The sequence below is a fragment of the Trichomycterus rosablanca genome, chromosome 22, assembly GCF_030014385.1.
Source record: "Trichomycterus rosablanca isolate fTriRos1 chromosome 22, fTriRos1.hap1, whole genome shotgun sequence".
Classification (NCBI taxonomy): domain Eukaryota; kingdom Metazoa; phylum Chordata; class Actinopteri; order Siluriformes; family Trichomycteridae; genus Trichomycterus; species Trichomycterus rosablanca.
The window spans coordinates 20,397,868-20,469,419 of NC_086009.1; the positions used below are offsets into that span (position 1 = coordinate 20,397,868).

The following is a 71,552-nucleotide window of genomic DNA, read 5'->3' on the forward strand; positions in this document are numbered from 1 at the left end:
ACACTTTTTTAAATAACAAACACAATCACTTTACACATCAGTGTTTCTAACAAACAAATGATCCCTTAGATACCATATTATCCATTCATTGTCTGTTTTACCACCACTCGATACTGGTCAGGGTCTCTGTGAGTCTGATTCAATTGGCAAAAGGCAGGAAACACCCTGGACAGTTCGCCAGTACATCACAGGGCACACACACACACACACACACACACATGCACACACAGTCACACTTAGGACATTGTAGTAGCTTCACTTGACCTGACTGCAGGTCTTTGGGCTTGTGGGAGGAAACAGGAGCTCCCTGAGGAAACCCACACAGACACAGGAAGAACCCTGGTCACCCAGCCGGGGAATCGATTTAATTCAGAGTTAGTCCTGGGTCTGATTGCTGACCGCAGACAAACAACACCTAGCCATAGAGACAAAAGGGAACAGTGGCAACCATGCAATATAAGGCTTGAACCAATGGCCTTTCAATTACTGGTCCAGTACCTTGACCACTGAGCTATCCCTGCCAAAACCACTCACTGTCTTTATACTGCTGTACCACACAATGGGTTTACAGTTAGGTATGAAGCCTTTTAAGCAGGGAACAGAATGTACTGACGGCCTCTACAGGGACACAGCAACCTGTTTTTTAGATGCTGTTTTAAACTAATGATACAATTGTGTTGTAAACGCTAATAAATTATTAATCAGTGCACCATTAACAGAGCTGAAGAAGAGGTTTGTAGATTTTTCAGCGTCACGCCGTTAACACACACGCTGTTCACTAGCCAAACACTGCATCATTGATTCTGATCAATCTGACAAATATTCAGTAAGACAATTTATATGCAAATGAGCTTAATCCATATTTAATCTGTGTTTATAAGACATAAGTGGGGAGGATTTAAAAATGTGATTATCTTGGGGCATTTGATACGTTTACTCGCATGTACCAGCGCTTTGTGTGTGTGTGTGTGTGTTGGAGGATTGATTTATTGAACTCGTTCGTTCAGCCGTATCATCGCTCACCTTTATTCATTATAAATGCTGTTTGAAGGACACATTTAGGGAAGCAGACACGCTTCCAAAACCACTGTTTTGTACATTTAATCTTAACTAACGTGCAGGTTTATTTGTTGTAATACTGAACTGCATTTCTTGTCCCAGACTGCTGTAAAAAAAAATACTCATCCCAGCACCATGTCAGCAGCTGCTGTGTGTCAGCATTACTGCTGTGCTATGAATGACCCACATAAATTCTGCTTAGTGGTGGTCCTACAGTGGTCCATTTCACTGATGGACAGGGTAGAATGGGCTTATACAGACCAACAGAAGGGCTCAGTGAGTCCTTACTTACTGAATAAATATTTCTATTGTATGACTGTCCAAAATCCCATTAACTGAGACACTGTCCTATTATTTATGGACTTCAAATCTCAATATTTTTCTGAAACCTGTGGCCCATAATGTATATGTATGTATGTTTTTTGCATGCATATGTTTCAGTGCATTCATTATTATTTACTGTTCACTGTTTGTGTGTGTGTGTGTGTGTGTGTGTGTGTGTGTGTGTGTGACAGATTAAAGACTCAGGGGAGTGCTGAGCTCTCCCAATGGTCCTCATTATCCTCTATTGGGCCTCACAATGGTCACACATGAATATTTCACGAGTGTATTGATGAGTGAATGAAGCGTCTGCATTACATACGTGTGTATGTGGGTGTGTGTTTATGAACACGTGCACCAACAATATGATAAAGAGTCACAATATGATTTATAATCCCAAACGTGTTTGAAAGCTGCAGCAGCTCTCGTTTATAATGTCTTTATCTCATTTCTGATCTTATTATTAAAACCATGACAGTTCTGTGTCTTTATCAGCCTAATGGACTGAGTCTGTCCGTCCTGTTTGGACCCTGCTATCTAGATGCTGTCCAGATTTCTGTCAGTTCAAAGTGACGCTTTATCGAGTTAACTAGATTAAAAATAAAAGCAAACACAGCTTGCTGTCAGATTCTACTAGTGTCTACTGCCTGAATACTAATAGGATCTTAATCCTAAATCTTCACTGCTACACAACTATTACAAAGGTTGAGAACTTCTGGGGACCTAGGTGGTGCAGCGGTCTATAACGGTAGCTCACCACCTCTGAGATCCGGGTACGAACTGATCTGCTATCGGCCGGCCGGGCATCTACAGGCATGATTAGCTACGTCTGAGTAAGGAAGGCTGGCCGAAACTCTGAGATGAATTGGCACTCTGTCTAAGGCATTCCTGCCTTTGTGCCCAGTGCTTTCCGGTGTTTCAAAAGTACATGGAGCAGTGGTCTTTTGTCAAGGTCAGGAAGAAAATTTAAATTTGTCTGCATAGACGAACCATATTCATTCCATTTTCAACTTGGTCAGGGTTGCCGAGGGTCCGGCCTGCAGTAACACACCCCAGACTGGACGCCAATCCATTGCAGGGCCTTGGACACCAACATCCTTCACACATATACAGCCAATAATGTCTGTATGTAGATGCCTGACCAGACCATAGCAGCAGAGATTCGAACCCTGGGTGCCACCTGAGCTCCCATATGGATACTGATTAAATGATATTGTTGCTGCAAGGTTTAAAAAAAATCATTTTTATTATTAAAAGTATTTTTCCAATAATTTTATATGACTTTCACTAATTAGTGTCTTGCTCATGTGTGTGTGTGTGTTTTTGCGCTAGATTTGTTTAATTCCCTATGAGAGAATTGAGGATTATACCTGAGTATGAACTGTCAATCAAAATAATCTCTCACTCTCTGTCACACACACACACACACACACACACACACACAGAGCAGGAATTTACTGATTAGTACGACTGGGTCTCAGAGATCACGGGTCATAAGGTCACCATGTCTGATTTCCCAGCGTACTGTCCAGGGTGGAGGGGGGGGCGGAGTCAGCTCCGAATCTGCCTTTGGCGCTTAGACAGGACATCGCCTACGGCAAGGCATGATTGGCAGCTCCTTTATTCCCTAATGCTGCTCCTGGCTGAAGTGGATTATGTTCGCAATATGTCTAAATTCGCTCACACACACACACGCACTGGTCTAAACCTTTTACAGGTATTTTATTCGAAAAGCAGCACAGATGGCAGATATTTGCTGTTTTATCTAATCAACTTTATTGATCTCTGTAAATATAACAATTGAATTTGATGCCAAACAAATTGGTACAGAAACACTGTGATACAGGGTTGGTTTGTTTGTGAAATGGTCAAAAACACACAAGGATAAAAGGAGCATTAACGGAGGACTTAGATCTACGAGGGATCTTCAAAAAGTTTCCACACTTTTATATTGTGGTTATAAGCGGTGAGGGCAGGCGGGAGGAGGAGTAATCGGTCGTGTCTGAGAGACTGGGAGACGCTCGTAGTCCGGATTTAGCTCCATCTCAGTTCCACCCTCTTTGGATGCTCAAAGAAGCTTTAAGGGAAAGAAGATTTTTATGTGATGATGTGAAAGCAGCGACGCATCAGTGGCTACAAGCTCAACCAAAAATAGAGTTTAAAAAGTGTGGAAACTTTACAGAACCCTCGTATATGGCCAAGGATTGGTTGAGGTTGAACTCTTCCAAAACCTTTAAGCAAATAGTCCAAAAGTTTTAGAATATTTGTCAACGCCCAATGCAAGAAATATAGGGTTTTCACATCCACTGTCCATAACATGATCAAAAGATGCACAGAACCTGGGGTAATATCTGTGCACAAAGGGGCGACTGTTGAGCATCTGAGGTGTTAAATCAAGCAAGAAGAGATCAAAACTGTAATAATAGACTAATATAGATAGGTAGGTAGGTAGGTAGATAAATCACTTTATTAATCCCTAAAGGAAAGTCAAGTATTACAGCAGCTCAGTGATTAAGTAAGTTTGTTTGTTTATTAGGATTTTAACGTCATGTTTTACACTTTGGTTACATTCACGACAGGAACGGTAGCTACTCGTTACACAAGATTCATCAGGTCACAAGGTTATATCAAACACAGTCATGGACAATTTAGTGTCTCCAATTCACCTCACTTGCAAGTCTTTGGACTGTGGGAGGAAACCGGAGCACCCGGAGGAAACTCACGCAGACACGGGGAGAACATGCAAACTCCACACAGAAAAGACTCGGATCGCCCCACCTGGGGATCAAACCCAGAACCTTCTTGCTGTGAGGTGACAGAGCTACCCACTTAGCCACCGTGCTGCCCGATTAAGTAAGTAAGTATTACTGTACAGCACTTGCAGGTAATAAATACAATAAAGGTGTGTAATATATGATATAATAGACAATTATAAAAGTACAATTAAATATTCACAGATGTGCACAGATGTGTAATGTACAGTATGTTCCATAAACAGAGTGGCAAATCATGCTTCATGAGTCTGTCCTGAAAGTGTGCAATGATGTCCCGGCACAGTGGAGAGGAGTTGGTACACACACACACACATACACTCCCCTCCAAAAGTATTGGAACAGTGAGGCCAATCCCTTTATTTTTGCTGTAGACTGAAAACATTTGGGTTTGACATTAAAAGAAGAATATGAGACAAAAGATCAACATTTCAGCTTTTATTTCCAGGTATTTACATCTGGATCTGATACACACTTCAGAAGATAGCACCTTTTGTCTAAACCCACCCATTTTTCATACTTTTGGAGGGGAGTGTATGCCATCCGAGCGCACATATACTAGTCTCATTCATTTATGAAGCAGGACCACAGCAGGACCAGTGAGATGACCGAGTATGGGTGCAACGTGGGTGCATGTGATAGACTATCTATCTATCAAAAATGTGATGTCATGAATAAAATCATTTATTCATGACATCACACAATATCACTTATTTATGCGACTGAAAGTTCTCACTTGTCTTTTCTGCGGCGGTTTCTTGGTGCCGTGTGGCACTTTTGGGCATCTTTGGACCTCACGCAGCGAGAGAGAGAGCGGTCGATGATCGGATCAGATTGACTCGAGTTCATCTGTAACTCCGTCTCTTTGATCTGTTAATGTGTTGCTTTCATCCTCCTATACCAGCCACCAGCGAGCACCTGCACGACTGCCAAGGTGTGCACATGAGTGATTTGTACGTGTACGTGTGTGTGTGTGTGTGTGCGGCTAAGTACCTCTCAAGGCCAAAAAGCCCATGCGGTTGCCAGGCAACAGTCCTCTTGTTCCTGTCAAAGAAGACTGAGTGTGTGTGCATGTACGAGAGGGTGAGGAAGTCTACCTACCAGCATGTTTTGGTCGGTGGGGGTAGCCAGAGTAAGCACAGACTGTGAATGAAGTTGAGAATCAAATCCAGGTCACCATGACCAGTAAAGTGCAGTTTTAATTATTATGGAATGTGTAATCCTTTTCTCTTTTTTCATTTCATTTTCATCAACTTTATCCTGGTCAGGGTCACACTGGGACCCGAAAACACCGGGTGCAAAGGCAGGAACACCCTGGATCGAGCGCCAATCGTGTCTGTGTAGACGCTTGTCCGAATGTCAGCGGTGGTGGGCTATCGTAATACACCACTGCCCACCCGAGCGGCCGTTTTTTGTTCAAAGTTTTGATTATAATGACATTTTAATAATCCACTAGGTGTGCTTGGGTGGTGCAGTGATAGATTATGCTAGCCCACCACAGCTGAGATCCAGGGTTCGAATCCCTGGTGCTATCAGCCAGTCAGGCACCCATATACATACATTTCTGGATATGTCTGATAGTGGGAGAAATGGCCGAAGCCCTCTGATGGATTGGCTTGCTTTTCTGGGTGTGTTACTGCACTGTGTCCAGTGATTCTGAGGAAACCTGATCCACCACAACCCTGACCAGGATAAAGCAAATGTAAACATTTTAGGTTCAGTTGTAGGTTCAGATTTTGGTTAGATCAGATTCTGGTTCACGTCTAAATCGAGTGGACAAAAAAAAATCCTCTTCCGAATTAAAGAACGCACACACACGGGGTCAGTTTCACCCGGTTGTGACCCTGTCTTCATGAATGCGGGTTCCTCTCACACACACACAGGTGCAGTGAGGAGCCTCCAGCGAAGTGTGTGTGGAGGTCATGGAGTTCTCCTGGCGTCTATCCTCCCCCTCTTCCTCTCGAGGCCTCGCCTAAATCTCCTGCCATCTCGCTTATCTCCCTTCCTCTCGCAGGCTTTGATGCGCCGATATACGACTCCGGTGGGTTTCAGACCTGTGTGTTTAAGTGGGGGGAGGGTAAAGAGGCCGACACACAGCAGAAGAAAATATCTGCACCCTCACACCACATTCCCACCACAATACAGGCTCATTGTACGCGCAGACAAGCCGGCTTTCAGGCCAATTAGGACAGATTCCCGCTCCTCCTCTCTTAGGGGGGCGAGTGTGTGTTCTATTTGAAGTCAGCGGTGGAGCCAGAGCGCGCTGGCACGCCTTCAAACTGCAGCCAGTCGCTTTGGCAAGGGCTCAGTGAAATTCCTCCTCCATCACAACAAAGAGGGAGCGGGAGGGAGGGTCCGAAACTTTTTGGCAAGTGTGAGCATGTGCTTCACAGCAGCCGGCGTCTCCGTTTTCAAGCCTCGGTCACACTAGAGACTTTTCATTTGTGTCCCTTTAGCAAAAACGGGTGTGACCCGGTGGCTCCATTTTTGCTACAGACAGGAACTAGAACACGAGAACTTTTATCTTAGTTCTAGAAACGTACTTCAACATTATTACATTTAAAGGAATTAAAACTAGCCCTCTGTAGTTTTGCACCACTGAAACTTTATCCAAGTTGGTTTCTTGCAAGCTGGCTAATGTCTGTATGTAGGTGCCTGACCAACCGATTTAAACCCTGGAGCCCAGCAGTAGTGGGATAGCGTAATTTACCGCTGCACCACTCGACCTGTCCAAGTCATATGATGTATATCAACCTGGCTGATCACACCAACAATATTTTCTTTTTTGGACACCCTTCCTGCCACAGTCCTCCTATTTTAATCTGGGCATGTGACCGGCACTGAGAGCGCACCCAGGACTCCAGGACTCAGGCACTGCTGATACCATTATGCCACACGAGCTACCAAATTGAGATACTCCCTCACTCACTGTCTTAACCGCTTATCCAGTTAGGGTCGTGGGGGTTGCTGGAGCCTATCCCAGCTTTTCAATGGGCGCAAGGCACAGAGTAACACCCTGGACGGGGCGCCAGTCACCTATAGGGCAAATCAGTGTCTCCAATTAACCTGACTGCATGTGTTTGGACTGTGGGAGGAAACCCACACAGACACGGGGAGAACATGCAAACTCCACACAGAAAGGGCCCGGACCGCCCCGCCTGGGGATCGAACCCAGGACCTTCTTGCCGTGAGGCGACAGTGCTACCCACCGAGCCACCGTGCCGCCCCAAACTGAGATAGCCTTGTTAAATAACAACAATTGCAGCCCCTGGAGCTGAGAAGGTTAAGCACCTTGCTCAAGGGCCCCAATAGTGTACAACAGAGCCAGGATTTAAACCCACAACCTACTGTTCAACAGTCCAAAGCTCTACCCACTAGGCTACCACAGTCCCATGATGCTCTATGAATCATCTATAAACATTGAAAAGGAGGTTTTCTTAAATCTGTGAAAGTTTAGACTAAGAAATACATGTAAATATTATTTGAATGTTGCATTTAATTAATTCTGCTTTTTAGATGATCAACTTGTGACCTATTCTAGTTAGTTTCAGCAAGATGTTTGCAGTTTCTCATGGAGACTTAATAAATTTCCCAGTAAACACCCGATTTGCTTTGACAAAATTAAGAAAGTCTCAAATGTTCAAGAAGCTTTTCCAAATTTTACAACCTCAAACTGTTTAAAAGAGAATTAGGAGTAGCAGTATTCGTTTTCATTGCCATACCAGCACCAATGGCTACATTTATGGTATATAAATGGTAATAATTTATTTATTAAGCTCAAAATAACACTGTTTTAGACGACCAAGAAGCTCCTACTGGCCTGTTCTGTGAAGCGCTCAGCCAAGAATAAAAACATACAGGCTGGTTTATTTAATACACTCCCTGATTATTAAACAATGCAGATGGAATAGAAAAAACAAACAGTTTCAGGACACAAAGTGGAATAAAAGTCTTTTATTGTTCAGCTAGGTCATTATCCATGTTCCCAAAAGAAGCCGCACAGGCAAACAAACAACGACGTCGCTTCAATAGAGAGACTACCTCGAGATAGCATAGAAAAGAGAAGATCTTTGTCAGTTCGTGCCCCCCCTCCCTTCATAGTTCACCCCACACCCTTTTTGGAACAATTGTGACACAGAAAAGTGCCGCTACGGGCTTGCTTTTTTATATCTTAATGAGAATGCATATATTTCTCCCACCCCGGTACTCCCAGGTTTAACAGCTGATCGTATAAAAAAAGCTACACATCGTTACACTTTCAGTCAGATTACATAGAAACCGATAATTAGTGTTTAACACCGTTACGTGAGAAAGAGTTCAAAAAAACAAAGGAAAACGAGGCAAATCCACTACAACTTAACACTACAGGAGACATAAAAAATGGAATACAAATGAGAGAACGTGAAAAACATCATGAATACAGACTAAAGCTGAAAAGCTAGGAGTCAGTACCATAGAAACTAATCAGGTTTAAAAAAAACAAGCAGAATTTGTTTTAAAAAAAGGAAAGTGAAATAAAAACAAGGCTAAAATCTTGAGTTCCATCGTAGACCGTTCTCGAGCACTCTAAGAGCTGCCGCTCCGCTCCTAAAACCCCTCTCGACTTCCCCTCCTCCATCAGGGCAAAGTGTGCAGGGGGGGAGAAAAAAAGTCCGGAACAAAAATAAGAGGAAAAAAAGAAAAAAGGGGGTCTGGCTTCCTTTCCTCCTCCTCCTCCTCCTCGTCCTAGTAGAAAACTCCCCCGCTCCTCCAACAAGTGTGTGCATGTGTGCATGGCGTGTTTTGAGTGTGTGCATTGTGTCAGGCACTTTCCGATATGCTCGCCCACCCTCCGCAAACCTTCCGTCGCTCTTTAGGTAAAAAAAAATCACAATGCAGATTCATTCAGACAGACAGCTGCAGGAGGAAAGAACACAGAATAAATGTGCTGTAGAGGTAACCAGCATGCAATGATTTCATTTTAATAGACAATCAAGATTAAGGCATTAAAGAGGATGAGGGTCTGAATAAAGTTTGTTTGTTTGGATTGTAACGTCATGTTTTACACTTTGGTTACACTCATGACAGGATCGGTAGTTACTCGTTACACAAGATTCATCAGTTCACAAGTTTAATGTCAAACACAGTCGTGGCCAATTTAGTGTCTCCAGTTCACCTCACTTGCATGTTTTTGGACAGTGGGAGGAAACCGGAGCTCCCGGAGGAAACCCACGCAGACACAGGGAGAACATGCTAACTCCACACAGAATGGAGCCGGACCACCACACCTGGGGACCGAACACAGGACCTTCTTGCTGTGAGGCGACAGTGCTACATTTATGGTGCAATGCAATACCTAAACGCCAATATTGTCAATAAATGAAATAAAATAGCCGACGTCTGTCCGTTTGGATTTTAACGCCACATATTTGTCTTATTATACAGATAGATACTTTATTTATCCTGAGGGAAATTATTGAAAAGATTTATAATGAAAAAAACAAGAAAAAGTAACACAAACTAAAGAATAAACACCGTAGAACATGGACAAAGCTACTGGAGTGGCTGCCGCACACGACGACAGTTTATGGCATGAATGGTATCATGTTTTATGAGTCATAATTTGGGTCCATTTTATATTTCCAAATAGCTGATAAAACCTTTTATACACACTGTTCTGTTTAGACAAGAACACACAAACTAATTCATATATATTAAGTATTTAAATAGCAGCTTAGCATGAGATCCCTAATGATCCTACTGCAGGAAAAAGCACCTAACCTAGATCAAGCAAAGCAGACAGTGAACGTATCGTGCTCACACTCACCTTCACTACTTGTAGATTGTGTCCTTTAAAGGTCAGTGTCGAACCAGGCCAGCTGATTGGAGTCTGTGGGAGGAAGTCCGTCCATTAGGTCATGAGTGTGACCGAGGTCGGGAAGGCCCTCGACTGGGTAGTCTGCTCCAGGGTGGTGGCCGGCGAGCTCGTGTTCCAGAATGTCGTCCATGCCCAGGCCGTCCTGGGCGTATCCTGAATGGAAGGAGCGATAGCTGGGGTCTACAGTTACAGAGAAAGAAGACATGTATAGTCTATATATGACTCTGTGTGAGCTTTTCAGCGGTGACAGGCTTCTCACAAGACTTTGAGCCATGTCTGTTTGAATGTGCCCATACAGTCTGAAGTATTTGTATGGCTGGGCAGTGATGGTCAAGAAAACCTCAACTGATGTTCCAGTTTATTCCAAAGCTGTTCAAGGGGGGCTAAAGTCAGAGCTCTGAGCCTTATATATAACCAAAAACACTAAAAACTGACTTCTTAGTTTTATAGACATGAATTATTTTGTTATTTATCAGTGTGTCTCACATAGGGCTATAAATACTATTTCTTTTATTGTTCGTTTGGAAAACATGACTAGAACATGGCAGGATCATGGCATACCTTCTGCTCTGTATCCAACAGGCTCTCCTTGGGCTCCCAAATCCAGCCCCATATCACCAGTCTGAGAAAGAAGTAAACAAAATAATTAAACACGGCACGTCACACACATTTCCAATGACTGTGCTGAGGTCTGAGTGTTTACATACGTCGTTCCAGGCCATGGGCTCCGTTCTGAACAGGGAGCTGGTCAGTTCCACCGAGAGTCGCTTCTTGTAGTCCTGAGGTTTGTCCTCGGACATGCGGAACAGCACGGCTGCCGCATACGTAGCTAATACACAGAGAGACGGACGTGCAGAGAGATCAGACTAAACACAACGCATCGATCTGGGAGCCTTTACACTAAAAGTTGAACTTTTGTTTAGTATAAGGCTCACGTCAAAGGCTCACATCAAAGCTAGACAAGATTCAATGTGTGATCGCTCATATTATACTAAGTGAGTAATTTAAACACTCACCGACTCCCTCGTTCCTGGAGTGCAGCAGTTCGGTGAGGGGCGCTGTGGCTCCCTCTGCTTCGATCGCCTCGGCCGCCTCTTTGTCCTGAGCAAGCTCGCACAGCACGCCAGCCGCCACGCGCTGAATGTTTTCGATTGGAGAGTACAGCAGCTAGACGACACACACACACACACACAAGATGTTGCATGTTAGTACGGTCTAATATTATGATATTTATTATATTATTAGTTTAACGTCATGTTTTACACACAGTGGTTGCAACGATGACAGGACAGGTGGTTTTAATGTCAATGGACAATCTTGTGTCTCCAATTCACCTCACTTGCACGTCGCTGGACTGTGGGAGGAAACCGGAGTTCCCAGAGGAAACCCACGCAGACACGGGAACATGCAAACTACACACAGGAAGGACCTGGGAACCAAACCTAGGACCTTCTTGCTGTGTAGGGCAGTAGGTTGCCACTGTTGCACCCTGGAGCAAGGCCTTTAACCCCGTACTGTCACAGTACTGTAAGATATTTTGGTACGGTCTAATACCCTTGAATAAGGCTATGATGGTCTATGACTGACCGATCAGTACCACTAGGCTACCCACTATGGATCAAGTCAAAATAATAAAGTGTATACTGTACCTGTACAAACAGGGGGATGGTGTTGAGTCCTCGGATAACGATTCTGTTGTGCACATCTCTGGCGAGGATGTGGAGCGCGCCGGTGCAGCCCTCGACAATCTCTTCCATCCGGACTCCCTCCTGCAAGGCGCAGAGAGATCAGCGTCAACTGCGCCACAAAAAGCCGCAATCCTTTATTAAAAAAGCGAGAGCTTTTATAAAAACGCTCACCACAAACTGTTGCTGGTTGCCTCCCATGGAGGTGCGCCTCTGGGTGTCCTGGTGTGCCCTCACTAGCAGCTGGACCAATCGGGGGATGGCACCCTGCTCGCGCAGTGGTGCATGATTAGCTGGACAAAGCGCCAGGTTACGGATCAGACCGACTGTGGCCTGCGAGGACGAGAAACGAAACATCGATCGGAAACGCCCGAGCAATAAAAACACTCGAATCATCTTTCGACAGAAGAGAGTCTGCGTACCTTAATGAGAGGCCAGTGTGAGGGCGGGTGCAGCAGCTTGACCACCACAGGAAGTCCGTAGTGCAGGCGCACAGCATTCTGGGCCATCTCGGCGTCCTGGTGTCTGGAGGTGAGGTGGCGAAGGGCGCAGACGGCGGGCTCGGTGATGTCCTCGCGGTCGCCGGCTCTGAGCACGGTGCGGACGAGGGCCTCGATGCCGCCGACCTGGCACACCATCATCTTGTTCTTGTAGTTGTTGCAGGTGAGGTTGGAGAGGATGCCGGCGGCGCACGTCACCACGTTGATGTCGTCCGAGCCCAGCAGCTGCACCAGGGTGCCCAGCAGGCCTTCCATACCCTCCTAGGGTGGGGGCAAAGGGAAGCAACTGGTTTCAGTTTCACATCGACAATGTTCAGAAATCAAATATTTGAAGTGAACTATGTTAATTGATTAAGGTCTGGTTTGGAATTGGGATACCAATTTAATCCAGAGATGTTTAGGTTCCTCTAGACCAGGGGTGTCAAACTCATATTCACCGAGGGCCACATCAGCATTATTGTGGCCCTCAAAGGGCCGATTGTAACGTATCCTGCTGTGATTGCAGTCAGTTTTTCTTGGAGGCTGAATTCTGCATTTATATCGTCCTCCTTTACCACAGACACGGCCTCATAACACAAGAGACGCACCGCTTTCTCTTCCTGAAGCACAAACTTGTTTTCACTTTCATTAAATTTCCTCTTTATGCTCAATTTTCTTAATTATCTTCTTGTACATTTTAGGATCATGTGTAAATATGTGTAACATCATATACTGGTGGGATGTGTCACTTTGCAGGTCACAAAATCAGCCTGCATTTTAAAAGATGCAGTTTATTTAGGATTTTACAGTGTATTTTTAAGACAATCATTCTGCCCTCACTAATAGTTTATCCCCCTTTCTCAGCTAGACAGACAGACAGACAGACAGACAGACAGCTCCCTTCAGAATACAGTCGGTTTATTTGCTCGCCAGCTGTGTGCATCAAAATGAAGTAAAAATACAAACAATAAAAACAATAAAGAACTTAATACAGTAAAAGCACACAGCTGTAGTCAAGTGTTACATCTGGTACAATATGAGATTTGACCAAACGTAAAATAACGAGTTAAAATTGTGTGTAAAGATACTAATTGCTATAGTAACGTAACAACAGTATTTAATGACGGTAAGTTTGTAACTAAAGCGCTGTGATATACTCACTAAACATTTACTAACAACTGAGAATATAAACGCCACTACTTACAGACGATGCTTGGGTATTATATTGCAATATAATTATCTGTATTTATTTATTATTGTTTACATTACTGACTACGCTACCCTGCGTTCTTTTGCCGTAAAAGTCACATGGCTTCTTAGCGAAGGTTAAAGTTAGTTGCCATGACTACGACGTCACGTTGTCTCTTAAAGGCGCAGGAGCGCATTAAATTATAAGCGCGTCTCGTCTCTGTAACGACTCGAACCATCACAACAATCGTACAGTCGTTTAAGCTCTCCGTGAGTTCGACACACCTGCTCTAGACCAAACCTGGCCCAGATCGAACCTTCTGGATCTGTTTGGTACTTAGTATTAGAAGCGTGTGTGGGTACCTGCTTGGTGGCAGCATCAGACAGGTTCCTGAGGGTCCAGAGGCAGTTCTGCACCAATCTCTGACTGGTGTCGGTCAGGTGAAGGCCAAGAGCCTGCATGCCTCCTGTCAACAAACGACAATAATGGAAGTTAGTTACCACAACAGACCAAGAATACTTTGATCACCCGTGCGTGGGTGTACATGTAAACTCACCGGCCTCGACGATGGCGGGTTTGTTACTCGAGCAGACAGACAGCACTTTGAGGACACGGCTGGTGGTCCACAGCAACTTCTCATAGGTGTAGGTCCTCATGATGTTAACCAGGGCCTGAGGGCCGCCGCTGGCCAGGATTATCAACTAAAAACATCATTTACATGTAAATTTGAAGCACAAAATCTTGAGAAATAGAAACAGAGCAGGAACTAAACGTACTTTGCTCTCCTGGTTGCCGTAAGCCAGGATCTGTAGGCAGTCTGTGGTGATGGCGAGGAATTTGACGTTGGTCTTGTTAAGCAGGGCCACCATCTTCTGCAGGCCTCCGGCCAGACGGACAGCCATCTTGGCTCCTTCCTGGTGGAGGAGGAGGTTGTGCAGGGTGGTAATGGCGTAGAACAGGATGCTGTCCACTGGAGATCTGCCATAAACACACACACACACACACACACAGTGTTACCATCAATATTAAACGTGCTATTCATAATGCTGGTCAGTCGTGAGTTGTGAGTCCAGTCCTGCTTAATATTTGGTGCCCATTAATCACCCTAGTCCAGCTGTATCTTACCCCAACATCTTGACCAGAGCTGGGATGCCACCAGATTTGAAGATGGCCAGCAGACCCTCCCGGTGATGCGAGAGGTTGTGCAGAGTACCGGCCGTGCAGCGTGCGGTCTCCACGTCGGCCGTGTTCTGCATGGTCCTCACGATGGCCGACACCATCTGGGGGCTGCGCATGATGGCGTGGCGAGACGCCTCCTTCTTCGAAAGCTGGTGCACCATAACGGAAGCCTTGTTCACCACCACCTGGTCTTCGTCGTTGAGGAGCTTGGTGAGCTCTGGAATGGCCCTGGTGGCGAGCTCGGCGTCGTCCTGATAGTTGATGAGGTTGACCACGGCGTGCTTGAGCATCTGAGAGGGCTCGGCTAGCCGCTGTACGTTGGTGGGGTTGGCCGAGTCGAACTGGGTGGACGGGATCTGCATTCCCTCGTCCAGGGTCTCGGGGAACATGGCGGCACGGACACGCTGGGCACGCGTCATGGCGTACTGCCCGTCCATGTCTAGTGGAAGAGAGAACGGCATTAGAATTTCGAACGAGAAAGCTTAGAGTAATAAGAAGATTAGAGCAGATCTCTTACCGGCAACATGCTCGGGTGTGAACGGCTGGCTGAATCCTTGCTCCCATTCGAAGAGCACTTGGTTGTCCAGCTCCTCATCTTCAGGGTTGCCCTTGCCAGACAGAGAGGGTGCTGTGGTGGTGGCGCCGGAGTGGATACCAGAGTCCAGGTACGACTGCTGTTGCCAGTGGCTCACTGCAGCTTTACGGTCCTGCTCCATCGCCATGTCCAGCTCCATCAGATCAGCTACACAGATAAGGGATGAGACATTAGTTTTGGACGCTCGTTATGATTATTTTTGCGATCACTTTTTTGTAATCACTGCATTTTAAGCGCTGTGTTTTAATCTGTGTGGAATGATGTGGATATTTTACATCAGGTTCCAGGATAATGCTAAAACGTTCATCCTACAGATGTTTACCTGCTTATAACTACACTGACATCGTGAGGCAGAGCGTGAAGGTAAAGGCCGTCTTCACAATGTTTGTTTGTTTTTGTTTATTGCCATTCCAGCTCAGTATGGCTATGTACATGGCATTTTACGAGTGAATTAAAAAAAAAAAATATATATATATATATATATAAAAAATAAGTGGTAGGTTTAATTTAGTTTAAAATTGTTGTATTATATTTGATTTTTGATTTGTAGATGATTCAAGAAATTTAGTATTTTTTGTGGATTGTTATGTTGAAAAAGATCTTTCATGTTAGTGTCTTTGTAGTATATTTTCCTGCTATTGTCAATAGCTTGACATTCTGTCAGTATATGTTTTATTGATAATTGTGTTTGACAGTACTGGCAATTTGGTGCCTCTTCCCTCAGTAGTAGGTGTCTGTGCATCAGTGCTGAATGTCCTATACGGCATCTTGTTAGAACTGTTTGATCATGTCTTTTCGATGGATAACGAGTTGGGGTACTGTTAAGTTGTGGTCTTATTTCATAGAGTTTGTTTGCTGTGTTGCTATCCCATTCTTCTTGCCATATGTTTTTACAAAGTGTTCGAATTATATAGAAGGCATCAGTGGGTGGAACATAACACCAGGTAATTTGTTTTTCAGCAGCTTTTTTTGCCAGGTTATCTGCTTTTTCATTTCCTTGAATATCGCAGTGGCTGGGGATCCAGCAGTATGTCCATCTTTACAAGCGTTACCAAAAATTGCTGACTAGTTCTAATGACCCGTTTGCTACATTGCATAAAGATTTGTAATATTTTTAATATTACCTAGATGGCCGATGTCCTTCTAGTAGCAAACAGGCTTTTGTTCTCCAAATTCTGGAGAACTCAGCTCCAGTATTAACCTTGTTTTGGTATTATGGCAGTTCATTTTACCCAGCTTGTGTCTTCCAAGTTCTGTTTGCATTTGTGAGCCTTACGATTGGAGTGGAGTTGGGGTTTTTGAGGAACTACTAACAATATTAACAGATGTAAACAAGTCTGCTTAGAGCTGATATATAATAAGACCCCCCCCCCCCCACCCAATCTTCTAAATTGATATATGCGCCTTGATCACCTTGTTTCAACGACACGTTTAACGTCGCCTACAAACATTCATGGTAACCGCTTTGTTTTATTAGGCTTTTAAGGTCATGTTTTACACACTTTGGTTGCACGTTCATGACGGGAACAGTTGTCACTTATTACACAAGGTTTATCAGTTCACAAGGCTATATCGAACAATATAGTATCTCCAATTCACCTCACTTGCACGTCTTTGGACTATCATGATCCAGGATAAGGCCAAAACGTTCATGCTACGGATGCTCATCATAGAACAACTGTCTTTATAACTAGTCCGCATTTTTGGGTAATGCTTGTAATGAGCCGTTTGCTACATTTCATACAGATGGCATAAAATAAAAGACAATATTTAATATTAGATAGATGGTCAATGTTCTAGTAGCAGACAGGGTTTATTTTTTCCAATTTTGGAGAACCTGGATTCAGGATTAACCCGTCTTAACTCTTTTGGTTTTATAATAGTTCATTTTATATAGTAGTAATATGTTTGCATTTGTGAGTCTTAAGATTGGAGTGGAGATCAGGGTCTTTGGGGAACTATTAACAATATTAACAGATGTAAACAGGTCTGTTTAGAGCGGATATATAATAGGATCCCCCCAATCTTCTAAATTATATACGTGCCGTGATTGTTTTGCCGACTCCTACAGATATTTATGGTAATTGTTATAAAAGATACAGAGAATATTGGCAACTGATTCAAATAAAGCACTTCCTGATAAACCGAGTACCTATTTACCATCAAGCTTTGCGAAAGATTATTTATAATTGCTTCAGAACGGCCAGATTTAGTCTGACTGGGAAAACCGGGACCTTTTAACAAGTCTGGACGCGTTCCGCCCAGGTTTCAGTCGACGTGTGTGGCACCGCTGGGTGTGTTTGTTTGCAGTGGGGGAAGGCGAGTCGAGGTTCCGGGGCCGTTCATTACCACGAGAAACCGTTCATTTACCCTCCGACTACACTTAGATTCCACAGGAGAGCAGAGTAAATATACGTACACTGGGTAGCCATCGTGGTGCCGAGCCCTCAGTCCGAACTTCTTCCGAATCTGCGGGGAACAAAGAGAGACACCCGTGAGCGTAAAGCAGGACGTTGAGCAAAACAAAAGCGGCCTCAGTGCGACTTGGCAAAGTCGTGCGAGAGGACATGTGATACCGGCTCTCGCAAACAGCCTGAAATACGATCTGCTCTTTTTCTTTCTTTCAACTCGCCATTTCTTTCAGACAACAGCTGTCTGTATGAGTGAGGGGGCTGGAATCATACAGCGCTTCAAGCTGAGAGTGCGTTCTCAGGGAAACTCCCAGCATTGAGGCAGCTGTAACACACACACACACACACACACAGTGAGTCACGTTGGCGCTGCCCGTAAAAACATTCCTGGGGGTTAGTCAGCTTCATTCATCAAGATGAAACTACTCCGACCAACGCAACAGAGGAAACCAAGCTAATTGAAAATAAATAGCCCCGAGACAGACACTGATTAAAACCAGTTTTATTTGGGACGTTTAATGGGGCGGCACACTAGTCAGCCTATTTATAGCATTTTAACCACTTTCCCCAGCCCAAATTACAAACCCTGAAGTTATAGCATGATACCAGCACCTCGCAGCAATGGTGCCGACTCACAACAAGCAAGTCACGCGATCTCGAACGCGATCCGATCCGTCTCCGTCCGTGTACGTCCTGCGTGTTTAAACATCACACACACACACAGGATAAAACGTAAAAACCCAGCGATTCGGGTCGATAACACTCACGAGGACATCTTCAGCATCCCTCACACACACACCTGAGAACGATGTGACCACGCACACAAACAACATTCCATCGTCCATTAAAAAGCCGACCGGGTCACAACTTGTGACAGAACGCGAGACAAACTGCAAGTGTTCCGGCAGTGCAGAACACTAAACTCTGTCTGTGTGAACACAGCTAAGCCAAGCACATCAACAACGTAATATTTTTACGCTGGCCTAAGCACAGATAGACCTCCATGGACTGTAAATGACTTATAATACCTCATCCGATGACCATGTGCCATGTTCTAAACCCAGTTTATAGAGGTTTTAAATCTCATCGGCCGACCAGCCGTCTACAAGAACGTGAGTGGATACGTCTAACAGGGGGATGGCCGGAACCCTGCAATGAATCGGCACCCTGTCCAGAACTCTCCTGCCTTGTGTCCTGTAATTGATAAATGAAAAAAATTCCAGTGCGTTTGACCATTCTGGACATAGAACTCTATACGAGACTGAATTTACAATAACCTAATGAGGTCTGGTCATTTCTATAACCAGATTAAAAAGGTTAATACTTTATTATTTGTATCAGGAATACTACATAAAAAAAAACAACTTAACTTGAACCACTTGACATTTCTGAGCACAAACTTCCTGAAAGTGTTGGACGCGCTGAAGGGCTGTTTAGTCCAATAGGAAAAAAACCAAAAGCAAAAATGAAAGAAATAGGGACGTCAACGGTAACAGACGTAGGTGTGATGAAACTGATAAGAGCAAACAAAACCGTGATTAAATCCTTGATGAAAATGTCCAAATACGGGTTAAAAATGACTAGTAACCATGTTAGGAGATATTGGGGAGAAAAGGCCATTTAAATACTGAGGCGGGTGGCATGTAACCCCCATCCCAGTCCCTACACCCCTGATAGTAGCTCTTATGTATGAATGCATGCTTACCTGCAGTTGTTTTTGCACCAGGCCGTATATGTGCTGAACGACAGACGCTCGGGTCCGGTAAACTAACATGGACCTCGGTGCTCCTGCGGGATGTCAGGGGAAGTGGACAAACCCAGAAGAACGGAAATCAGAGTTTGGTACGGCTTCCTGAGCTCAATCAGTGGGAGAGGAAGGTTAAAAAGTGAACGCCTTGAGCGTTTCTGCACGTTGAGGTTTGTTTCTTGTAGCTCTTTTCTATACGTAAAGCTCAAAAGCATGTCCTGAATAAACCTGCCCTAGAGATGGTCATTCCTTTATAGCATAATTCAGGATTAACTGTTAAACCGATTGGAGAAGCAGCACACGAGGGGCGCAGATACGGTGAAATAGCACGGCGACTTTGCCTATAAGCATCACTCCACATTACAGGTGTGATAAATGTTAATTAGGTGCATTAATGAATATCGGGGGACGACGAAGAAGAGGATAAAAGCCTAAAAAAAATACTGAAAACCAGCCAGGTATATCAGGAAACCATGGAGCAGCATTCTGAACCGTTTTAGACGCCACAGTCATCCACCGTTACACTGAATATCAACAAACCATGATTAGATTGTGCGATATTGATTGTTGGTTGATTAGTTTTAGCTCCGTACCGACACGCTGGGGTCATTTATACGGCAATACTCAAGCTGCTCCTTCACTTTGTGACATTTAAAACGAATTATAAAAGATGCTTTATAACTGATTGTTAGTCTCTTTACATCGATGGCAGGTTGGAGCATCTTCCCTGGTGAGGAGATGCTTGATTGTGCGATATAGCTTAATATCTAATACAATAATGCGTACTCCTTGATGCTGTGCTCATTTCCAAACGCTGCTTAATCGTTTATTAAAGTTGGTGTGCACAAATCAACCTGGACCTCAGACTTTACAGGATATAAGAGTCCTCTAAACACAAGCACTGATTTTCTAAAACCTGCAACCAAAGACCAAGAACCCCCTACCTACCCCCTTACACGAAGCTCAGGCACACTGCATTATCAATTAAGGAATCCCAAAGTGCAATGCAGGAGGTCAGTGTCCAACTGTGTATACAATATTATTATAAACCTTAGCAGTAATGCAAGTTCATAGATAACAGACAGACACACACACAAATACATACACAGCAGATCTGATCCAGATAGCAGAATTGGCACGGTTTTATTGCCGGATGCTCTTTTTATTCAGGCTTAGGACTGGCACTGTAAGCACACTGAGAAGCGCAGCTGCCACAGGCTCGGGCGTGTTGGACGTCCTGCCCAGACGTTAGCCAATCATTCGAACCCTAGATCTTAGAGGTAGTGGGGTAGCTTACTTTACCAGTGTGCTTCCTGCAGGTATAGAAGAGCTAAACTACAACATTTACCTGGGTATGAGAAACTAAACCATTCCTGACAGATTCAGGTCAGCACATGTAGGCAAGTCCTTCTGTCACACACACTTTCCGTTCATCGCTAGCCATAAACATCTAGGAACCTTAAAGTATTTTATCCTCCACCAGGCTTAAATAAAGCCGTGCGCAGCTATTCCTGAGGAAAAAGAGCTCCTTTCATTCAGGTAATTACAGGAACCCACATTTAGGAAAACATCCTGCAGTCGGCGTCGCGCATTCCTGGGCCTATTTTGTACGTGCGCGCTTGTGTGTCTGCCAGGGAGGTACAGTACGACTCTTTAAACGTCTGCCTACGCCAAAGCAGACAGAAAGCTTCTAACGGGAGGAGGGAAAGTGCAGTCCTGTGAAGTTGTGCCAAACTTAATAAATTAGGCTTCTTTATTGGGACGGGAGGGGGGGGGGAGGCGTGCAAAAACGCGTCGAGATCAAACACGGGGCAGCTGCGGAAGCTTATGAATACAGACGTTTATTCATAACGACTGTTCTGATCCGATCGGATGAAAAGTCAAACATTAAGCTTCTAACTCCAACCTTAGCACATGAACGAAGCCACAGAGACACTCGAGGCTGTTTTTACGCTTTTTAAAATGTGATCGTTTGTTTATACACAGACTGTGTGGACACAATGTCCACACGAAGCCGGAAATGCAAGAGATCTACGCAAAGTGGAAGGTAAAAATGCCGACGCCTGATTAGATCGCATCGGACACTTTGCTTTGTGCTGTAAACTCATTTCCTTGTCAAAGCAGCTCCTTCACTGACCATGTAATGACCACTTAGAACCAAAAGAAACACACGTTAGGCCAAGAGCACCATTCGATGCACAAACACTTAAGCAAATCGTATGCATGCTGTTCGTTTGAAGAAACGTGGACCCTTATTTCTGGATCCCAGCGATGCACCCAAACGTACAACGAGACCTGAAGAAAAGACTCGGTTACTCTAAACCGAGTGCTCTGATCCCTCCAAATTGCCATACACAACACACAAACATGCACAGGTTTTAAATCCAGCAGTTGTTTTAATAAAGACACTGACATTAGAGTTTTATTCACTGGAAAAATAATAATAATAAAGCGCTTTTAAAAAAAAAAAAAAAAAGAGCGCACCAGAGGCACCACCCTCATCCAGATGGAACCGATTTAGAAGCCGAATCATCAAAGCGAACGCAGGAGCGAGACTAATTCGCCCTCCTTCGTGTCTTCATTAACTCCACTTCACTGTGCCCAAGAAACGGTTCCCAGCACTCCTGATTAGACGAGCTGAACACGGAGGAGGGATCGGACCACACGTTGCTTTAATTATCCAATCACGGAAACACAAAACGCTCCGGTAGCACGCGAGCCTTTACGGCCGGCCACTGACGAGGACTACGAGCGCTCCGCTTAATCTTTCCAGTGTGGTTTCGGTGAAACCGGAGTTCTGGGGCACACATGGGTACTCAAATTGCTTTTGATGTAAGAAAGACTCATTAACAGTGAATAACGTTACTAGGTGCTAACTTGTAGAGATTGTTGTTGTTTTTCCCCCATGAAGGTTCAGGCAGCGTCCCAAAACACAACTTTCACATCTATAAGAACACACCTCAAGCATTTAAACAAAGAGTACAATACTAGAGAATTAGACGTCATCTAGGACAGGGCCGGCGTGTGTTTACATTAGCATGTCCGGACTGGTAAAGCTTAACTAGCTGCTTGGAACTGTGGTAAACCTTTAAGTAAATAAAATGAACTGATATTGTAGCACAGTTCAGAGGTTTTTCAGAGAGAAATTACAAGAAAAGGCCGTTACCAAACCAGATTTGCATACAAAAACAAGTTCTCAAACCAGTACCAATTAAACATACTATTTAATTATCAAGTAAGTGATTTAGGACACAGCACACACCTTCTAGTATCCACACCCACCTCATGTAATAAACATATAACCTTTATCAAGCGCGTGACTAACAGTTACACAACACCCTTACATACCCTACAGCGGAGCTTTATCTAATCTTCCTATCGTTATCCAGTTTCCTGTCTGGGTGTAAATCAGATACTCGACACCGTTCGTGCTAATTACTCACGGGTTCGGAATTTAAAATAATTGCTCTGCAGCTTCAAGTCCAAGCACACGAGCACTTGGTGACAAAAGGACGGTAAAATCGATCTGTATCAGGGGTTTTAAGGGTGTCGAAGCAAACTTACAGCAGTTCAACAATCTTTTAAGTAATCACAGCTACTTATTAAGCTTCCAACACTGAAATCTGACTGCTGATGCATTTATATATTTAAAACACACACAAACACTGGGTTTTAATATTTACTAGTTGTACCTGTTAGGAAAAGTTTAGACAACTAACGCACTTCATTTGAGGGGGACTGAAGGGGACTTCCCTCGAGTGCTCGAGATGTTTTTCTCGCCTCTGTCGTCCGCCTGCATTTTCCGAGCTGTAGCGTAAAGGAAAACGGATGCAGTGTTTCGGTGCAGCTGACGAAACCCCACTACCACCGCCGCCGCTGCCTTCCAACAAGACTACACAGAGTTCACTGTCTAAGAAATAAATAAATAAAAACACTCTGGGGCAGTTTATAAAATCTCATCTGTTCGTTCTGTTGCACTGAGGAGTTTTCTGCTTCCGGCTCCAAGACAAAAGGTTTAAACCCCAGTCAGAGAAACTTCAGTCAATCCAGGTTTATAACGGCAGAAAAACAAAAAAGGGGTTTAACAGGAAGATTTAAACAGAATGTTAGGAGGGAACTTTATACATTTTTCTTACAACAACCTTTAAAAGAAAACTTAAATGGTGAAGTCTTACTCAATTTGATCTGAAGCCTGGTATTTATGTTTAGATTGATTACAAACTTTTTGTACTTTTTAGCTAAATGAAAAAGTGAGGAAATGATGGGAGTGCATAAATGGAGGACAATGAGCATGCAGACTATGCAGCATTTGCACAAATACAGTATTTAATATTTATAAATGCACATTTCTTACTTTTTTTTAATCTTTAAGACGAAATAATGTGTGATTTCTTTACTTGCCATATTTTCTTTACTGCTGCTATTACCTCTATTAGAGAGATGCCATACAAAATTTCATTGTACCTGTGTAGAGTGACAATAAAGATTCTATTCTAATTTGTGTTGGAGTTTCACCATCCAAACAAGTTTGTATTTTTAAAGTAATGTATTCGTCCAGTACAGATATTTGTACCAAATTTCCACTCACTGCTTTACTTCAATATCTTCCCCATGGAAATTTGGAATAGTTCTACAGCTGTTCCACACTTGTTCACAGTATAACTTGAAGGATCCATCTGTATAGATAAATATGCAATACCAGGTATCTACACAGAGCTGTTTAGCAATAGAGAACTGTGTTTTTATTCGTGAGCATGATTCGTAATGTAGAATTTGACTCAAGGTAATGCAAATAATGCAATTAACATGACTGCTTACAAAATATGCAGAATTAAAGGGAGCACTTTGCGTTCTACTGTGTTAACTGCACATCACTTTTTGATTCATATTAATTCACATAGGACATGTTTTGTATGCTCAAGAAAATCAAGCTTTATCAAGACATCAAGGTTTTGTTGAATTTCCTGCTTGAATGGAGATAAAAATTGTGCTTCTCAGTTGATGTTTACGCTGTTTCAAAGGGTATAAATTATTGGTTTGTCCAGTTCTTTTTTCCCTTTATTTACAGTACTATTAAAGCAGGAGGTTTAATACATTATTTACATGCAAGTTTAACTTCTTATTCATTTATGATTTAGTATCTGAATCAAATCTAAATATTACATTTAGCCACACAAGTATCCAAAAGTGGATATGGTACTATATTATTATTATTAATATCTTTACAGACTCCTAAGGCTATATAAATCCATATATAGGGGTTTAAAATTATACAAACTGGAAGAAAACAGTCAGTAAGCTGGGCAACTGATTTATCCTACCCGTTTTCAGACACAACCCGCCTACCACAAAATGATTGGCTTATAGAGACAGATCTGAACTGTGATTGGTTAAACTCCTAATCTGAAGTAGCAAATCAAAACGAGGCTTAGAGAATTGGTCGGAAAACGAGTGTGGAAAAAAATAACATAATTAGACGATTCCGTCCCAAAGCTAAACCATAAACACACAGCCAGCGAAATGTTTTGCATACATTTTCCTAAACGTAACCAACAGGAATTCGGTTAGAAATGCAAAACTAAACGAGGCGAACGACTACAGCTGCAGCGTGTAACGTTAATCAACGACTCGAACCAAAAGTACTAGTTAGAAAAACTCCACCGCTCCGATGATGAACAGAAGAAACGTGTAAACTCACAAATTACACACTCACCTAATCAAAACGGAAAATCCGTTTTGTTTGACTTCTTTTAGCGGAAGAAAGAAGCCGGTTTTCGGTATCCAAAACTGGAATGCAATCAGCCGTGGGAGCCGGTAAAGCCTCAGCGACTCCCGCACTACTCGAACTGGAGCCTTAAAATGGCGACCCGTCACTAACCGATCCGCGTCGCCCCTGCCCGATATATACTGCGCATGCGCAAACATTCAGGGCTGTTCCAATTCCTCACCACGTTCCCTAGGTAGTGCACTACGTCTTACTTAGAAATATTCTTTAGAATCTCACCTGAGGATTTGATTCGTAACACTTAGCGGAATTATATCATCTTTTTCACCTGCCTTGCCTTTTGTGAGAGTATAAATTTTGTCGCATAGCATATAAAAACATTCCAACTAAGTAGTGAATGAGGACTGGAGCTCCAATTCAGGCGATGCGTTTTTGTGTACCCTGCCGCCTACGAGAAACTAAACCCCAAACTTTCTGAGATGATTCTACTAATTCGTTTGTTTTTAAAAAATATAAAAGATTGTTTTATGATTATTAATGAATTATTTATGACAACCACGTTTCCAAATCAGGCTTCATTCAAACAAGTATCTGATTAAGCGACATGCGCGGAGGAATACTGCACATGGATGTTGTTGGGATGAGGTTCATCAACATTCATTACTAAGGAATGTGGCTTCGTCCCAAATCACACACTTGAGAACAAAGTAGTGTGGATACAAACGGTCAATAGTGCACTAATTTAATATACTGTTTAATAAACGAGGAGAGTAGAACGCAGCCTGTGAAAGTGTTTTTTTGTAAATAAGCTACACAATATCACTGCACGAAATCAACTTAGAACGTTATTTATAACTTCCCAGTTGTTAAAAACGACTAACTTAGTTCTAGTGTGTACTTAGATCAGCAATCATCCATCTTACAGCTCATGTATGTTATGAAACTCCTGGATCTGCTGTGTCAAAAATATATACACACGTTGGAAATATTTAGTTATTTCCTAGATATTTTACATTGATCAGTTGAGTATCAGTACAATAACAAATATTTTCAGTATACAGTAGTTTCAGTCAAGACTTGACTTGAATTGAAATCCAAAAATCCTCAAATTATGCTCAACTTAAAGCCCAAAAGCTTACAACATCATTTCTGAAGGGTGTGTTTTGGGTCACTGTTTTGCTGGAACATTTGAAAGAATCTAAGATTTAAGAATTTTAGGGTAAACGTTATATTTGGTCCACTTTCTGCAATGCGCCAATTCCTTACAAATGACCCAGGGCACAATACTATTAACACCAGGCTTAACAATAAGAACAGTGTTGTTGGGCTTGAATGCCTCACCATTGTCCTCCATAAATATTGACCAGTGCACCTTTCATATGCATTATCTCATCGTTAAAGGTGCCATGTTTGTGTTTGAGGAATGCAGCGCTCTTGAATGCGTGTCTATAACATGACTGACAGGCTTTGTTTTACTCCAAGTATTTGATTTATATGTAAAAATTGTAACTAAACAATATAGATCAGTGCATCTTTAAAGCATCCTGTGTTTCAGTCTGCCTCAGCAACTGTGTGTTTAATTAGGTTAACCTCGCTCACTTCAGCATATTCAGCAGTCAGCAGCAGTGTGAACTGAGCATGAGTCACACAAGGAAACCCTTGTTAGCCATTAAAGCCTGAGCTCTCTGTTTTCCTGCAGAGCCATGAAGACCTTAAATTGTACCTAATAATGTCTAGAAATTCCTGTAATTAATTAAAAGGAAGAATTTTACAAGCACTTTCAGTCTTTCTGATTTTCTTAGCACATACAAACTCAAAATAAAACAGTCTAACATGCACATACACTATTTGACCAACCATCTGCAGGCACCTGATCATAAACCTCCTTGAGATTCCTTTCCAAATCCTGAGCATTATATAATAAAGTTGCACCCAGTGGGCATAACTGTGTTTACTTCTCTAAAAAGGGTGTATCTGTAGGAATGTGTGCCTATTCAGTCAAAAGAACATTTGTGAGGTCAGGCATTGATATTGGATGAGTAGGCCTGGCTCATAGTCAATGTTTAATAGGGTTGAGGTCAGGGCTCTGTGCAGGTCAGTGAAGTTCCTTTATCACTTATGTCAAACCATGTCTTTTTAGAGCTCACTTTGTCAACATCAGCAGTCATGTTGGACCTGGCTAGGGCCTTTCCCCAGTCTGAACATCCCCCCAAAAAACATGGAGGAGACTTATGTAATTATTACATTTATAGTTTATTGTTAAAAACATCTAAAGACAACAGTTAGATATAAACCATGTGGTCAGCAATGCTGAACTGCTGAGCAACCACAGCCTGTCATTTAAATCAGATGATCTGAATCCACACTGGGCTCTAATGATTCCAAACTAAGTTTTTTAAACTGCACTGCTGAGTAATTACAAGGTTTCTATAAAGCTGAGCTATGCAAACGCTAATGGTTGTTCTTTTTGATCTATTCATTTTATGGAGCATCTGTAAGTGTCATATTTCTCTAATGATAAAGGAACAACTGCGCACAAAACCCTTTACTCTCTCAAACTCATTATTTCAACAACATTAATTACCTCTCCTGAGTCCTCCATAAATTTGAGGTACAGTATGCGATTGGAGTTTGGGAGGGGGGAAGAGAGTACCCATTCATTCACCCGCCACATCTATACATCCATCCATACACACACAGCCAGATCGATTTATTCACCAACCTTAATCTATCAATCTATCTACCCAGTGCAGGCATCCACCCACCAAGATACTAAAAATAAACTCTTTTACTGTGCAAGTCTAAAGTTTTAACTGGTAGTGCTCACACACACACACACACACACACACACACAGAGACAAACACACAATTTCTACTCTCATATCACATAGCTGTGAAACCTGCAGGCTTGTTTTTTTTTTCCAGAAATGTGCCATTAATCCGGATCCTGCACAGCGAATACTGAACACACTGCAGATAGAAACGCCGGCTTTATCTCACACTGCATAAAGTGAATATGGATTAAAAACAGCGGGGGGTACAGCTGCACCAGTCATTAGCATGCATGTAGGCACATATTCACATACAGAAGACCTGTCAAAACAAAAACAACCATGTAGACATCTCACAAATGTACTGTTTCTCTCTACCAGGCAGTAGAGAGTGAGATGATCCTTCTTTTACACTTACACTGCAAAAATGATTATTTATTCATTAGTTCTGAGTGACCACTTCATCCTTAACAGGGTTGTGGTGGGTCCACCATGATGCCATTACAGACACATGGACGCAAGGCAAGAATACACCCCAAACAGAAAGTTAATCTGTCAACCTAGTTACTCACAAATAAAGGCCATTTACAGTAGCCAGTTAACCCAATGGCATGTTTCTGAAGTCTATCACATCTTTACTCTTTTACATTGCTGTAAAATGTATTTAGCCCTAACCCCCTTTTTACATAAACAAAGGTCACAATATTAAAACTGGAGCCTTTTTTCAGTCAAATATTTTCCTAATAAAGACCAAAACAGAAAATTATTCAGTCAGAATTTCACAAGTATTTATCCCCTTATCTTACTATGTGGTAGAGCAGATACTGCTACTAATCTCAATTAATTTAGCATTTTGATATTCATTGGAGAATTTAAAGGTAGAAATATTTTCCAATACTGCCCACACACTGAACACAAACGAATTTATTCATCTATAGTAAACACTGATGGATAGAGATAAAGATGTGGTGGGTCCAAAGCCACCTAAATACACAGCCTGAACGGAAGAAATACACCCAGGGAACATCATCACAGAAGATCAATCCAAACTCTCACACCAGAACAGCCAATCCACATACTGGCATGTTTGTCAGGAAGGTTGAAGTTACCCAGGATATAAACCTGCAGGCACAAACAGGATAGAACATTTACACACTGATTTTACTCCATCGGTTTTGCATACCAAGAAGAAAGTAATTAAAACTATTTTAAATTAATATTTCACATATATTATTATGTGTACACAGTGGTACAGCTGGTAGGGTGGTGCACAGCGACCTGCGTCCTAAGGACCAAGGTTCAATCCTTGGCTTTATTTGTATGTGGGTGTTACATGCTCTCGAGCTTGAAATCATCCCTAGGTAAGAGTCTGTACGAGAATGGGTGTGTGAGGCCCTGTTGTGTATTCTGGCATGGAACCCAGAGCTTCCTGGTGGCGCCGGACCCATCACAACCCTGAGCAGGTTGTAGTCAGTTAATATGAATGCTTTCGCAAGCAATGCTGCCACCTGGTGGCCAGCTACTATTATAGTTTTGATAGTATTATAAGAGTGTATATACAGTAAGTTTATTCGCTTTATTGAAAAAATAAAAAAATGTCCCAGTACTTTATTTATATAGTGTATACATCCAATCTTATCCACTCATTCAAACAACAGATCTGAGGCAAGGTTTTTTTTATATATATATTTTTATTATAATGGGAAACAACAGCTGTAGTAACAGAATGAAACCAAAATATCCTAAAATATAATTAAAAGTTGAATGCAGTCTTCACCATTTCCCTGTAAGTGAATATTTTTGGGGATACATGGACGGGGTGAAGCTGTCCACACGTACAGATCTTATTACTGAATAAAGCGTGACAACCCACGATTAAAGAAAACTCTATCAGTTCCTGTACTGGTGAACGAGGGCAGTTTTAACTATGGAAGCCTCATCTTAAATGCCTGCGTTTGCATTAAAGGTCTCATTAACGATTTACGAGGGCTCTGGTAGCTGGGTGGGTGGCTGAGCTGTTCCATGCTGTTTCTTTTTATTGCACGTCATGGGTTTGTGTAAATCAAGTCAGACTGTGTCAGTATCAGAGGACTTACAGTTTCATTTAATAAATGCTGCGGTGGGTCGGCCTTCTCAACCTCATCCCGTGTTATTAAACTCACAACTGTCCCTCATCTAGCAGCCTGTGCATTCTGAATCATGAAACTTGTAGCAGCATTATAGCAAGAGATACACAGGAAGTCTTTCTGAGCTATTCCTGTAAACATAGTTAATGTGGGAAAGGAAACGAGACGAAATAGGTCAGTCTACCAACCGTCCACTTGCAGTCGAGAAAGTGGGCATGGATAAAGTGTTAGCATGTTAATGACAGTGAATGCCACGATACTGAATCAATCTCTCTAGTTCAGATCTGAAACTTCCAAATGTGGGAGGAAAAAAGCCATGAGCTCAGTAAAAGAATAGTGTATTAAAAACCCCCTTAAATATTTGGCAGGTTACATGTTTTTCAATGGCTCGCTCCTAAACATAACTTGGACGGTTTGTAAGATTTCTGGAGCTTTATGTGGTGCTGGAGGGGAAAGCGACTCTTTGGCGGGTGGGTTTGGTTCGATGGCGGGGTGTGGGAGGGGAGCTGCGCTCGCTCTCCGACTCGGATGGTTCAGTCTCGGCCTGCGGCGAGCCCGTGTCCCCAACCAGCTCTCTCAAGAACTTGAACTTGGACAAGAAAAGCTGCCACACCACGTACCAACCTGAAAACCAGTAGACATGTTAGTCCCATATTGACTGTGTGTACCATCAATAATATTGTATTATTATACCAGGTCTACCAATAACAATATAATATACAACAAGATTTGCAAATCAGAACAAGATATGTTTTTATTAATTCATCTTCATTCAACTGCTCTACTCTGAGCAGGGTTTTGGAAACACATCATAAGTGGGAACCCTGGGATCAAGGCAAAAATAAAACATGCAAATGGGTGCTCATTTGGCACAGCGGTTGCTATTGGCTGGTTGGAGGACTACACAAACATTATGGGCTCTGTGTCAGGAAGAACATCCGGCAAAAAAACTGTGCCAAAGCAGGTATGTGAATCAGAATGATCTGGGGTTGCGATCCCCACATACAGGAGTTGCAATGCATGGAATCATACGTTCAAGACAAAGTTCAAATGCTTTAGTTACCGTCCACACCAAACCTCCTGAGTGACTTTTTAGGTAGATGGGCTACAACAACAGCAGATTACATCGAGTTCCCCTTCTGTCGGCCCAAAAAAAGGAATCTGAGGCTACACCAGGCACAGGCTTTGTATGCCCTCATAGGACTCTCACTGACCGATGTTATTTGGGTAGTGGATCATTCCCAGTACTGCAGCGAGACTAACATAGTGATGACGAAAATCTGTCCACCACCAAATTTAGGTAGGGTTGCCTTAATTTTTTGTTACCTACAAGCTAGCAAACATTATATTATATTATTACATTAATTGGATGTAAACTTACCAAAGAGCATGAAGAGCAGGACACAGATGAGCGTGGCCACAAGGACCAGTATGGTCAGTCCCAAACTCTGCCACATTCTCTCTCTATGTCTCTCACTCACGCTCTCTCTCTCTCTCTCTCTCTCTCCTAATGAAAAATCAAAACATATTCAGTTTGTCAGTACAGTTTAGTGTCCAGATATTAAACATTAATGTACAAATAATACATACGACAAATTTATAAATAATGTAAACTTTGTGGTCAAGCGGAGTCTGCGTGTGTGCAGGTGTAGCCTAGTGGATATAGGGCAGTTGTAGTTTTTAGGTTCAAGCCACACTACTGCCAGGTTGCCACTGTTGGGCCCTTGAGCAAGGCCCTTAACCCTTAATTAGAGGGTTAGACAGTATACTGTCACAGTACTGTAATTGCTTTGGATAAAAGCGTCTGCTAAATGCTGAAAATGGAAATGTGGATAAGGTACTGGACTAGTAATGAAAAGGTCGCTGGTTCAAGCCCCACCACTGCCTGGTTGCCACTGTTGGGCCCTTGAGCAAGGCCCTTAACCCTCAATTGTATAGACAGTATACTGTCACAGTACTGTAAATTGCTTTGGATGAAAGCGTCAGTTTTCTGGTACTGTGGGTGGCACATAGCAACATGGGTCCTGAGGATCTGGGTTCAGTCCTCGCCTCTGAGCACTGTCTGAGTGGAGTTTGGCATGTTTTCCCGGTGTCTGAGTGAGTTTCCTTTTACCTCCCAAAAGCATGCAAAGGTATAAGTGAATGTGAGAGTGTTTGTTGCCCCTTTATGGACTGAAATCCTGCCTACGTTGAACCAACCGCCTCCGCGACCCCGATCATACTAGAACGGTTTGCAAAAATAAATAAAGACGAATAAATAAATGAACTAAAGGAAATGACTGGGTGGTTTTAGGATATGTAGTGTAAGTAACAGGAACAGCACTGACACTATAAATAAATCGGTTCTGAATAACAGGAGCACTGATGAGAACACTGGATCATGTTTACTATAGATATTTTATATAAACAAATGGAACTTACAGTGCAGACGGGAGCACGCAGGGCTCATGGAGGGCCTGTAGACTTATTAAAAGTGTTTCTACATCACTGCCACACGGTTTAACTCATAAAACCAACTAAAATGTGCGACTTTCAGGCAACAAGAAAAGCAACCCGGCAGTAGAACAGCCGGCAGCAAACAGTCATCATACGCACTGCATCATGGGTAATGTAGTTGTAGCACATTGGCGTTTAAATAAAGTCCTTTAAATACCATGGTGTAGATTGTATTGTATTTATATGTGTTTATGTAATATATACTCTTCACCTGTGTAACTTTATGATAAGCTAAGTTTAATAAATATGTCATGGATATTTTAAAAGCTATTGAAGTTATGAATAAAAATGTTTTTTATTATGTAATAAAGGATAAAAGTGTCAGTATAAGAGTTGTAGTATGTAATGTGAGTTACACTTGATAAAATACAATTCGTGTTGGAGCAATTTGATGAATATTTTAAAAGACATTGAAGTCATTAATATGATAAATACTTTAAATGCTATTGAAGTTATGAATAAAAATGTTTTTTTATTATGTAATAAAGGGTAAAAGTGTCAGTATAAGAGTTGTAGTATGTAATGTGAGTTACACTTGATGAAAGACAACTTGTTTTGGAGCAATTTTATGCATATTTTTATTTTTTTAAATATCTGATCAACAACAAATGAAGAAGTTAAAATCGGAGAATTGGATATGACTAGATTGGGAGGGAAATGGGAAAAATGCAAATAATAATAATAATAATAATAAACATATTGAATGACTTTAAAGTGTGTGTTTATTTGTTTTTTGGAATGGGGTGTCAGAGGGGGTTTAATGTGTCATAAGAGGCATGGTGCTAAAATATCCAACAGTTTCCTGGGTTCAGTTTGATGTGATTATGTCTAAAATAATGATGAAAATTTCCTCAATTGTATTATGAATTGTAGCAGAGCAATATTTATTCAAACAACACACCAATTACACATCAGTTGTACTAACAAAATCCTGTCTATAACTTTATTGCTTACAATGTTCACTTTTAATGTTAAATATTATTCTGAGCTAATATTTGTGAAAGAAACAAAACACTTTTTATTTGAGCTGGAATTGTACAATAATTACAAAACAAACATATAAACCCACAGCAGCTGCGCCAAACTAGCAAATGAATATATATATAAATATATATATATATATATATATAGTGTTATTTTCTTGTGATAGATAAAACAGCTGTAATTGTTCTAGGAAAAAGTCCTGGTTTTACATCTGGTGCAGGTCAGTTGAGTCTGTTTCTGTTTCTAGTCATCTCAGAGTAAAGGTCAGAGCCAACTGATGGCACGTCACAGGTCTGTTGTGTCTGCAGACGGGTTGGTGAAAGTGAGACTTGGACTGTCTATGATGACCTTCTTTCCTCTCTGAGCTAGTGCAGCACCCAGCGGCTCAATGGATGAAGAATCATCATCTTCTCCCTCCTCCATGGTCTAGCAAAGCATGAACACACACACACACACACACACACACAGTCAGTTCTATGTACTGAAAGAAGTAAATGGGTCTTTGGTGTAGCTATGCATTTTACACCTTTAAAGCACACTTTTACCTTCATTGGCATCATGTCGTTCTCTGTTGTTCTCATGTCAATATTGAAGTCCAGGGAACTGATACTGAAAATAGCACAGATATCAAATCAAAAACGTACAAAGCTGCATGTCAACACCAGTTGGAGAAAGCTGGAGCAGCCAGTGACATTTCTAAAATACTTTGTAAACAATGTAAAATGATGTATATAATAGATTTTATTAATCCTGGAATGCTGAAGGAGCATAATGTGTTGTATATATTTACCTTTCTCTTTCTGCATTAGATCCCTCTTCATCAAAACCCAGGTCAGTTGTACTGTCAATGTTCAGGTTCAGCACTGGGTTTGCTCTGCCAAAAATAAAAAATAAACATCACAAATTCATTGTAAGGAATGAAAGAGTATGAAGCAAAGCCAAGTGGTGGCTGTTAAGCTTTGATTCATTAAGGCTGGCTTGATTTTTATGAGATGTTTCCGAAATGCATATTCATCAATGAATATACAGCATATATTTGAATAAGGGTAAGGATTTTGTAGGTATTACACAAAGGTTCTTTTAGTCTTTTTTTGGCCCTGGTCTCTTACCCGTCTCTGGTGTACTTGTTCGTACCCGGAACAACAGGCCCATCTTTCTGTTTCTCGGTGGCTTCCAAAGCTGCTGTGTTCATGGCCTTGGCTGCCTTCAGCTTCGTCTTGTACCTTGAAACCCGAAAGGTCCGCACGTCAAAAACAAGTTGCTAAGCGGCATGACACTTTATTATGTTTATTTACATGTTTACAACGATCTTGTGGTATCTTACTTCTTCCTGATGCACACAAGTGACGTTGTTGTGACAGCGAGCACAATCACGAGCCCCGCCACAAGTCCGATCATCACGAACAGCAGCACATTGTTCTCTCTCTGAGGATTTGTGGTTCCCAGCTGTAAAACATTCATACACACATTCAATTACAACCAAACACAACAAGAACATGTCATTATGGGAGCCGTTGTGCTTTATGTGTTCCTGTTTTTTTCCCCTTACAATGCCGGTGAGACCGTACTGCTGTAGGATGATTCCATACTCCTGGTAAACTTCCTCCGAGTTCAAGATCCTCCCCACAGAATCCGAGTCTAGGGCCGTCCCATTCGGAAACACAAAGTAGACCTCCAGAAGGGTCAACACTTTCCTGGAAGACAAACAAGCCAACAAATGAGATTATAAGTGATTAGCATTTCACTATGGCATTATGTGGTGTGCCATCATCATGCATACCAGTGGGAAATACTGCAGTTTTGTGGGGCAGGAAAAACATTTAAGCTACGTGGTTATTTATGATGAGATTAACAACAGCACATAGAACATAAACACACAAATATAAATGGTGTTTACTTTTCAGCTTTGTCGTTTCTCTGTGTGTTGTCAGTGGACTCGGGTGCTACTTTGACCACGTGCACCGTCGCCTTTGTCGCTCCCATCAGCGCTCTGCAAAACATTTACAAGTTTCAAAATACTCCAATAAATATCTCCAGAGCATTAAATACACAGCACTCACTCTCTGACACTTACAGTTTGATGTTTGGCAGATTATTATTGACTTCATCTGCTGGTGATTCAAATCTGAGACCGACCTTGTAGGACTTGTCAACGGTGATGAGCTAGAAAAATCAGAACAGGAACACAGTCAGTTCTGTTTCATTCTACAGGATCTGATTCTGACTGTGTGGTGCCACGTTGCTTACCTCCAAAATCTCATTTTTACTGCGCTCACCATTCTTAGCCATTACTGTTACCAGGTATTTGCCCTTTTCGTCAATCTCCAGGGTCCTTTTGGCCCTGAGAATGGAATAACAAGGACTGAATAACTTATGAGGGTCAGTTTATTTATTTCAAAAGCTATACGCAGCATTTTACAGATATGCAGCCTTTTGTACAGCAGTTTATTAGAAAACGTACTTGATAACTCCCTTGTAGTTGCCCCACTCGTCCTCCGGTTCAGTCTCTGCTTTAAAAATGTCGGACACGATCTCTCCTGGCTTGTTCTCCGAGCTGGCGCTGACGAATTCTACTAACTCGACTGAAAATATGATCTTCTTATTCTCCCCTGTGTCTATATCCTTGGCCTTTAAACAGGAAAAGAAATGAAATAGTAAATTACAAAAAAATATACTATTTAACATATAGAAAAAACCCGGACAATTCATGAAGAGCTGATCTGTCTGTCCTGACCACTACCTAATCACTAGGTGTGTCCCAAACACATAAATAGCATTTAATTTCCCACAGTTTCAGCTGGCCGGGCGTCTGCACAGACAGGATTGGCTGTGTCTGAAATGGGGAGGCTGTATGATGAAGCCCTGTTATAGATTGGCGCAATGTCCAGGCCTATTCCTACCTTATTGTTTCCCAGTGAAACCAGACCTGGAGCAACCCTGACTACTATAAATGTGACGTTTTTTATAGCAATAAAATATTTAATTATTTCATTTTAAAGTACTCACATAAACTCTGGCAACGATCTTGTCCTCATCGACAGTCTCGGCTATAAGGACTGCAAAAATGATTAATGCGATTAAATTACTGTGTAAAAGGTCAAAATAGAAATGCTATTTTAGTGCAGAAAATAAATAAATGCATCTTAGTATAAAAATAAATTAAATCATTGTGTAAAGCATGATGCAGCTCTAAGTGCATCAACAAAAAACCCTTCAAAAGGATAAAATCTAAGTTTTGGAAAAAAATAAGGCAAAAATAGGTCAATATAATAAAAAATTCTGGCCGCAAGGATTCCTCATAACTGCTGCAATTATGACCTCTGCTGGCTGATGGTACTGCACAGAAACAGTGGATAATGGAGATCAGTGCATGACTCTCCGTGCGTGATACGGATCCCCATATGAACCCGCCTCATTCAGGTGAAAAGAAGCGGTCGGCTACTGTACGATTGTCATGGGGGTGTGTGTTAGTTACTGCCCTCCTCTCTCAATATTGGAGGTCTGCAGCAGTATAAGAAGCAAAACAGGATCGGGTAATTTCACACGACCAGACTGAAAAATGGTAGTAAATATTATTGTCATTACAGAGTCACACAGCCGACTCACTACACAGCTTAAACCATCTACAGTTAGAAAGATTTGTTTAAATCTATTACTGAAAGTCTAAAATGTTTTGGGAATTTACCAAAAAAGTCCTGAAGAGGGATGAACTCGGGGTCGTTGTCGTTCATGTCCAAGATACGAATCGTGACAACACCTGAAAAAACAAGGTGATCTTTAACACCAAGCAAACACCCATCTGCAGTTACATCATTGAAACCCGAGACACATTCCTCTAAAACACATTCACTGTCATGCCACTGAGTAGAGCAACACACTTACACACTTACCGTCAGTACTGTTCCTTCCCTTCTCTGTATATATATCCACCACTCGAGCGTTCATTTTCACCACATCACACTTCTCGTAATCGATGGTCACGCCCTCTTCGGTCATGATCATGCCTGTAGGCGTCAGGAAAAACCAATTCTCCTGACAGGTGCCCCACGTGTTATTACAGTGGCAGTCCAGTGACACCAGCTCGTAGACCAGCGAGTGATTCGAGTCCACGTCGCTTCCATGGATCTGTCCCACCTCCATCAACGGGGGCGAGTTCTCCTCCACGCTCTCCACCGCATCGGCCGGGAAAACGGGAGGTGTGTCGTTGACATCCACCACCACCACGAGAACTTTGCACTCTGCCTTGTTGTTGCCCAGGTCAGTGGCCTCCACCACCAGGTTGTAGCTCCTCACATTGCTCTCATAGTCCAGCTCGACGTCCGGATCTACCGTGATCTTTCCTTGATAGCCGTCGCCTTCGCTGTTGGGCTCAGACATGCACAGGAAGCTGCCGGCGCTGCCGCTGGTGATACGGAAGGATATGCGGTTGTTGTACTCAGTTTGATCAGCGTCGTGGGCATGCACAAAACCCACCGTGATACCTGGAGTTAAATGTAACACGTCAGGTCCTTGTTTAGTAACTCGTCATCCATATACACGTTTATGTTCCAGTCTAATTACGTTTTTAAATTCTTTCAAAAGACAGAGCGTGTCTCACCTCTTTCGCTCTCTTTCACGTGAAAGGTGTATTCTGTTTTCAGGTACACAGGTTTGTTGTCATTTTCATCCTGAGTTGAAATATAAGATTTATATGAACAGAATAAATAAGTTATAGGTAAAATTTGGTAATGCATATTAATTTTTGTCCAGCACTGAGAGTTCAGGGATTTATACTCACATCGACGTTGATGGTGACCTTGACCGAGGAGGACAGAGACGGTACGCCCATGTCGGAGGCGGTCACGTTAAACACAATCACCCCATTCAGACTGAGATCGATAGCCTCGCGGTCCAGAATGCCGTTGTTCTTGATCAAACCGGTGTCTTTATCGATCGTGAAGTTGGCGCTGTACTCACTGGGCATGATGGTGTACTGGATTTTGCTGTTGAGAGTATTTGGCTCATCATCATCTCGGGCCTGAATAGAGATCAAAATAGCAAGATTTTGCAAGAATAAGTGCACATTGAATTCTATATCTCAGCAAAAATAAATAAATAACTAGTGTAGCCGCTGCCTGGCTAGTAGCCACATATGGATGTGAAGTTTTGGGCGATCTGGTTTCCTCTCACCTCCACTAAACAAGCAGGATGTAGACTGATGACTCTTAATTACCCGAATGTGTTAAATACTGTCATGAATGGGTGTTTTGTGTGTATTTCTGCCATGCACCCATTGTTTTTGGAGGAATATGAATCCCCTGTGACCCTGACTAGAAGAAGTGGTTGAATGTGAACAGCGGTGACTTTCAGTTCAGTTTTCAGTTGTTCAGAAGTTTGCACATTTGATTCATCATCATCATCATCATCATCTCTTACCTCGACTTGAAGCTCCAGTTGGTTGTTCTCACGAATGAAGATCTCGTAGTCTCTGAAAAATTGTGGTGTTTGGTCATTAATGTCCAGGATGGTGATCTCCAGCACGGTGGAGCCCGGGTTTCCTCCTGAGTCTGTAGCCTGCAGTGTGGGAGAGTACAAGTTCCTGCGCTCCCTGTCCAGCAAATCTCCATTTTTCACATAAATGGTCCCGTTGTCAGTATAGACATCAAAGAAAGGTAACCTGTAAGAGGAACATCCTGAAATTATTGTGTGTCTCATAATCTGCACAAAGGTCCATGCTATGAATTCTGAGAACGCCCCACTACTAGTGCAGGCACCTAGACCAGAGGTTGCAGTTGTATAAGGCCAATCAGGTACAGCCAGTTGTGCCAGTTTGGGCACCTGACCAGTTTGATAACACCACCTGGGACTCAAACTCAAAAGCTCAGGATCTCAGTGGTGGCGGGATATTACGCTAGAATTCTGAAATCTCAGCTCCGCTACCGGTCGGCTGGGTGCCCCCTAGCAGGCTAAACCGGCCACTAGTCTGCTGTGTGGGAAAAGACCGGACTAAAAAAGATTACATGCAAAACAACCGGTCACATCTTTACACCAGCCAGCAGGAGATTCTTACAGTAAACCGAAGCACGTACAGATCTGATTCATTGCAAACCTGTGTTTGATGTTTTTTTTGTCCTGACCTAGGCAGGATGCCACCGCTTCACATGCACATATAAAGTAAAGACGTTTCGTGTCGTGGTACGTACATGCTCACTGGAAGCAGTCTGTAGGTGAGGAGGCCGTCATCCAACTCATCTTCATCTGTTGCCTGGATGACCCAAAAATAATAAGTAACAAGTGAGTAGCAATTCACAGTCAATTGTCAATCGTCCCAAGATTATTAAAACGTGGACAAAATAAGAGAAACTGCAGATGAGAATTGATCTTGTCAATCACAAAACAGCTAAGTCTATTAGATTCATTGCGGTTAACTGCATGTAGGGCTATAAAGGTGAAGCCAATAGATATTATTTTGATGTGAGATATTTTAAAGCAGTTTAAAAGATGTAAAAGTGAAATAAGGGGTGTTTTAAGAAGACAAGTCTCAAAAGTCTCGAGTCAAAGAGCATCAGCAAGAAGCAACACCGATCACGGTGGAAGCTCAATGACACTGGTGCAGCTTTACAAGATCAGAACCAAATACCCAAAAAGTACCACAGCCTTAAAAAATATCCAGAATACTGACTAAGTGCCTCAATGATCCAACAAAATTTGCACACTGGAAGCTTCATAGTGGAGGAGTGCAGGATTCTCATTTAGAAGCTTTTGTATCAAAGCATAAAGTGCATAAAGATGCAAAACTTCGTTCAAGAAGCAGAAAATGTAGACCAATGTGGTGTGATATTAAACATCTTTTCCTGCATCGGAAGCCAAAATCGAATAAAGATTCCAGCCCACATTGTTCTGCTGCCAGTTGTTCCAAATGGTGAAGGATCCTTAATGGTACAAGCAGCATCTGGTGGAAATCACTGGGTCCAGTGATTTATTTGCATAATTATACAAATAATAGCTAAAAAGCAATTTGGATCATGTTAGTCCACTTTTTCTAACAATGTTTCCGTATTCAAGAATGGAAACAACCACACACACGGTTAAACTATTCAAGAGTGGACTTCTAAACACCAGAAGAAAGTCAAGTGTCCTTCATGGGTCTTCCTTCACCAGATTTACACATCAATTAACCTCCTTTAGCCCTTCCACATCTCACCACAAACCATGCACGAGCTCCATGGCTCTTCCATAATAATAAATGGTCACAGTTTCTGTTATTTTGTCCATCACGTGGGCATTATTACGTCCTGTACGTACCGTGACGGTGCCGACGATGGTGCCATTGTCGCAATGCTCAAACACGCTTAACTCATACATTCCTTCATTGAACTGCGGGATGTTATCGTTGATGTCGTTGACTGTAATGGTGACCGTAGCTGTGGACACAAATTCGGCCACGCCGGCGTCTTGAGCCACTACCTGCAAAAAAAAAGCAAAGAACTGTCTAAGAAAGGGTCGATGGTTTCAGTGAATGATGTTCTGACTCAAACCAGTCGGCAGTTCTACTAAATAACAGTCAGTGTTTGACCATTAGTGATGCTGCACAAAATGAACACAGCAGAATTACACTGGCCCACCACTGCAGAGACCTGGGTTTGAGTCTCTGGAATGCCACCACACCCACAACTGGCCTTGTTTGAGAAGGGAAGCCTGGATCACTTCAGTACCGCTGCAACAATGACCCCTAATGTCTGGTTCAGGTACCAGCATGAGCGGCGGAGAAATACTTGGAGTACTGCGTGCTCTCCAGTGCATGTTACGACTTTCTGTAGAATGACTTTTCACATGTGACCATGACCAGGATAAAGCAGCAGTAAAATTGACAATAAATGAATGAATTAATGATTAAATTCTTTTAAACCCTGGGGTGGGACACGAGCCAAAGAAATCAAGTCTCAACGAAAAATAATAATAATTAAATAAACATGAAATTGACTTGTACACGAACGTCCCTCGTGGAGGTATTACGTCACATATTGTAAACCATAGTGGGACCAGATTGCCACCATTTTCATTAATTATGTTTCGTTTTGATGCATCGTTTGTGTTGCCTGAGTCGCGGTAAAAATCATGGACAACATGTGGGTTGCTTGAAAACCTATATTATTAAAACTAATACTGTACATGCACTTCCGGGTTGATCCAGGTTGCTGGAACTGTGCAGCACCAACTCCAGCTACCTATTGTGCCACCTAATAACACCAAAGACAGGCTGGTTAACTCTGAAAAGCTCTTGACTGTGTTCCCACCTGCACATGCATGATCTTTTTCGTCTCGTAGTCCACTGCCAAAGGGTGTTTGACCAGGATCAGCACGGCCCGGTCAGACTGGTCGTCTACGGGGGAGACGGAGAACGCGTCCTTGTCCGGTCCCTCCAGGCGCAGCTGAAAACGGCTGTTCTCTCCCTGAAATAAAAACAGAAGCACATTTTGATGATTCTGTTCGAGTCTGTGGTGAATCTGAATGTGTGTGTATTAAATATTATGTTTGCAGAGGTACAAATCAAAACCAGAAACATGATGGCGGTTCTAATTCCTGTTCCATGACCATGCACTTGCCCATAGGAGCATCTCTGAGTTTGGGAAGAAGTTTTAGAGCTATTAGTGATCATCATATAGATAAAGATTTAGGGAGATGGGGTGTAGATGGTGAGCTAAGAAATAAAATACTGTCCAAAACACTGTTTCTGCGTCAACAGTATTATAATTATGTTATTCATAAATAAAATATGTACTGGTGCCCTGTTTAGGGTGTATTTAGCCTCAGGTGGTGCAGCACAGCAGCAGTCTCGAGCTCTCGAGTTCGAATCCCTGCTATGTTATCGACCAGCCGGGCTTTGTGTCTGCAGGGAGACTGATGACGGTTGAAGCAGGGATCCTTGTCTCTGCTGTACTACAACCTCTGCTGGCCAGGCGGCTGAACAAGTCATGTAATACTGCAATCAGCGATCAGAGGCTGGTGTCAGAGGGGGCGAGCGACAACCACGGCCCTCCACCAACAGAAATGGAAGCGAGCAAGAGCTAGGCTCCAACTGGACATGAAAAAGTGTGACTATATATTATATACACAAAGTCGTGTAGTTTAATACTGAAGCTCATGTTATAATGCAACACTGCTCAGGTTAAAGTGAACAGGGGTTTAAAGTAGTGGTAGCTTTTCAAGCTGGAAAACATCAAGTTACAAATAAAACCCCTTAATTAATGTTAATTAAAATATAATAAATAAAATATGAAATCTAATATTATTAATAGGTTCAATTTTTATGACCATTGTGTAAATCAGTCAAAAATCTCTAACCAGGTGAAGCAAATGTAAAAGTTAATGTGTAATGTTTGTAATGTAAATAAATCGTATCTCACAGCATCTTTATCTTTGACTCTCATGTTGAGGCCAGTGATGGACAGACCGACGGACGAGTGTTCGTCCACTTCGCCGGTAAAGCTGCTCTCCTCCGTACACACTGCTTCTTCCTCACACTTGTAAAACAGCGGCCCGTGGTCGTTGATGTCATTGATCTGGATCTGGAGCAGAGCCATGGTACTCGCGTACACGCCGTCCACGTTCAGGTTAGCTTCAGTGGCCTGGGAGTGAAATACAGAAGTTCATGTTAAATGTGATTCCTGACAAGCAAGAGCGGTTTATTTAAATCTGATACTGAGTCACATTAAAAGCTAGTAAGTGCAAATCATTAAATGCTCCTTACCTTCACCGTGAGGTCAACAACAGTGATGCCGATGTCCAGTAGAGCTTCTCGGTCAATATCGGTCTTTACAGTAACAACGCCACTGTTCACATCAATCTGGAAAAGGTCGGGAGCATTTGTGTCTAAGGAACAGAAATCAGTGTTTAGTTCACCACTTTCCTGTTCATTTCATTTTGATGTTTTACCACCGATTTAACCTGGTCAGGGTTATAGTGGGTCCGGCATTCCCAGAATCACTGGGTGCAATGCAGTAACATACCCTGCACAGGACGCCAATATATTGCAGGACCTCAGCCATTTTCCCTCCTCCCTTGTTAGACATAGCCAATCATTTCTGTATGTAGACGCCTGACTGGCCGATAGCACTGCTGGGGATTCAAACCCCGAATCTCCGTTTTATTATTATTAGTAGTAGTAGTAGTAGTAGTAGCCACAGCAGCATTATTATTACTAGCATAAAAATAATAAAACATTATTATTATTGTTATTATCATTGTTACTGCTTCTAATACAAAATAATAATATTTATTCTTTATTACATGTGTTATTATATAATAAATGTTACATTAATACTGGTAATTTAATCCATATATTTAATTTTTTAAATAATATTTATACATTTTTATATTAAACAGTTTAATATTATCTATTCGTTTATTATACTATTGTATAATTAGTGCTGGATATTTTATTTAATTGCTGAACCTTCGATGCTGTATCGGATAACATCATTGATCCCTGTGTCAGGATCTCTGGCCTGGACCTTGAACACTGACGTGGTCTGTAAAAGAAAAGAGGACATTTTTATATATATACTGTATATATGATCTAAAACAACTTCTGCATATTCAGTTTAAAAGCAATACAGATAAAAAACACTTAAACATATTATAATTATTTCATAGAATCATAAAAGGCTAAAGGAAAATGGCTCGATGATGGTACATACGACAGGTGAATGTTCGTTCACAGAGACCAAGTTCGGGAGGTTTAGGAACTGGGGGTCGATGTTTGGAACGTCAATCACTGTGATGAAAGCAGTCGCGTTGGAGGATTGAACGTAGTGGTCCTTGTCGTAAAGTGGTCCGCCACCATCCTGAGAAGCAAAAAGTCAACAAATCATGATGATGATGATCATAAACATACAGCAGAAACAACATAAACAATGTGAATTTAATAACTCAGTGGGTACAAATAAAATCCTTGGATTATTTGGGAATTCCACAAAGCAAGCTAGTCACAGTGAGATTTATGTGAAACTAGTGTTTATGTTAGGCTCAGTGGGTTCCACCAGCCAAATTAAGCCTTTATTTGCGAGCTTGTGAAATCTAAGCAGCCCAGGTCAGTTGAGTAAAACCAAAGCAATATGGTGACCAATAAAGGTGCTGCAAAAACATGCCAATCATGCCATAAAACAAACACATTTCTTTGGACCCTGTCTTTACAGGTTTTGTTTCATTAGTACAGTACAATCCAGTGAAGACTTTTCACATTGAAGGTGGTGGGTGCTACATTTGCGGCATTTATCAGTTGATTTTTGTACTTATGACTGAATACAATAGGGACGTTGTAGCCTAGTGGTTAAGGTACTGGACTATTAATCACCACTGCCAGGCTGCTGCTATTGGACCCTTGAGCAAGGCCCTTAACCCTTGCTTAGACTGTATACTGTTACAGTACTGTAAGTCGCTTGGATAAAGGTGTCTGCTAAATACCAAAAATGCAATGTAGATATACAATAGAGCAATCGAGGCTTAAGGGCCTTGTTCTGGGCCCCAACAGTGGAACCCAACCTGTTCAGGGTATTTCTGGTTTGTGACCTGGACCAGGATAAAGCGGTCAATTAAAATAAAATCAAGAAAAGGAAATTATTATTCTGTAGATAAAATCTGCAGTTTTATACATTTCAGTTTTAATTTTAATACTATAATACTGAAAACCAGCATATTTGAAAGATGTGTTTCATAGTCAGTGTGTTTTCATACATCCAGGACTTACAGTTGCTACGATGAGTAACTGATAAAACGTGCTCTTGTGGGTGAAATTAAGCGGCTCAGTCAGCACGATATCTCCCAACGCCGGCTGGATGGAGAACACACCAAGTCCCTCGGTTGGGATGACCTGAGAGACGACACACAGATCATGAACGGATCGTTCGGTGAGGATTCAGAACGTGAAGCGGTGAATGAAGAGAAACTCACATGATTGATACTGTAAGTGACGGTCCCGGCTAATCCGTCATCAGGATCTGTTGCGGTCACTGTCAGCAGCTTCGTGTTTAGTGCTGTGTCCTGTAACATAACTGACTCACTGACTGTACACCTTGGTACAGTTTATCACAGTGTGTGGTAATCATTCTCTGTTTCTTAAAAGATGATGAAGATTTTATTGGTCAGATATTTACGCCAGCAGTGGCACTTAGGTGGGTTTGATCCGGTAACTCTGCTGTAGGGTTTGACAGTTCCCTTCATGACAGGACAAGAAGTTCCAAGTTACTAGTGATTCATCAGGTCAAGTTGATTGTCAAACCTTAATGGCCAATTTTTTGTCTCCAATTCACCTCTTTTACATGCTTTAGACTGTGGGAGACACGGGGAGAACGGGGACCGCTCCTCCTGGAGCTGTGATGCCATAGTCCTACCCACCGAGCCCCTGTGCCACTCAAATGGCTTTTACTTACTGAAATACTTATTTTCCGAAACACAAAAACACAGATTTAAAAAGAAAATTTGGAAAAGAAGTATTTTTTATTAATTCAGCCACAAAATGTGTCCAGATTTTAAGGAAAAACTGGTCCCTATTGCAGGATTTATTTATTAATCTTTATTTAACCAGGGAAGTCACATTGAGATTAAAAATATCTTTTACACATGAGCCCTGGCCAAGACAGCAGCATATCACACAAAAATATTACCCACTGTCCCAATGAGAGAATTGGATGACGATGACGATTGTGCAGAGCAACAGTCAAGAATTGTACACAAACAAACCACAGTTACCTGAAATATCACACGTAGGTGTATAAATGTGTCACTTTGCTCCTCACCTCTTGCACTTCTATGTTGTACGGGCTGTTTATGAACCTGGGTGCGTTGTCGTTGGCATCTAACACCAAAATATTAACCGGTTGTTCAGTCTGAACAAAGGGAAATTCACAGCGTTAGAGAGAAAGGAGTCGGAACATCACAAGCCTTGTATTCCGCTTTGCATAGATAAAACTTACAGGAGCATCAATTCCGTCGCTAACGATAACTAGAATAGGGAGAAGGTAGACGTCCTGAGGAGTGAAAGATTTAAACAGGTTTAATGTTTCCATTACAAATGCAAGTTATTTAATTACTGAATATACTTTTTAAACTAAAGTTACCTCTCTGTCAAGCTGCTTCTTGATAAACACAGCACCAGTATTTTCAATTACATTGAAATGACCATTGTCCTTTTCAATTTTATATGTAAGAGGGTCATTGTCCAGGTCATAGGCCTCAATTTGGAATGCAAATGCACCTATAAGAAAATAAAAAATGTGCCGGTCACTTTGGGCTAGAAAAATGCCGAAACGGTGATAGAAATATGAATAAAAATAGACCACAATGATTTATATACATGTGAAAGACAGCTTTCTGGGTTTATTTGTATATTACCCACTGTCCCAACATTCTGGAACTGAGGTTTTAAGTAAACAGGTCTAGAAAAGGGTCCAGACCTAACTTTCATTGTAATGAGAATACCAGGAACTACTTTGAATGTCAGTCTTTGCATTCAAAACTTATTAAGTAGAATAAGTACTCTCAGTACATTTAAGTGATGTATTGGAAAGCCAAAATATTAAAATATTCCATAATAAGGATATTTTCTGTATGTACGTATACAATATGATACATTACCTGGAAGCAGGTCTTCTCTCAACTTCACTAGAGACATGTTAACGACTGGAACATAATTACAATAACCTGCACAATCACACAATTATTAAATGTTATTAAAAAACATTACACAAATATCACATTATTACTTTAAACAATGACAATATGTTCACAATAAGGAATACAGTTTCTTCCAGACCAGTTAAGAGGCTTGTACTTAGATTTCATAATGGTTTTATAAATGTAAATACGGTGGGGGTCAGAAGTCTGAGACCACTAGTAAAATCCTTCTATTTTGCACATTTCTTCAATTTAATACAATATTTTTATTACAAATTATATAATCAGGAAAACATTTTGGTCAAAAACCAAACCTTGGCAAAAATATTTCTGATTTTTTTAGTATTTGGCGCTACTGGAAAGCACATAAGCACATTTGTGAAAGTGTCCGTGTCAGCTCTATTGTACAAAAGATCAGATTTTAGGGACTGATCCTCCTCGTTGAAGCACCTGATCAGACGACTGTGAGCTGGTGGTTTTCATCGACTCATTGGAGCTCATTTTAGTTAATAAATTTGGAGCCGTTCTTCGCCTATAATAAATATTACCACACCAACTACTAAGAAATCGTTAGTAACATTTTATGTTTATTTACATTTTTAGCACACGCTTTTATCCAAAGCGACTTACACAGTGAGCGGAACACAATGAGCAATTGAGGGTTAAGGGCCTTGCTCAGGGACCCAACAGTGGCAACTCGGTGGTGGCGGGGCTTGAATCGGCAACCTTCTGTTTACTAGTCCAGTACCTTAACCACTGAGCTATCACTGGCCCTGAGCTATGTTTATGTCAGAGAAATACTTACAGGAAGTGAAAAAAGTCAGCAGCAGCAGCAGTATTGGACTCTCCATTCTACTGACGTTCCACTGGAAACACAAAGCACAGAACAATTAGGATATTTTGTAAAATAAAAAAGAGTGTGTGTGCTTGAGCTGCCTGCCTGCAGTCCAGATCTGTTTAATATTGAAAGTGTATGGCGCATGATGACAAGGTGAATCAGACTTGGCAAGAATGAGCCTGGCTTTATGTCTTTGGACTTGTGAGAGGAAACCCGGGGTACCAGGAAGAAACCCACACACACTCCACACAGAAAGTACCCTGGCCATACAGCTTGGGAATCGAACCCAGGACCTTCTTGCTACCCACTGCCTTAACAGATTTACAACAACATTCTAATTTTAGTCTATTTTATTTGTGGTTTTATTTTATATCTTCGTTTATACTTAACATCTTTTTTTTATTCATGGGTACAAAGTCAAACGACGTTATGTGTGTAAATGTGAAATAGATCTATAAACTGGAAGTATATTAAATAAAAACAAAAATAGGTTTGAATCTGTGTTTCTTCTTTCTGTATATATACAGATACACTATACATTCATACCATAAAATAACCAAATAATTGTCAAAACATTAAATAACAAAAAGAGAACTTACTGTGCCCATTCCTGCCCTCGATGTTGTTCTGATGGAAGTTTTTTTTATCAAGTGATGAAGAATTGTGTCCACGATGAGACCTTTGCCTTTTTTTTATGAACCTGTTGATTGCTCTCACTGCTGTAAACGTGAATCATTAACAAAGCCGGGAAAATAAACCAAATCTAGACGAAGCTTACCTGCACTTCCTCAACCTGACATGTCCATGACTGTGGTCCAGGATCTGAAGTCATATAAAGATCCAAGATACAACAAACACAACAAATGTTTTAATCCACCTGACATACTAGTTTGCTCCGGTATGTGCCTGAGCCAAAGTAAATGGTGCAAATGGTTAGTAGAAAAAAAGGGACACTATTAATACACCTGATTTATGTTTAGTGATTAGGCATGAATATTTATCTTACACAGGCTGAAAAATCCAGCTCATCCAAAGAGCTGAGCAGTTGTGGGTTAAAGCTCTCCAGTTTCTTGCTTCACGTCGAGGTGCTGACCCTAATGTGGTGGACGTAATATGGGGTTAAACGGGGTGAAACACGCATCCCTTCCACCACCAGCCTGTCCTCTCTAACTAGCACTAATGAGCTTTTTCAAACAAACACCCCCAGCTTGTTTATTGCAGGCCTTCATGATGAATGAGATAACAACATAAAGACAATGGCGAACATTCCAGTAAGGATCCTAATTCAGCTCACTGTAATCAGCAAGGAACCCCAATAAATGGATGTTGGAACGGCAAAGGTCATTTTATTACTTTGTTTTTTAATTTGATGGTATTTTATATAAATGTTCAAAAATGGTATAAAGCAATAAAAACAGTTCCCAGTTATCACGTTTCTCCAGTCTGATGTTTGATGAGGACATGATATGAAGCCCTTGACCCGAATCTGTATTGGATAATTACATAAATATGAAGATGTACAAGTGACCGGCCAATATGAGTGTATACTGTATACTGCATACTGTATACTGACATTTATTTAAGGTGAAGCCACAGCAGTGACTGATTCATATGTTTCTATAACTGTGCCGTATAAAGCAAGAAATCATAAACCAAAGTCTGACAGGATAAGATTAGAACAGAAAAATCTTCAGGTTGTTAAAGGATAAGTCTGCACTCAACATAGAAGGCTTTCAGTGTTTTTAAATTATGCTTAAATACATTTAGCCGTATATTCGAGAGCATTATTATCCTGGAATATTGGAACATTATTAAACAAAAGGGTTTACATCATTGGGTGCACATTATGCTGTAAAATCATTGGCAACGATTTTCACCAAATGTTGCATCTACAGTACAATGATGGATCATCCACAGTTCGTAATAGTTGACAGCATGAGCTGTAGGTTGGCATTTTTTAGATTCTGTTATTTGCCTTATTTTGTCAACCATCTGTAGAATAGGTAGGTAAAAGTTATGCATTGAGTAAAAGCACATTATATCATTATTCCATTACAATTCACGCTTGTTCCCAATTTAGCAATCAGATCATTAATACTGTGTGTCAGATCCTGTCATTTTTATTTTTTTATGGTTGGCAACAGGGTTGGCACTCCACAGAGCAAAGTTCACTTACCCTGGTTAATCACAGTCCTAAATGTGATTTATAATTATACGATTATATACAGCCGTTGCAGTGTTGTTGCAATTATTAAAATAATGTGATATAATCATATAGACGCTCAGAATAACCAGACAGAAGAGGACACTGTTTCATCCACTCAACAGGAGACCAGAGGTTCAGGATTGGATAACCACATCAACCGCATATTTAAGACAGACCCAACCACAATGTACATGCATTAATTCTTTTATATTCATGTCATTACTTCACCGTGGACCTGCTGTGCCACCACCATTATGCATATTTAACTTAACATTACCAATAATACAGTATTGAGAAATCAGGACTGAACATTTAGTAGTTAGTAATGGGTAATATGTGTGACTTTAATAAAACACAATGAAAACACATAACAAGAGAAGATGCTTTCAGACAGGGTTTATTATCAGGACATGGATGGCAGGAACTCCAGTCAAAAAATCCACTCAGCTGCTTTTTCCTGTTTTAGAAACTGTCCATGAACTGATTAATAATTGATACTTCAAGAATAGTTCATCATTTATTTTAATGCACATATTTATGTTAAAGAACTGCACATTTATAAATCTAATGTTTAAGACATATGATGTCCAGTGAGAAAATCTGGGGGACAATGCCCACTCCAGCCCCCCCTAGCGCCAGCCCTGGTAGTTACTCATTACACAAGGTTATACAGTATAGAACACAGTCTTGGACAGTTTAGTGTCTTTAATTCACCTCACTTGCATGTCTTTGGACTGTGGGAGGAAACCGGAGCACCTGGAGGAAACCCACGCGGACACGGGGAGAACATGCAAACTCCACACAGAGAAGACCCGGACCGCCCCACCTGGGGATCGAACCCAGGACCTTCTTGCTGTGAGGCGACAGTGATACCCACTTAGCCACCGTGCCACCCTACCGACTGACTAACGTTCATACTAAGTAGATTTTTTTTTGGGTTACTGTTGTACAATCATTACGGTAAAATCAGATCGCCCTTTAAAACTGCTCCATATAGGGGTTTGTCCGAAAATCGCACAGATTCCTAAAGCATGAGAACACATTCTGTACATGCGTAACAGCACTGTGTCAAAAACACAACACACGTTTCCAGACGGACTGGCGCAGGGATGCATGTGTTCATGCGATGTTGGACCGGCGGCGCTGCTGAATGTTTATGCGTCTCTGGTTTGTACCATTTTTACCCTGAACTGTGCGGAAAATTCCACTGAACCGGAGCACCCCGGTTCCACAGGATCTGTTCATGGATAAGAGATGGAAAGATGAATGAATTGGGTGCACATAAGCAATCAGGTAACGTTTTTGCGGAGTGTCGGTGTTTGCATGAGCGCATGTTGCGCTTTTTGCGCTTTTGATGATTCCTTGGCTTGTTGCTGTCTGACAGGTCGGGTTGTGTTTACATTGGTGCGGAAGTGCTTAAAGATGCCTGATAGTTTTGTTTTTGTAGCCCATGTAACCATACCATTCAACCATGCATATAACTACTCACATTCAGAATAATAATAATTATAGATCTATTTATTTGTCCTGCGTCCTGGAACGTTTTATCTATTAATACCAGCTTTTAATGACTATATTTGCTGTGTATCATGTAAAATGGGGTAAAATGTAAATTATGGTCGTACTTCTTATTATTTAGCCCATTAGGACCTTTCTGGCTGGCATCATAACAAAAGACTAAAAGCTGGACATGATGTTCTCTCGGTTGTTCAGTTTGCCAGATCACTTTAAATATGTATGCATGGGTTTCCTTTATACCAGTTCCTAATGCGATTAGGTCTTTTAATTCTGTCTAAAAAAGAAGAAAATCCTTCTCATTCTTGTAAGCTATAACGTACAACATGCCGGTAGGTTATTTGGCGCAAGGCTTACGTAACCAGGGCCGCATCTCATTTCTGCTCTCTACATTATGTACACTACCTAGGATGGATGTTGCACCCTAAATACTGAAGTATTAACTAAAGGAGCTTTTATGATTCTTGTGTCATTTCAGGTTTCTGACTAAAGTACTAAATTAAATGGAAATAACTGAAGTGCAATTCGAAATGACAGTCTACTGAGTTTTGAATTTAAATATTAATAAAAAAAAAATTAAAAATGCAGCAATTTTAAAATAAATAAATACCTCAAATAATTTCAACTCTATATTAATAAAATAATATGACAACAAAAGCATTAATAATAATAATAATAACAATAATAATAACAATAATTATGTGTCTGTGTAGGTTCTAAATCAATACAAATACAAAAAAAATACAAATACAACTGAGAATAATAATAAACTACATAAATATATAATGTATATTTATATAGATATAAATATTAACTAATTATATAATAAAACAATAGTACATTATCCCTGTTATTACAGTATTAGCATTAACCGACAAATAATTTAACACATAAAGGATATAAAAATGTGTCTCACACAGAATGGTAAATTCTTAATAATATAAGCTGTTTGATTTGTATTGTGGGCAAATAATTGCTGGGCATAAAATAATAATAATAATAATAATAATAATAATAATATCTGTATGAGATAAAAGCAGTGGAAGTTTACAAGTGCCTCAGATGGATTGTATGGATGGGTAAAAAGTTTCTGAATGATAAAGCAGTTAGTGATGGTTGTGCACAACTCTAGGGTCCTAGTACTCCAGTCTCACTTGGTGCTCTTTCCAGGTTGTACGCCTGCCATGTGAACAGTGTTGACTGTGTCTGAGGGAGGAAAGGCCTAGGGAAACAATGCATGTTTATTCATTTACTTACACATAAGGGCCATTTAAACTAGCCAGTCTGCTTATTATGTACATACTAGTTCTTACTAAGATAAATGAGACTGGAGTACTAGGACCCTAGAGTTGTGCACCACCATCACGAACTGCTTTACCATTCAGAACCTTTTTACCCATCCATACAATCCATCTGAGGCACTTGTAAACTTCCACTGCTTTTATCTTATACAGATATTATTATTATTATTATTATTTTATGCACAGACATTATTTGCCCACAATACAAATCAAACAGCTTGTATTATTAAGAATTTACCATTCTGTGTGAGACACATTTTTATATCCTTTATGTATGAATAATAATTATAATAACACTAATAATGTACTAACGTTTTATTATACTGTATAATTAGTTAATATTTATATTTATATAAATATACATTATATATTTATGTAGTTTATTATTATTCTCAATTGTATTTGTATTGACTTAGAACCTACACAGACACATTATTATTGTTATTATTATTACTAATGCAGTTGTTGTCATATTATTTTATTAATATAGATTTGCTATTACTTTAGGTATTTATTTATTTTAATATTCCCCTTTTCTATGTATTAATATTTAAATTAAAAACTCAGTAGACTGTCATTTCGAATTGCACACAAGTGTGCAGTCATGTAAGCACCTGATTTTCTTTATGTGTAAGTAAATGAATAAACATGCATTGTTTCCCCAGGCCTTTCCTCCCTCAGACACAGCCAACGCTGTTCACATGGCAGGCGTACAACCTGGACAGATGGCTGTGTCTGAGGGAGGGAAGGCCTAGAGAACAGTGCATGTCTGTCAGACAGATTCGTATCTGCTGAAACGTTGTTGACATTGCGCACAGTCGAGCGAGCTTGACACGCTCACACCAAAGGTGCTCTGTCCAGGTTGTACGTCTGCCATGTGAACAGCGTTGACTGTGTCAGAGGGAGGGAAGGCCCAGGGAACGGTGCATGTCGTATCCGCTTGAACGTTGTTGACACTGCGCACAGTCGAGCGAGCTCGACATGCTCGGGTGCATGTACACCTCTGACGTTTGCCAGTGAGCGCTGCATGTTCTGAAGGGGAAAGTGGGCGGGGCCGCGTGAGACTGACATCATGCAGCCGTGACGTAAGCGGAGCTCCAGAATGACAACACGCGCGGTGGAATGTACAGATTCAAACCGAATTCGAATCGGATCGTTTTAATTCGGTTTTAACGGGTTTTTTTTTTAGATCAGACTGATTTTTATTTTTTATTTCTTTCTGCTATCGAATGGTGCAGGGATATAGATGGCGGATAATACGTGCTCTTCTGGTGTGCAGTCAACAAGCCGAAGCGGGAGGAAGTGAACAGAACAAACGGGAATAAAACCAATAATAACATCCAGTGATTAATATGTGTTAGATCACACATCTGGATTCGATCGAGCGTTCACATCTGGATCGGTCTGATTCGACATATTGACCTGCTTTAATAAGATTTAAGAGTCGGTGTGGACTGAAGTGTCTGAGCCTCCAAGTGGAAAACAAGTGAGCTATGCTAACGGCTAATGCTATTATTTACACCTAACGAATATCACAGTCATGTCATTTTATCCCAGAATAACACAATCTATCTAATTATAATACTTAATTCGGGATTAAAGTGAGTTAAATTGGTAAATCTGCGCATTTTTGAACGATATATCTGTGCTAAGTGAGTGTGCATTTCCTGAGTCCTGCTTGTTTGGTAGCGCCTATGCTAAGCTAACACAGTTCCACTATTAAAACGTCAACAAAAGGACACGCCAATAATCGATTCCTGTATTTTTTTCTATTGCTTTCTAATTTACACTTGATTTATCTCTCTGAACTCAACAAAGCTCGCTTGATTTTGGCAAAACAAGCTTATCTGAGCTCATTAATGCATTAACAGTATCAGGTCCACACGTGTAGTCTTTGTGCAGAGCTGTTTATGTTCTATTGCTCAGTCTGTATAATCAGTGCTGTTCTTTTATTTAATGCATGCTGACTTCTAAACGAGCACTGCATTGACATTAAATGCACTTTATGCATGCAGCTGGGTGCATTCTGATATAAACTTTGGGATTTATCGTGGTTTGATTGAATGAGGTAGGAATGAGGTCTGTCCCCTCTTTTGTTGTTGCTTTGTCTGGAGCACATGGTCTCACCCGCCTTGCTGCACTTGCACCTCATGCAGACTTTGCACCTTATTAAATCTATTTTGCAGTTGCATACAACATTAAATGAATCATTATTATTATTAGATCACCATAATGCACTAAAATAGTACACAAATGTACAATTAAATGAAAACAAACGTCTAGTGTAGGGTCACGGTGTTCCGAACATTTTTTATTTTACTTTTATTCTGATTAATATTCTACAACCCAAAAGCAAATTTATCCTCAATTTAACGCTTTACATCAATTTTACCAGCTGAATTAAAAGTAATGTTTAAAACAATTAATATAACACGCTGTACGGATCGCTGTTGTTGTTAACAGAAGTCCGTACACTGCTGGGTATTCTGTCCCCCTGCATTAATTTTCAATATTAATTTTAATATTTTACCTGCTCGTATTTTACTTTAAGTATTCATTCAAATGACATAGCCAGAGATGAGAGTGAAAGAACAAAGAAGCCACCCACACGGCAGTGTTGTTTGGTGTAGTTTTATTGACCTTACGGAACACTGTTAGCACTTAAGTAAAATAATAAAAAATAAAATAATATATTGTGCTAGATAAAAGCAACAACGAATGGAAGCTCCAATCCTTTAATGTGAATGGGAATGAACAAGTGAATTAATTCTAAATAAATGAAATGTATATGTTGGAAATATCTGGATATATAAAAATATTTAGCTCTACACGCAGGTGTACATGTTTAGCTTTTTATATATAAAGATTTAATAATACATAACATGCATAATGTATAAACCTGCATAATTATGACTATTGCAATTGGGCCAACTTGTGGTGAACATGCCAAACTCCTTACAGAAAGTGACCAGTCACACACAGAAGTGCAGAACACACACCACCATTGTGCCATTCATTCTGTAACGTGCTAGAAATAATTCCCTTCTAGAGCCTCACGTTCTGTGTGTTTGTGTCAGAGCTGAAGACAATCTGAGGCTGTCGGACCCGAGTGCCTCGAGCATCAGTGCTCCCCCGACCGCGGCTGCAACTCGTTCTTCACGCCGTCCCCAATGCGACCATGGGAAATAGCTGTGAATAGGCGGCCGCCAACAGCCCCCTTAAACCAGAGGAGTTTCATTGGGGGACCCTGCAACGCGCCTGTGCACCTCAGGAGAAGGTGCGTGAACTGTTTAATCGTGCTGGACTGGTGTTAATCAGAGCTGCAGCTCTTCATCTGTTCAAACATGATCTACGGTTCAGGAGTGAACATGCTGTTGTGTGAGATCCTATTTAGTAAATATAGACATTAGAGTTATATATAGATACTGTGCTCTTGAGTCTGTTTTCTAGTATATTGTATAGGGTCTGTATTCTAGATTAGATATGCTGTTCTAAGGGTCTGTATTCTAGATTAGATATGGTGTTCTAAGGGTCTGTATTCTAGATTAGATATGCTGTTCTAAGGGTCTGTATTCTAGATTAGATATGGTGTTCTAAGGGTCTGTATTCTAGATTAGATATGGTGTTCTAAGGGTCTGTATTCTAGATTAGATATGCTGTTCTAAGGGTCTGTATTCTAGATTAGATATGGTGTTATAAGGGTCTGTATTCTAGATTAGATATGGTGTTCTAAGGGTCTGTATTCTAGATTAGATATGCTGTTCTAAGGGTCTGTATTCTAGATTAGATATGGTGTTATAAGGGTCTGTATTCTAGAGTAGATATGGTGTTCTAAGGGTCTGTATTCTAGATTAGATATGGTGTTCTAAGGGTCTGTATTCTAGATTAAATATTGTGCTCTTGAGTCTGTATTCTAGATTAGATATGGTGTTCTAAGGGTCTGTTCTAGATTAGATATGGTGTTCTAAGGGTCTGTATTGTAGATTAGATATGGTGTTCTAAGGGTCTGTATTCTAGATTAGATATGGTGTTCTAAGGGTCTGTATTCTAGATTAAATATTGTGCTCTTGAGTCTGTATTCTAGATTAGATATGGTGTTCTAAGGGTCTGTTCTAGATTAGATATGGTGTTCTAAGGGTCTGTATTCTAGATTAGATATGGTGTTCTAAGGGTCTGTATTCTAGATTAGATATGCTGTTCTAAGGGTCTGTATTCTAGATTAGATATGGTGTTATAAGGGTCTGTATTTTAGATTAGATATGGTGCTCTTGAGTCTGTATTCTAGATTAGATATGGTGTTCTAAGGGTCTGTATTGTAGATTAGATATGGTGTTCTAAGGGTCTGTATTCTAGAGTAGATATGCTGTTCTAAGGGTCTGTATTCTAGATTAGATATGGTGTTCTAAGGGTCTGTATTCTAGATTATATATGGTGTTATAAGGGTCTGTATTCTAGATTAAATATTGTGCTCTTGAGTCTGTATTCTAGATTAGATATGGTGTTCTAAGGGTCTGTTCTAGATTATATATGGTGTTCTAAGGGTCTGTATTCTAGAGTAGATATGCTGTTCTAAGGGTCTGTATTCTAGATTAGATATGGTGTTATAAGGGTCTGTATTCTAGAGTAGATATGGTGTTCTAAGGGTCTGTATTCTAGATTAGATATGGTGTTCTAAGGGTCTGTATTCTAGATTAAATATTGTGCTCTTGAGTCTGTATTCTAGATTAGATATGGTGTTCTAAGGGTCTGTTCTAGATTAGATATGGTGTTCTAAGGGTCTGTATTGTAGATTAGATATGGTGTTCTAAGGGTCTGTATTCTAGATTAGATATGGTGTTCTAAGGGTCTGTATTCTAGATTATATATGGTGTTATAAGGGTCTGTATTCTAGATTAAATATTGTGCTCTTGAGTCTGTATTCTAGATTAGATATGGTGTTCTAAGGGTCTGTATTCTAGAGTAGATATGGTGTTCTAAGGGTCTGTATTCTAGATTAGATATGGTGTTCTAAGGGTCTGTATTCTAGATTAAATATTGTGCTCTTGAGTCTGTATTCTAGATTAGATATGGTGTTCTAAGGGTCTGTATTGTAGATTAGATATGGTGTTCTAAGGGTCTGTATTCTAGGTTATATATGGTGTTATAAGGGTCTGTATTCTAGATTAAATATTGTGCTCTTGAGTCTGTATTCTAGATTAGATATGGTGTTCTAAGGGTCTGTATTGTAGATTAGATATGGTGTTCTAAGGGTCTGTATTCTAGAGTAGATATGGTGTTCTAAGGGTCTGTATTCTAGATTAGATATGGTGTTCTAAGGGTCTGTATTGTAGATTAGATATGGTGTTCTAAGGGTCTGTATTCTAGATTATATATGGTGTTATAAGGGTCTGTATTCTAGATTAAATATTGTGCTCTTGAGTCTGTATTCTAGATTAGATATGGTGTTCTAAGGGTCTGTATTCTAGATTAGATATGGTGTTCTAAGGGTCTGTATTCTAGATTAAATATTGTGCTCTTGAGTCTGTATTCTAGATTAGATATGGTGTTCTAAGGGTCTGTTCTAGATTATATATGGTGTTATAAGGGTCTGTATTCTAGAGTAGATATTGTGCTTTTAGGTCTGTATTTTTTTTAGATTAGATATGGTGTTCCAAGAGTCTGTATTCTAGATTAAATATTGTGCTCTTGAGTCTGTATTCTAGATTAGAAATTATGCTGGTAGGGCCTGTATTCTAGAAAAACTCTAGAATAACTCTGTAGCAGCTCTAAAACCATAACTGACTGTGTGGTGGTGTTTTTTTTTTTTTTTTACCATCAGAAGCTTTGTAAATTGTTTATATTTGACATTTCGTCTCATGTTTGTTCACCTCAGGTAAATATTTGCCGATGATGATTGCCGGCAGCGTCGTGAGTCGTGTGGTTTGTTGTTTTTTTCAGTCCTCCAGCACGTTGGCAGTGGGGACAGTGGGACCGAGTCGGCGTGCACGCCTCTACTCGCCAGGATGAGAACTTTTCTCACGCTGTGTTCCCCCAGCAGCAGCAGCAGCAGCATCCGGCCATTCCTGTAGAGGAGTCGAGGCAGTACAGCCCGGCCGGTGCACCACCCCGTATCCTCCACCCCTCCACACACCCGCCACAGCAGACCTCCATCATGGTGGACCTTCATGAACAGGTAGACAGAGCAGGATGTTCCAGGGTTATAGTACGATGGGTAAAGACATACAGCCAGTTTCTTGCTCCTAACAGTGGGGACAGTGGGAGCCTAGTGGGTAGAGCTTGGGCTATCAGTTGAAAGGTTGAGAGTTCAAATCCCAGCTCTGCCATGCACCCACTGTTGGGCCCTTGAGCAAGACCCTCCAGGGGCACCACACAATGGCTGACCCTGCTCTCTGACCCCAGCTTCGTTGTACTGTAGATGTGTTTATGTATATGACAAATAAAGGCGTTCTAATTTATTTTATTCTAATGATACCCTGCAGTTTGTTCTGATCTGGCACCCACTGTTCCACAGTGAGTGTTAGGGCCTTGCTCAGGGGCCAGACAGGAGCAACTTGATCACTGGTCACGTAGCCTTAACCACTCGGCTACAACTTTTCCTAATGTTGACCCATCAATTGTGGCTATAACAGCCTTTACTCATCTGGGAAGGCTTTCAGCAAGATTTAGGAGTGTGTCTGTGGGGAATTGTGTGCATACTGGATTTGTCAGCGGCTAAGAACATTTGAACTCAGCAATCGCGGGGTGTCCACATACTTTCGGCCCTATGTTGTAGCTGAATTAGGTGAATGTCATGATGTTGATGTTTTAATCTCCTTTGCTAAACAATATTTTTGTGTCTCCCCTTTAAAGATGCACCAGGGCTCGGTTCCCATCTCGTACACAGTTACCACGGTGACGACCCACGGCTTTCCCATGCACACGGGGCAGCCGATCCCGGCGTGCAACGCGCAGCAGCTCCCAGCATGCTCGGTAATGTTCAGCGGACAGCTCTCTCTGCTCTGCTGCCTTCCTCCTCCTGTGAGTTTGAAAAAGGAAGAGCCGGAAATGTCAGTGCCGTGTGTGTCGAGCGCACATCTCACTCCGCTCCAGCTTATCTCGGCTCAGAACCGGAGTAAAGTCATGTGCTAACATGGGCACCATTCATCAAGGCTGCTGGCATCACTCCTCATGAGCCATGTTAGCTTTTTCTGTGTTGATCGGTTGGCACGGACCATCATTTCAGCCAGTGTGTGTTATTGATCTCATGTATATGTGAAACCGTTGTGAAGATAAAGAAATCTGTCATCTGCTTAATTCATTACATCTGTATCTGTATGTACTCATCATGCTGCAGCAGCTCTTAGCAGCTGTATTATGCTTGCTTTGGCTTTTAATGGTATTTGATAATATGTTTTTACATTTTGAGAGCATCTGATTGAGCTAGAAATAAAACATCTCCCATTAGGAGGGTCACTTTGATTAAAAATGGAAAATGACTCTTTCATTTCTCCACAGCTGATCCAGGCGTGCACCATGCACCACCTGCCCGTGTCTTACCAGGCATTTCCGCCTCTGATCTCCAGCGAGCACTTCCTGTTGCACCCGAGTCCCCCTGTGGCGCCACACCAACCCCCGGCACTGGCACCGCTCAGCCACTTCATCCCCCTGCAGCCTCAGCACCCTCGTATGGTGAGCGTAGCATGTTGTGCAGACATGCAGACGGCTTGCGTCTTATTGGACCGCTGCTAGTATTGTGTACTTACACCGCTGTGTCGTGTTGTGTTCGCAGAGAGTGGAGAGTGAGGTGGACCTAAGAGGAGAGCAGCACCCCTTGGGAACGTTCTCCTACCCTGCCGCACATCACCCACCAGCAGCCATGCCCCCCTCCGTGCCCCTGCAGTACCACCTGCCCCAGGAACCCCTCCACCAAGAGCTGCCATTCGCAGTGGTTAGTTTTAAGCTTGTGTTGTACCTCGTTATGCCTCATTATCAGCTTTAACCCTGTAATGGTCTCATCAAGAAAATAATGTTTAAAAAATTATTTCTTTGCAGTTCTTAGTTTCTTGGTTCTATACCAAAAACAAAGACCCACTTTAAGCATGTTTCTTCAGATTCTGCTATTAACAGATTCTGTTATTATAATGATTATATAATATACAATATTTTGACTATAACACAGCTAAAAAATCAATATTAAAAGCCTCAGTGCTTTATTCCTGACAATTGTCCTGCTCTGGAGTTTCTCTATTTCTTGTGATTAACTTTTAGCACCAACATATTAGCGATACTTCACATGATTTTTCTATGTAACCTAATGTTAAATTCTCACATGCTAATAGTGATAATCACATGATATTATACTTACACGGTTGCGATAAAGTATTTTTGTTAAGACAGTAAAAGAAAATACAACCGTGACATTTCCCATCAGCCCCATGACCCCCTGTAATGCCATAAACCTGCAGAAAAACATAAATTTCCATTTCAGCAAAAACAATCGTTAATTGATAGGTGTGATAACAATATGTTTACAACTTTGCAGCAGTAGTACAAATGCTCTTTTGTGGCTGTTGTTATAGCTGAGAAGATCACATAAAGGTCACTCTATTTTAATAGCATTTGTTTTTGAAATGTGATGTCCAAATACTGTACATGTATAATAGAAGTTGAAATTGTGTGTGGACTAGATTGTTTTCCAGATTGTTAAAAAGCATGAAACTTATATTCTCACATTTGTTCACAAGCATAAAAAGCGTCGAGCCCCTCAAATCATTCGATGATGAAACGTTCGAACCACGCCGTGTCTTCCCCCCTGCAGCGACATATGAGCGTGGTAAATAATTAAACACCGGTCTGCTTCCATTCATATCGTCCATGATCATGCCCCATATTCATTTCCTGTCTCAGAGATCCGGTCTAGGATAAGACAAACCCTGGAATATGATTAAATTGAGACGTGGTAGTGTTGCTGTGCCAGAGAACATCAGAACAGTTTATTTTATATTCAGATTGTTGCACATAATCTAGAGCTTGTGCTTATATATATATATATACAGTGTATCACAAAAGTGAGTACACCCCTCACATTTCTGCAGATATTTAAGTATATCTTTTCATGGGACAACACTGACAAAATGACACTTTGACACAATGAAAAGTAGTCTCTGTGCAGCTTATATAACAGTGTAAATTTATTCTTCCCTCAAAATAACTCAATATACAGCCATTAATGTCTAAACCACCGGCAACAAAAGTGAGTACACCCCTAAGAGACTACACCCCTAAATGTCCAAATCGAGCACTGCTTGTCATTTTCCCTCCAAAATGTCATGTGATTTGTTAGTGTTACTAGGTCTCAGGTGTGCATAGGGAGCAGGTGTGTTCAATTTAGTAGTACAGCTCTCACACTCTTTCATACTGGTCACTGAAAGTTCCAACATGGCACCTCATGGCAAAGAACTCTCTGAGGATCTTAAAAGACGAATTGTTGCGCTACATGAAGATGGCCAAGGCTACAAGAAGATTGCCAACACCCTGAAACTGAGCTGCAGCACAGTGGCCAAGATCATCCAGCGTTTTAAAAGAGCAGGGTCCACTCAGAACAGACCTCGCGTTGGTCGTCCAAAGAAGCTGAGTGCACGTGCTCAGCGTCACATCCAACTGCTGTCTTTGAAAGATAGGCGCAGGAGTGCTGTCAGCATTGCTGCAGAGATTGAAAAGGTGGGGGGTCAGCCTGTCAGTGCTCAGACCATACGCCGCACACTACATCAAATTGGTCTGCATGGCTGTCACCCCAGAAGGAAGCCTCTTCTGAAGTCTCTACACAAGAAAGCCCGCAAACAGTTTGCTGAAGACATGTAAACAAAGGACATGGATTACTGGAACCATGTCCTATGGTCTGATGAGACCAAGATTAATTTGTTTGGTTCAGATGGTCTCAAGCATGTGTGGCGGCAATCAGGTGAGGAGTACAAAGATAAGTGTGTCATGCCTACAGTCAAGCATGGTGGTGGGAATGCCATGGTCTGGGGCTGCATGAGTGCAGCAGGTGTTGGGGAGTTACATTTCATTGAGGGACACATGAACTCCAATATGTACTGTGAAATACTGAAGCAGAGCATGATCCCCTCCCTCCGGAAACTGGGTCGCAGGGCAGTGTTCCAACATGATAATGACCCCAAACACACCTCTAAGACAACCACTGCTTTATTGAAGAGGCTGAGGGTAAAGGTGATGGACTGGCCAAGCATGTCTCCAGACCTCAACCCAATAGAACATCTTTGGGGCATCCTCAAGCGGAAGGTGGAGGAGCGCAAAGTCTCGAATATCCGCCAGCTCCGTGATGTCGTCATGGAGGAGTGAAAAAGCATTCCAGTGGCAACCTGTGAAGCTCTGGTAAACTCCATGCCCAGGAGAGTTAAGGCAGTTCTGGGAAATAATGGTGGCCACACAAAATATTGACACTTCAGGAACTTTCACTAAGGGGTGTACTCACTTTTGTTGCCGGTGGTTTAGACATTAATGGCTGTATATTGAGTTATTTTGAGGGAAGAATAAATTTACACTGTTATATAAGCTGCACAGAGACTACTTTTCATTGTGTCAAAGTGTCATTTTGTCAGTGTTGTCCCATGAAAAGATATACTTAAATATCTGCAGAAATGTGAGGGGTGTACTCACTTTTGTGATACACTGTATATATATACAGTGTATCACAAAAGTGAGTACACCCCTCACATTTCTGCAGATATTTAAGTATATCTTTTCATGGGACAACACTGACAAAATGACACTTTGACACAATGAAAAGTAGTCTGTGTGCAGCTTATATAACAGTGTAAATTTATTCTTGCCTCAAAATAACTCAATATACAGCCATTAATGTCTAAACCACTGGCAACAAAAGTGAGTACACCCCTTAGTGAAAGTTCCTGAAGTGTCAATATTTTGTGTGGCCACCATTATTTCCCAGAACTGCCTTAACTCTCCTGGGCATGGAGTTTACCAGAGCTTCACAGGTTGCCACTGGAATGCTTTTCCACTCCTCCATGACGACATCACGGAGCTGGCGGATATTCGAGACTTTGCGCTCCTCCACCTTCCGCTTGAGGATGCCCCAAAGATGTTCTATTGGGTTTAGGTCTGGAGACATGCTTGGCCAGTCCATCACCTTTACCCTCAGCCTCTTCAATAAAGCAGTGGTCGTCTTAGAGGTGTGTTTGGGGTCATTATCATGCTGGAACACTGCCCTGCGACCCAGTTTCCGGAGGGAGGGGATCATGCTCTGCTTCAGTATTTCACAGTACATATTGGAGTTCATGTGTCCCTCAATGAAATGTAACTCCCCAACACCTGCTGCACTCATGCAGCCCCAGACCATGGCATTCCCACCACCATGCTTGACTGTAGGCATGACACACTTATCTTTGTACTCCTCACCTGATTGCCGCCACACATGCTTGAGACCATCTGAACCAAATAAATTAATCTTGGTCTCATCAGACCATAGGACATGGTTCCAGTAATCCATGTCCTTTGTTGACATGTCTTCAGCAAACTGTTTGCGGGCTTTTTTGTGTAGAGACTTCAGAAGAGGCTTCCTTCTGGGGTGACAGCCATGCAGACCAATTTGATGTAGTGTGCGGCGTATGGTCTGAGCACTGACAGGCTGACCCCCCACCTTTTCAATCTCTGCAGCAACGCTGACAGCACTCCTGCGCCTATCTTTCAAAGACAGCAGTTGGATGTGACGCTGAGCACGTGCACTCAGCTTCTTTGGACGACCAACGCGAGGTCTGTTCTGAGTGGACCCTGCTCTTTTAAAACGCTGGATGATCTTGGCCACTGTGCTGCAGCTCAGTTTCAGGGTGTTGGCAATCTTCTTGTAGCCTTGGCCATCTTCATGTAGTGCAACAATTAGTCTTTTAAGATCCTCAGAGAGTTCTTTGCCATGAGGTGCCATGTTGGAACTTTCAGTGACCAGTATGAGAGAGTGTGAGAGCTGTACTACTAAATTGAACACACCTGCTCCCTATGCACACCTGAGACCTAGTAACACTAACAAATCACATGACATTTTGGAGGGAAAATGACAAGCAGTGCTCAATTTGGACATTTAGGGGTGTAGTCTCTTAGGGGTGTACTCACTTTTGTTGCCGGTGGTTTAGACATTAATGGCTGTACATTGAGTTATTTTGAGGGAAGAATAAATTTACACTGTTATATAAGCTGCACACAGACTACTTTTCATTGTGTCAAAGTGTCATTTTGTCAGTGTTGTCCCATGAAAAGATATACTTAAATATCTGCAGAAATGTGAGGGGTGTACTCACTTTTGTGATACACTGTATATGTGTGTGTGTGTGTTTGTCTTTTTACAGCCATATCCACACATGCTGCCCAGGCGTGGAAGTGGCCAGAGGTATCGCTTACAGCAGCCGTTGCCTCCTCCACCCCTTCCTCCACCCTACTACCCAGGCTTCCTCCCTTACTTCCTGTAAGAATCCTTTATACTTACTCGGTCTGAGAACAGTCACTGTACTGTGAGCTTTGTAGAACTAGTTCCCATTACCAACTCCACGTTGGGTATAAATGTTATAGTGAAAAAGTTTGTTGCTTGTAAAGTGTTGCTTTTCAGTCCTAATACGTTAAAGGCAGACGTGGCTTCCATTTTCAACATAATTAATGCCTCCTAGGAACTAATTTTCTTAGTTTTTTTGGGCATGAACTAATGCCATTCAGTCTCTTTGTTGTGGGTATAAATGTGTGGCTCTAGTTTCAGCATAGTGGGCATGAACTAATGCCCTTGAGACTTTAGGTTGCTAGTGTGATATTATGGCTCATTGATACATACTCTTAGTCTTTATATAATGGGCAAGAACTAATACCCTTAGTCTTTATATAATGGGCAAGAACTAATACCCTTAGTCTTTATATAATGGGCAAGAACTAATACCCTTAGTCTTTATATAATGGGCAAGAACTAATACCCTTAGTCTTTATATAATGGGCAAGAACTAATACCCTTAGTCTTTATATAATGGGCAAGAACTAATACCCTTAGTCTTTATATAATGGGCAAGAACTAATACCCTTAGTCTTTACATAATGGGCAAGAACTAATACCCTTAGTCTTTATATAATGGGCAAGAACTAATACCCTTAGTCTTTATATAATGGGCAAGAACTAATACCCTTAGTCTTTATATAATGGGCAAGAACTAATACCCTTAGTCTTTAAATAATGGGCAAGAACTAATACCCTTAGTCTTTATATAATGGGCAAGAACTAATACCCTTAGTCTTTATATAATGGGCAAGAACTAATACCCTTAGTCTTTATATAATGGGCAAGAACTAATACCCTTAGTCTTTATATAATGGGCAAGAACTAATACCCTTAGTCTTTATATAATGGGCAAGAACTAATACCCTTAGTCTTTACATAGTATGTATGACTAAATGCATATGAGACTTTTAAGTAATAGGCAAGTAATAAGCACTCAGTGGGCACAAACTAATACCCTCCTGTATAGTGGAATTATACAGCCTATACAATCATTGCTGTAAAATTCAAGTTATGATTTATAAGTGTACATATAGGTTCTCTGAACTGCTTTACCGCGGTAACTGTGTGTAACTGTGTGTAACTGTGTGTTTTGCGTCCGAAATGTCCACAGCTCGATGCTTCCTGTGCCTCCAACTGCTGTGGGCCCCGCCATCAGCCTGGACCTGGACGTGGACGACGTGGAGATGGAGAACTACGAGGTGAGACTCCAGTCAGATCAGGATCAATACCTCAGCAGCCGTGCTAAGAGAACACGCTCAACGTTGTTCCTTCCGTTTCAGGCGCTACTGAACCTCGCCGAAAGGCTCGGAGAGGCGAAACCACGAGGACTGACGAAGGCCGACATCGAACAGCTTCCGTCCTACAGGTTCAATTCAGAGAAACACCAATCAGAGCAAACGCTGTGAGTAAAGTAGAACATGCAGTCTGTGGTGTTCTGATGGTTTTGATGATTTAAATCCCTCTAACGTTTAAACAAATATGTGTTGTTTTTCTGTCAGGTGTGTCGTGTGCTTTAGTGATTTTGAGTCAAGGCAGCTACTACGAGTTTTACCCTGTAATCACGAGTTTCACGCCAAGTGTGTGGACAAATGGTTAAAGGTAAGTAAGCTCTCGGACCACCATGAACCACCAGAAACACCCTTCTATGAAAGATCTCGTTTGTTTAAGAAACTAATCCAGTCAAGCCCCATATCATCCTTTTAAAGTAGTTAATTTACTTTTTTACACCTACATTGCTGAGTGGGCAGCACGGTGCCTCATAGCAAGAAGGTCCTGGGTTTGATTCCCAGGTGGATCCTTTCTGTGTGTGTGTGTGTGTGTGTGAGTGTTTCCTCCGGGAGCTCCGGTTTCCTCCCACAGTCCAAAGACGTGCAAGTGAGGTGAATTGAAGATACAAAATTGTCCATGACTGTGTTTGATATTAAACTAGAACTGATGAATCTTGTGTAAGCAGTAACTACCGTTCCTGTCATGAATGTAAGCAAAGTGTGTAAAATATGATGTTAAAATCCTAATAAATGAATAAATAAATACATTGCCGCTGAGGTGAGAAGTTTAGTGTGAATTGTGTGTGTGTGTGTGTGTGTTTGTGTGTGTGTTATTTTGTTTTGCAGACCAACCGCACTTGCCCGATCTGCCGTGCGGACGCGTCCGAAGTTCACCGCGACGTGGAGTGAGTCCGGGCCTTCGTCGTACACTGGAAATCAGCACAAACCTTGGAGTGTGTGGTGGGAGAGGGCACACACACACACACATACACACACACACACACACACACACACATACATGCGCACCATCCAACCCAGCCTAACGCAGAAGCATCTCCCACCATCACCTTTCCACCTGTAAAGCAATCTGGGAATTTTTAATCCGGACGGCATCAGACCTCCGCTGTGCTTCATCGTGTGAAAGCTCCTGCCTCCTCTGAGCCTGGCAAACTCCTGTAATCTCCTCTCTAGAGTTCTGCAGATTTCCTTTCTCTTTCTCTCCAAAGATTAACCCGTACCGCGTGTCGTGCCGGCATCGTTTACACAGTCGAATGTTCTCTAGCTGTTCGCTCACTAATAAATCGAGTCGTGCTTTGGCGGCGACGAGGAAGACGGAGGAGAGGATCGGAATGCCGACTGGGTCCGTGGACGTTACTTACCGCTCAGTCGTACGAGAAAAAAAAACGACGGCTTTGTCCATTCCACTGGCTGGAAAGAATCATTAGCTGCATGTTTGTATAGGTGACAGGCTATAGTGACTTGTTAATAATGTACGTTTTGCAATAATGTATCGATGATTTTAATAGCGCTATCCCAGCTTCGCTAATGTGAATGAGACCGGCTCGGAATCTCAGAAGATAAAAAAAAACAAAAAACAATACTGCAAATGAACGAATGATCGAGTGGAAGCGTGAGTGTGTGTGAGTGTGTGTGAGTGTGTGTGTCCTCCTGGGCCTCATCGCTGTGGAGTTTTGCACTGTCGCCGTGCTGGAAAGGTCACAAGGACGAGGACCTTGTCGTGACCTCCTCCAGAAATCCCTTCATCCCTTCGCTCTTTTCTCGATGGTCTCACGCGGACTGTTGTTTTTGGTTAGCAATACTTTCGAATCGACGAGCTTCACGCAAGTTCAGCGGACGAGGAGCAGCGGGAGGACGGCTGCGGAGGAATTTCAGTTCCGTTTTCGGACCTCACGAGAAGGTGCAGCCTCTTTTTGCAGAAAGCAATACGCGCAAGCGGTGTCAGTCCTCGACGCGTACGTTTCCGTTCTGATTTTTATTTCGGAGGACCGGGCTTTTCTCCACTCCTGTGAGCCAAATATTCAATAACTCAAATCCTCGACACAATACAGCTCTGCCTTCAAGACCTTGACAAGCACAACCTTGCTGTTAATCTTAAGTAGAATCTGTAGGTTTCATTGTTGTAGGTTTTTAAACTGGTTATTTATTGCTTTTAATCCTCTAATTCCTGGAGTTAATCTGAAGGACGAGGGCAGAGCACTAACGCCGTGTGTTTTAGACGTGTGTGGGTCTTGCTGTGATAGTGATGTGGTGTAACCGAGTAAAGCTGCAGTAGGTAACGTTTGGGGATCCGTTTGTGGCGCGTCACATGTGAGAAAAGTCCAACTTTAGGGCTGTCGACAGCTGTGACTTAATTAATAGCAAAAAAATTTTATTTTAGGTTAATCGGCTCCAACCCTTAAATATAAGCTTTCACTTAAAGTCTCCTGGTACTTCATGGAGTACATGTTAGGTTTACCAACAAGGTTCTCAGAGCCTTTGTAGAGAAAACAGACTCAAAGCGTCACAAATTCGTCACCATATTTAACATTATGATTAAAAATACTTTCCTCTATAATGTGTTCCAAATAGTTTGTAGTAGTCTAACCAAAAATCTGCCGAATTGATTTGTTGAGGTGTTTTTGGCCTCTCTAACCATCCTCCTGACTGTAAGGAAGCAACAAGGGACTAAAATGCACTTGCACCCTTTTCTGGATTCCTGTTCGTCTTACACTTGTAAAACATTTGATGCATTTTAATTGTGTTTTTATGAATAATCCTTATTTTGTCCCGAAAGACGAAAAGAATCTGGCTTGTTTGACCTTATTTATAAGCCAGTGGAGGTAAAATTGACTTACAGGAACGACTCACAAGAACTTTGTGTTTTAAAGTCTATTTATCTACAGAATTAATATTATTATTATTGTTGTTGTTATTATTAGAAGTTACATACTGCAGCTTTAGGCATTGTGTGCGTAGCATCGCTGTTGGAATAATCCAGCTAGTCTTAGACAGGAGAATGTCCGATCGCCCTGTGTTGCATCCTCGTTGACGGCTTGTGTAGCAGGCGCCTGTAGTGAGTTTATAAAGGTTATAATTGATAGCGAGGGGTCGTCGTTGTTAGACATGCACTGTAAAACTTGTCCAGCTCCTGGTTCGCTCTGCTCAGACTCAAAAAACCAAACTGAAAAAAAATGGGGATGAAATATCGAGGGTTTTTTTTTTTGTTATGCTAATTATAGGACAAATATATATGGTATATAAAAATAAATATATATATATGGATTATATATATATTCCTATATTCCTGCTTCCTTGTGTTGAGTAGTTCTAAGCAGACTCGCTTTAAAGGGAAGCGGTTTTAGCATGCGAGTCCGTCCTGATGCTCGCCAGGTAATTAAAAAAAAGCCATCGTGATGAATTTAAACACACTTTTATATTAATCTGTGTATACATATCCGTTCTCTGGCATATACTAAAAAAAGAAAAATAATTAAAAACATTAAAAAAAAAACAAGAAAAAAATACTCAGGGCCTTTCAGTTAACGTAAAGGAAAACAGAACAGTCGGGGATGGATTCGAAGTTTCTCGGTTTTCCTCAGGCCGTGCATATTTTAATCCAACTAATATTCCTTTTTAATGGTATTTAATATTACACCGGCATGCAAAAGAAGAAAAAAAACTGAGAATAGGCATTGCGTCACTGCGACCGATCATCCAAGTGTTACTCAGAGCTCTTATTGTTCTCATCCTTAAAAGTCGTGATCCTGTCAGGAAAAATAAAAAAGATAAAGCAGCCGAACGCATTATCCTACCTAAACCACTACCAGATACTATTACCAGTGTTTGCATGGGGAAAAAGAAACTTGTACTCCAGTGAAAGATTTCTAGACGTGACCGAGCGACTATTTAATCGTGCACAGTAAGTATGCATGCCTGTCTTAACCAGATCCCGGCTGGTTTATTTTAGTTTTAGTTTCTTTCGTTCCTCAGTTCTCGTTGGCTTCGGGTTCCGGAGACTTCCGGCTCAGCTGAAAACTGCCATGCGTCGTACTGCACAGAACCGAGCGACTACACTTAAAAATAGATAAAAAAAATAGTGATTGTAGTGCTTGGCTGGGTGTAGATGGTGTGGGAAGAAGGCCGTTTTTGGCTCTTGATCACATTCGTGCTTCTGCTGTTGCCTCAGCGACTGAATACTAGATCACTGAAAGCCATATAGTGAAAAGGTGCTAGATGTCTGTTGCTCCATTCACATACAGGAATGCAATAGTGTGCTATGACTCTCACGTACTCTTTATAGCATGCAGTGCTAGTAGTGCCCCTAAATACGCTCCGTTAATGCAATCGTTCTGCCAGATTTATCCCACTCAACCCAAGTGGAGCTGATCAGTCCAGATCGTTTGGTGTTCCACAGGGATCTTGAGATTTTTAGACGCATCCAATGTTCTTCCCCCAAGTGAAACCTTTCATGTCTGAGTTCAGTCTGTGTACCAAGAGCATTTACTGAGGTACCACAGAGCCTGCTCTGCTTTTCCATCACTGTTATATACTTCATATCACAAAACAAGGCACCTTTCAGGACCCATTTCATCCCACTAGTGGTCCAAAAGTACGAGGGTTCTTCAAAAGGTTTCCGTACTTTTTTTTTTAACTCTTCAAAAACAAACTCACTTTTCTACATCGTCACCTTCCGATGCATTTTCCCAGCGTCGTATCTTTGTTTTTGGTTGAGCGTGTAGCCACTGATGCAGCGCTGCTTTCACATCATCACATGAAAATCTCCTTCCCCTTAAAGCTTCTTAATAAGTTCGGACCATAAGCTCCCAATC

General features: G+C 41.5%; 4 protein-coding genes across 5 annotated transcripts; 1 reads left to right on the forward strand and 3 right to left on the reverse strand.

Annotated features, from left to right (window-relative positions):
- Positions 1–8,090: 8,090 nt before the first annotated feature.
- LOC134300419 (catenin beta-1-like) lies at positions 8,091–25,162 on the reverse strand. Its single transcript, XM_062985108.1, has 15 exons — positions 25,007–25,162; positions 17,555–17,604; positions 15,058–15,282; positions 14,487–14,979; positions 14,138–14,339; positions 13,918–14,062; positions 13,724–13,827; positions 12,116–12,454; positions 11,868–12,026; positions 11,658–11,777; positions 11,025–11,175; positions 10,716–10,837; positions 10,570–10,630; positions 9,958–10,188; positions 8,091–9,047 (listed from the first exon to the last, which is right to left on the reverse strand). The coding sequence occupies exons 2-14, from the start codon at positions 17,565–17,567 to the stop codon at positions 9,983–9,985; spliced, it is 2,340 nt and encodes a 779-aa protein (XP_062841178.1). The 5' UTR covers positions 17,568–17,604; positions 25,007–25,162; the 3' UTR covers positions 8,091–9,047; positions 9,958–9,982.
- Positions 25,163–29,460: 4,298 nt separating this feature from the next.
- Positions 29,461–32,482, reverse strand: smim13 (small integral membrane protein 13). Its single transcript, XM_063018922.1, has 3 exons — positions 32,337–32,482; positions 31,297–31,422; positions 29,461–30,539 (listed from the first exon to the last, which is right to left on the reverse strand). The coding sequence occupies exons 2-3, from the start codon at positions 31,370–31,372 to the stop codon at positions 30,349–30,351; spliced, it is 267 nt and encodes an 88-aa protein (XP_062874992.1). The 5' UTR covers positions 31,373–31,422; positions 32,337–32,482; the 3' UTR covers positions 29,461–30,348.
- An 844-nt stretch (positions 32,483–33,326) lies between these two features.
- On the reverse strand, positions 33,327–48,494 carry cdhr2 (cadherin related family member 2). The gene is made up of 31 exons (XM_062985074.1): positions 48,486–48,494; positions 47,854–47,914; positions 47,010–47,075; positions 46,493–46,629; positions 46,349–46,402; positions 46,172–46,261; positions 45,327–45,416; positions 45,124–45,246; positions 44,075–44,221; positions 43,831–43,906; positions 43,126–43,247; positions 42,782–43,003; positions 41,672–41,827; positions 40,680–40,841; positions 39,578–39,639; positions 38,811–39,051; positions 38,173–38,412; positions 37,993–38,062; positions 37,286–37,876; positions 37,081–37,152; positions 36,402–36,451; positions 35,857–36,023; positions 35,643–35,736; positions 35,470–35,558; positions 35,293–35,385; positions 34,945–35,089; positions 34,720–34,841; positions 34,505–34,618; positions 34,186–34,269; positions 33,941–34,004; positions 33,327–33,821 (listed from the first exon to the last, which is right to left on the reverse strand). Exons 1-31 carry the CDS (start codon positions 48,492–48,494, stop codon positions 33,681–33,683), a joined length of 3,954 nt encoding a protein of 1,317 aa, XP_062841144.1. The 3' UTR covers positions 33,327–33,680.
- A 5,593-nt stretch (positions 48,495–54,087) lies between these two features.
- Positions 54,088–68,059, forward strand: rnf44 (ring finger protein 44). Of its 2 annotated transcripts, none has more exons than XM_063018608.1 (11): positions 54,088–54,394; positions 55,986–56,185; positions 58,846–59,080; positions 59,758–59,925; positions 60,403–60,576; positions 60,677–60,835; positions 65,268–65,383; positions 66,567–66,654; positions 66,736–66,857; positions 66,955–67,054; positions 67,570–68,059. In XM_063018608.1, the coding sequence occupies exons 2-11, from the start codon at positions 56,079–56,081 to the stop codon at positions 67,630–67,632; spliced, it is 1,332 nt and encodes a 443-aa protein (XP_062874678.1). In that variant the 5' UTR covers positions 54,088–54,394; positions 55,986–56,078; the 3' UTR covers positions 67,633–68,059. The 2 variants fall into 2 exon arrangements, with proteins under 2 accessions (XP_062874678.1, XP_062874677.1); XM_063018607.1 differs by having other exon boundaries at positions 59,758–59,877.
- The last annotated feature ends 3,493 nt before the right edge of the window (positions 68,060–71,552 follow it).

Bases quoted from the DNA above. Each gene is read 5' to 3' on its own strand.
- smim13 (XM_063018922.1), bottom strand. From the start codon at position 31,372: ATGTGGCAGAGTTTGGGACTGACCATACTGGTCCTTGTGGCCACGCTC. The intron at 30,540-31,296 runs GTAAGTTTACAT...ACTGGTTTTCAG, and splicing joins CCTGCTCTTCATGCTCTTTG to GTTGGTACGTGGTGTGGCAG.
- LOC134300419 (XM_062985108.1), bottom strand. The intron at 14,980-15,057 runs GTAAGAGATCTG...CTCTTCCACTAG, and splicing joins CACACCCGAGCATGTTGCCG to ACATGGACGGGCAGTACGCC. The intron at 14,340-14,486 runs GTAAGATACAGC...TGTTTATGGCAG, and splicing joins GCTCTGGTCAAGATGTTGGG to ATCTCCAGTGGACAGCATCC.
- cdhr2 (XM_062985074.1), bottom strand. The intron at 46,262-46,348 runs GTAAGTTTTATC...CCCTTTGTTCAG, and splicing joins GCGACGGAATTGATGCTCCT to ACTGAACAACCGGTTAATAT. The intron at 45,417-46,171 runs GTGAGGAGCAAA...GTTATGTTACAG, and splicing joins ACAACATAGAAGTGCAAGAG to GACACAGCACTAAACACGAA.
- rnf44 (XM_063018608.1), top strand. From the start codon at position 56,079: ATGCGACCATGGGAAATAGCTGTGAATAGGCGGCCGCCAACAGCCCCC. The intron at 60,577-60,676 runs GTGAGCGTAGCA...TTGTGTTCGCAG, and splicing joins AGCCTCAGCACCCTCGTATG to AGAGTGGAGAGTGAGGTGGA. The intron at 67,055-67,569 runs GTAAGTAAGCTC...TTTGTTTTGCAG, and splicing joins GTGTGGACAAATGGTTAAAG to ACCAACCGCACTTGCCCGAT.